Source organism: Pongo pygmaeus, chromosome 19 (genome assembly GCF_028885625.2).
Source record: "Pongo pygmaeus isolate AG05252 chromosome 19, NHGRI_mPonPyg2-v2.0_pri, whole genome shotgun sequence".
In the NCBI taxonomy this organism is placed as follows: domain Eukaryota; kingdom Metazoa; phylum Chordata; class Mammalia; order Primates; family Hominidae; genus Pongo; species Pongo pygmaeus.
In genome coordinates, this window is record NC_072392.2 from 10349724 (window position 1) to 10404841 (window position 55118).

Genomic DNA, 55118 nt, shown 5'->3' on the forward strand with positions numbered 1-55118 from the left:
AGGCTGAGGCAGGAGAATGGTGTGAACCCAGGAGGTGGAGCTTGCAGTGAGTGGAGATCGCGCCACTGCACTCTAGCCTGGGCGACTGAGTGAGACTGTGTCTCGGAAAAAAAAAATAGTAAATTCTTCCCTCCTACGTTCTAATTTCCCATTAGTACTTATAATCTGGCTCATTACATAGTTATGTATTCATTTATTGCTTTTCTTTCATTGTGGAATATAAGCTCCTAGAGAGAAGAAACTATATTTTGTTCACACAAAACTTAACTAGTGGCTGGCACTATTTATTGATTTATTATATTGATGCACATAGTAGATGCTCAATATCGTTTGTGGAGTAAATGAATGGGCCCATACGGAGGGCAGCCTCAGGGAGTGTTTTTCTTAGTAATTTGTAACAATCTAGAGAGATATAATAAAAACAAGCTCAGCAAAAGATATTTGTCTGTGTGTTGGTGGGGGGTGAAGAGGTGGGAAAGGGACTGTTGGGTGGTGCTGAAGGTTTAAACATTGAATGCTCTGCAAAGCCATATATAATATTAAGATATTATTAGCTAGGTGAGAACTGTGAGCATGAATAGCTTTGCAAGTGAAAAAATGAAAGTACACATTTACTGTAGTTTTTATTTATTCAGCTTTAAGAGGAAAATAAACGTCATAAAGCAAGTGACCAAAAATAGCACATTTTGTGCCTTTCTTCAGCCACTTGATAGCATCAGGCAGGTGTGTTTACTCTGCACTGACTTTTGTGTGAACCTCTCGGCTCTTCACTCGCAATTTGTTGACCTGGGACTCAGCAATGTCAGCCCGTTCCTCGGCCTCCTCCAGCTCGTGCTGAAGTTTGCGGAATTTAGATAGATTAGCATTGGATTGTTCCTCCTAAGAATAGAGATAAAATTGTGAGAATTAGACTGTGTGGTTCTCATTGCACTTATCACCAGACAAGATTAGTTCCTCAAATCAGGTATTTCCTTCTTACGGTCTATTTAGCATATCCGACTTCAAATCTAAACAGAGTTGATAACTTCAACTACAGTTTTTACTTTAAAGAATGAAAGGAGAGTTTTGAAGTGGAGGAGACAGCCTCATATAAAGCCCATACATCCTTTTATGATGTATGTTCTGTATGGAAAGGAGGAAGAGACCTGTGTACCCTTATAGACATCAGTAAGTAAACGTAAGGCCAAATTATAATTGGGGAAATATCACTTAGTATATATTTTGATTCTAGTATATAAAGAAAGGGAAAAGATGGGACTAGGCAGAAAGTCTCCTCTGTTAATTGACTCATTGCCATTTATGCCTCTCCCTTTTTTCTTTCCTTTTCTTCCTTCCTATTTACTTCCTACCTATCACATGTGTCTGGAAGTGTGGAGGGATAACCAGAAAGAGTATAGATACAGAATCTTCTAACATGTTCTTATATTAGCTACAGCAAATGTGGGGGCAGGAGCCCCCACTGATGACACTAGTAGCGAGTGAAGAAGTCAGGTGGGGTAAAAGATTGATGTTTGGCTTTTGAGAACTTGATTTTTTCTATGTCTAGAGGGAGAGGAATATTTATGATGGTATTAATTAGAATTTCTACTGTATATCATTTGCAGCTATCAAGTAAGTGAGCTGTTTAGAACTTGCCCCCCCTCAACCCTTACAAATTGCTCAATAATAAAAATATCTTGGCTGGGCGTGGTGGCCCATGCCTGTAATCCCAGCACTTTGGGAGGCCGAGGTGGGTGGATCACTTGAGGCCAGGAGTTCGAGACCAGCCTGGCCAACACGGTGAAGCCCTGTCTGTACTGAAAATACAAAAACCAGCCAGGTGTGGTGGCGCAGGCCTGTTGTCCCAGCTACTGGAGAGGCTGAGGCATAAGAATCGCTTGAGCTTGGGAGGCAGAGGTTGCAGTGAGCCAAGATCACGCCACTGCATTCCAACCTGGGCTACACAGTGAGGCTCTGTCTCAAAAAAATAAAATAAATCTTTTGAAGTCTTATTCTGTAATTTAGATTTGGCGGGACAAATTCATATTTATAAAATCATCCCTCTTAAAATATGAGTGGTAGATTTTCACTTTGTCTTCTTCCTTATTGACGCATTCTTTTAAAACACTTTCTACTGCAAAAGAAATTTCCTTCTTTCCTCAAGGGCTTAAAGATACTTACAGCCTCCTCAGCTTGTCTCTTGTATGATTTCACCTTTGCCTGTAATTTATCTACTAAGTCCTGCAGCCTGAGAACATTCTTGCGATCTTCTTCAGTCTGAAAGTTTGAAACAAATAATCTGCATTCATTCTGAAGAGATAAGGCTACTCTGGGTACTAAAATAAAATCATTTGGCATGATGGCAGGTGGGCCTGGGGTAAACTTGATCAACTCTGAGATTTTCTTCATAGAATTAACAGTAGCACCCTTGTTAAATGTTTCCAGTGTGCAGGCACTGTATTAGAGAATTGCACACATCTTCTCTAGTCCTTACCTCCCTATCCTGGAAAATAGACAGTTATCCGTATTTTACAGGTGAAGAAATTGAGGTTTAGAGTGTTAAGTTCAAGAAGCAAGAGAGGCCAAACTAGGACTAATACCCAGTTTATCTGCCTTTAAAATCTGTGTTCTTTATTCTCATGCTATTTTCTAAACTTTAGAAATCTGAAGGCCTCCCTAAGTTTTAGTATAGGTCTGTGATAAGCAACTGTCTTTACTCCTTATATGTACCAAGTTAATGCGTATTTGTTTGTGAGTGGCATATAAATAAATAGTCATAAGGTTTTCAATTTCCTTCTGGGCAGGAAGACTGGATATTCTGTAAGGCTATTCCCTTTACCTGGTAGGTGAGTTCTTTTACTCGTCGCTCATGTTTCCGTAAACCTTTAACAGCCTCTGCATTACGTTTCTGTTCATTTTCAACCTCTCCTTCAAGCTCACGTACCTGTAGCCAAGAAAAATACTTACACAGTCAGTCTTGGGGGATATTAATTAGCCCAAGACCTACTGAAGGCATGGGGTGGGTGTTCCCAACCCCAGGACAGGATGGGAGTCTTGTGTAGGAAGAGAGAAGGGTAGAGAGAGTGCCCTTTTTCTCTTCCCAGATTTAGAAAGATTGAGACACCCACCCTGGCCTCCAGTTTCTGGATCTGCTTCTTCCCACCCTTCAGCGCCAGCTGCTCGGCCTCATCTAGACGATGCTGCAGATCCTTCACTGTCTGCTCCAGGTTCTTCTTCATCCGCTCCAGGTGGGCGCTGGTGTCCTGTTCCTTCTTCAGCTCCTCAGCCATCATGGCAGCCTATTTAGGAAATAAATTAAGAAAGTAATGATACTTGATGGTAGCAGGTGCATACGTGTGTCAGTAAGCCAAATGTTCATCTTACATCAGTGATGGCCTTCTTGGCTTTCTCTTCTGCATTGCGTGATTCTTGGATTACTTCTTCCACTTCAGTTTGGAGTTGGGAAACGTCGTTTTCTAATTTCTTCTTGGTGTTGATGAGGCTGGTATTCTGTTAAAAGTAGTCAGTAGAAATTTACAAAATTTGCAGTTTGCCCTCTTGGGATTTTACAAGTGTCTTACTTGTTGGTTCGTGCAGGGGATCTGCTGGCAACATTTCACTAAACTTTAATTATTTGTTCAGTGGAAAATGTTAATTATTTGTTAGGTAGGAACTCCTTTCCCCCAACTTCCCCAGTGTCCACCTGATTTATGCATAAGGACTTCTGAGGTTTGAGAATGCCTTATTGGCATACATTAGTTAATTGTTCTTTTAATTATATTTCAGTCAGACATCACTAGTTATTCTCTCTCTGGAAGGTTGGAAATAGAAAATAATAGATTCATTTTGTGAGTGGCAGGCACTGAGAGTTTCTTCCTTAGAAGGAATCTATTCTCTCTGAGTTTTCACGATTTGTTCCCTTGGAGAGCACTGAATTTGTCTTATGAAAACATATTCTTAAGATTTCAACTCAGTGTTTCTCAGAGAGAAGCAATATTGTCTCAATGGGTATTTGAAAATGTTTAGGGGCAGATTTTTTTGGTTGTCAAAATGACTAGGCGGTGCTACTGCATTTAAAGCCTGGGCAAGTCAGGAATGCTAAATGTGCTATAAGGCATGGGGACAGTGAACACAGCAGTGCTAAATGCTTAAGTGCTACCGATGAGAAACACTGCATGGAACATTTTCAGATTTTGGAGGCAACAGGTATCTTTACTCAATATTATTCTACCTCATGGTTTCTAAAATAATGTAAATAGCCAAACCTTATTTTTAAATAAAAAAGTAATAGCTTTTTTTGGGGGGAGGGGTAGAAACCCCAAGAAAGAAACAGGAACACACACCAAAAAACAAAAAAGCACCCATAATCTAATTACTGTAAGATAATGGCAATGAGTATTTTTGAGCATATCCCCATCCTTGTTTACATACACATATTTATACAAATTGAGTACTTTCATGTTATAATGCGAATGCATCAACTACCAGTACACCAGCAATTTGTTTGATGTGAGGGTCTCACCTGGGTGTGGAGGAGCTGGACACGTTCACTGGCATCCAGGAGCTCCTGTTCTGCGATTTTCCTGCTTCTCTCTGTCTGTTCCAGAGTGGCCCGCAGCTCCTCGATCTCGGCCTGCAGCAGGTTGGCTCTGCGCTCCACGATCGCCAGCTGTTCCTTCAGATCCTCCTGGCCCTGGAGAGCATCATCCAGGTGGAGCTGGGTTTCCTGATAAGTGAAAAACAGAGAAAGGCCTTAAGTGTTCTGAAGAGGATTTGAAGATCCCAGGAGATGAACTGGGAGATTTACTGGTGCCAGGAACAGAAGATGACCTATGCCTGTCGTTTGAATGCATCTGAGTATGGTTAGGTCATTTGCTTAGGGTAAGAGAGAATTATCAGGAGACATAGATTCTTGTTCTGTTTCTGCCATTAACTGGTTATTGTGTCATGTGTGAGTCGCTAATGTCTGTCATTTGTGGAGCAGTTTCCATATGCTCTATCCAGGACCTGACATCTGTTATTTCATTTGATCTTCACAGTAACTCGGTGAGGTGGGTAGTTTCATTCTTACTTTGAAGAAAGAACAGAGGTTCTGAGAGGTTAAATAACTTGCTTAAAATCAGGCAGCTAGTAAATGACAAAACTAAGACTGAACCTCAGGCCTGTCTGGTGCCCAAGTCTGTTCACTTTCTTTCATATCACGCTGTAATGCCTAGGCATCTGTTTGTTCTTCTACATAACATTTTCTTAAAAATAGTATGTTCTATGTGTATTTAATTCAGTTACCTTTGTGTGGTCAGCTGTATAATTTGTTAAGAGAAAAAAAGGATGGTTTAACAAGGTGTTTGGGAAATAGATGACAGGTACTTTCCCCGCTTCATCTGGGAGGCGAATGTGGACCCATTTACCTTCAGGATTCCTTGGGTGTTCCTGTAGTTCCTTAAACTCTCTGCAGCTAAGCGATTGGCATGGTTCAGCTGGATTTCCAGTTCATTCAGATCTCCTTCCATTTTCTTCTTGACTCTCAGAGCATCATTTCTGCTTCTAATCTCCGCATCCAGCGTGCTCTGCATTGTCTCCACGACTCTAGTGTGGTTTCTCTTCAGCTGGTCAATTTCCTCATCTTTTTCTGCAATTTTTCTGTCAACTTCAGACTTGACTTGGTTTAACTCAAGCTGGATACGCAGAATCTTTCCTTCTTCATGTTCGAGAGATGCCTTAACAAAACAGTGATCAATTAATAATGGAGAAGAGCCTGAGTATTTGGAGTATATTCCTTCGTGAGCCAAACTCTTGTCAATATCAGTTTGTCTAATTTTACAAAGTATAATACAGTAGTTCTGGGAATCTTCTAGGTAAATCATTATTTTGTTTATTTAGTGACAGATTATATAGGGCAGCTCTGCAATAAAGGTGCTTTGTGCTATACAAATATTGTTCATATTAGTACTAATAAAATTATATAATTAAATTCATGTACAGTAAATATAAATTCTCAATCTGTTTTAGAAATTAAAATGTTCTTGTGTGATATACTAGCCCCTGACCTAGAAACCATCAGTTTTAAAATATGTTGATTTTTTTCCGATTACATAATATACGTGCATTGTATAATGTGGAGGCAATACATAAAGGAAAACCTAGCTGTTGTTCCCCCAGTAAAGAGATAAACATTTTAATGTGGTGTATTTTTTCTAGTCTTTTTTCCTACTTCTATATATTTTTACATAATGAAAATTATATTGTTTATGCAAATTTGTGTCTTTAAAATTACTGTCTACTGTAAAATATTTTTCTAAAATAATCATATTTCATGGCTATATAAAATTTCATCATATGACTGTTCTGTAATTTGCTTACTTTTGTTCTTAGATTGGACATCTTTGTCTTAAAGCTTTACTCCATTTGACACTTTTTGGGTGATAAAATCTTAGAAATAGAATTGATAGGTCAGAGTATTTACATTTTTAAGGATTTTGATAAGTATTGCCAAGTTGTCCTTCGTAAAGATCCTGTAAGTTTAAATTATCAGTAGCCCCACTTTTTTTTAAACTGATGTTTGTCTTTGTTTCTCCATAACATAATACAAGGTAATATGTACCTCTGCTTCTTCTAAAGCAGCCTGAATTTCACATTTCTCTTGTTCTACTTGCTTCTTTATTTTCTCCAATTCATGAATTTGCTTTCCTCCCTCTGCAATCTGCTCAGTGAGGTCAGAAATCTCCTCTGTGGTTGAACAGACAGGAGAGAAATGGTCAGAAAGATGGCAACATGGAAAGGTCCTCCCAGGGATATATGGAGTAGGGAAGACTGTGAGGACTCACGTTGCAAGTTCTTATTTTCTCTTCTTAGTGTTTCGAGTTGATCCAGGGATTCCTCGTAGGCATTCTTCACTTTGAACAGCTCAGTGCTAAGAGAACGGGACTCCTTCTGGGAGGCCTCAAGTTCAGCCTGAGTTTCCTCATACTTCTGCTTCCATTCTGATAGTACCTGAAAAGCAATAAATCATGAGTTGATCCAAGGAGAAAGGAATACCAAGTAAAACACTCTTAAAGTTTAAGCAGTCTGGGCCACCTTGTCAAAGTTCCTTTGCTTCTTATCAAGAGCTGCACAGGCTGCATTAGACCTTTCCACATCAAGCATGAGGTCTTCAACTTCATTCTGGAGCCGCTGCTTCGTCTTCTCAAGGGAAGCACATTTGGCGTTCACAGCTTCTACATGTTCCTCAGCTTCTTGCAGGCGCTGGGCCAACTTCTTCCTGAAAAGTTAGCCAGGCAGTCAGGAGAATGGCCAAGACCAGAAGCAAAGTGATAACCTCCTTGGTCCCTTTTCACAGTCCTGTTTCTTTTCTTTTGTTTCTGTTTTGAGAGACAGAGTCTCCCTCTGTCGCCCAGGCTGGAGTGCAGTGGTGCGATCTCGGCTCACTGCAACCTCCCGGGTTCAAGCGATTCTCCTGCCTCAGCTTCCCAAGTAGCTAGGATTACAGGCGTGCACCACCACGCCCAGCTAATTTTTGTATTTTTTTTTTTAAATAGAGACAGGGTTTCACTATATGTTGGCCAAGCTGGTCTTGAACTCCTGATCTCAGGTGATCCGCCCGCCTTGGCTTCCCAAAGTGCTGGGATTACAGGTGTGAGCCACTGTGCCTGGCCACAGTCCTGTTTCTATACTGGCAAATAGCATATGATTTTCAAAAAGGTGGCAGCCAGAACTGCTTTCTAGATTGGTAAACTGTATGGAAAGATCCAAAGTGGTGAAGAGTTGGAAACAAGTCCTTGGAATATTATAGAATTCTTAGAGGCTGCTGTTGGTGCTGCCATTGTATGTGCCTTACTACCTAAGTAACTCAGGATTTTCAAGACTTCTGATTGAGTATGACTGTGGAAAATTATTAGCCAGGATAATCTTGTTGTTTGACTTATATATCCATTCTCACTCTAATATGGATTTGAGGTTAACTAGATATTTTACTGGCCAGAAATATACTGAGCATATTCATTTGCTTTCTCAGACTTTCCATTCCATTTTATGTATTTTTTTCCCTAGAGAATAGCCAGTTTCTTCTGATCATTATATTTGGACAGTCTCTCCAGGGAAATAAATTGATATATAAATCAGGACAATTCATGCAGTTTAAACAAAGGCAGGTTTTTTTTTGCCTCCTGAATTCTCCACATTCTCAGTTCATTTTCAGTTGTGTGCCAAGTACACATCCTTATGGTAGAGAAAAACCTTTGGCTTGATGCCCAAGGAGACCTACTTGAAGTTCTCCGTTTGTCTACATGCAGACTAAGGCTTCACTTTATTTAGGCCAACCCTAAACATTATGTATGGTTTGGTGGCCTCCAACGTGAGCTTTAAGAGGTATGTCTTCTACTCAATGCCTAAGAAGGTGGGCTGTAGAATCAGAATGACAGGCTCCAAACCCAGCTGTATCATTTATTAAGCAGATACCTTTGGGTTAGTTGGTTAACAACTTATAGCCTCAACTTCCTCATCTGTAAAATGGGGATTGGAATAATGATACCAATATAATATTGTTATGAAGGTAAATAAGCTGATATACATACATACATACATATATATAAAATACTTGACACAGTATGCACTCAATAAATGTTAGCTTTTGCTGTTGTTATGTTATCATCATCATAAATATCACAGCTGCTTCTGGGAGTTCCTCTTCTAGAGTTCACAGCACATACTTGGCCTCCTCCAGCTCCTCTGTGCGCTGGATGGCGTCTGTCTCGTATTTGGTTCTCCACTGGGCAACCTCACTGTTGGCCTTGGACAGCGCCCTCTGCAGCTCAGCTTTGCCTTCCTGCTCCTCCTCATACTGTTCCCGCAGCAGGTCACAGTCATGGCGGGAGGACTGCAGGGCGTGTGCCAGGGCGTTCTTGGCCTGCAGAAGTAGCAGTTCGGTGACATAAATTCATGTATTCAGTGATATTTAACTTACACATCCCAAGTAGAGCCTAATTGGGCAGGTTTACATTTGGTTAGTCAAAAAAATCTTTGGCAAAACTCACCTTAGTTTCTTCCTCTAGTTGATGTTTCAGCTCTTCAATCTGCTGAGTAGATGCTTGCTTGCTCCTTGAAAGCTGAGAGACTAAAGCATCTTTCTCATCTAATAGTCGGGAATATTCACCTAGGAATAATAGACATAAGGGAATTTTTTACTGGCATAAAAATAAGCCTAAACCTTTTATATTTATATATATATGTGTGTGTGTGTATATATGTATATATGTGTGTGTGTATATATATATATATATATATATTTACACAAGTTGATATACCTTACCTGAAATGCTTGGGACCAGAAGTGTTTCAGATTTCAGATTTTTGTTTGATTTTAGAATATTTGCATTACATTTACCAGTTCAGCATCCCTAATCTGAAAATCTAAAATCTGAAGTGCTGCAGTGAGCATTTCCTTTGGACATCATATCAGCCCTCAGTTTTGAATTTTGGAGCATTTCAGATTTTTGATTTTCAGATTAGGGATACTCAACCTGTGTGTGTGTGTGTGTGTGTGTCTGTTTGTGTGTGATGTGTTTAATCTACACTTCATCTGCCTCTAAGTATTTTTTTAGCACTGGTTAGAACTGGAGATTTAAAAGCAGCATTGCCATAGAAGTGTTGTAAGTAAACTTGTCTGCTCAGTTTTGCTTTCTTTCCTTTTTGACCTTCTCAGCAAACTCTGATCATTTGTTTATCTTTCTCTAAAGTGAGAATATTGCTATTTATTAGAACCCCTAGAATCCTTTTTATGTAGTCCATGGTGTTGGGACCCAGAGAAGATGTCTTTACCCGCTTCTGTTTGCAAGTGCGCTCTCTGTGCTGTGAGGTCATTGATCAGCCGCTGCTGCTCCTCTTCCTTGGTCTTAAGCTCACTCACTTGATCTTCTAGAGAGCGGCACATCTTTTCAAGGTTTCCCTACAGGATATGTAGCAATGAAAGATGAGACATCGAATGCAATAAAAAGGTTAAAACTTGATTCTTAAAATATTTGTAGAGTAAATAAATTCATGTCAAGTGTGAGTAGAAAGTTAGGACATCAACTCTGTGGAACATGCAAGAATTTAGGCATGGTGAGTGCATAGTGTGCCTAAACTGGTCATTGTTGGAGACCATTTATTCCAATGATATTGACACTTGCTTAAAGTGGATTTTGAAATCATCTTAATAAGCCAGCGCGGTGGCTCATGCCTGTAATCCCAGCAGTTTGGGAGGCTGAGGTGGGCGGATCACAAGGTTAGGAGATCGAGACCATCCTGGCTAACATGGTGAAACCCCGTCTCTACTAAAAATACAAAAAATTAGCCAGGCGTGGTGGCGGGCGCCTGTAGTCCCAGCTACTCAGGAGGCTGAGGCAGGAGAATGGCATGAACCCAGGAGGAGGAGGTTGCAGTGAGCCGAGATCGCGCCACTGCACTCCAGCCTGGGCGACAGAGTGAGACACCGTCCCAAAAAAAAAAAAAAAAAAAATCTTAATAGATTATAACCAGCATTTAAAAAAATACCATAGAGTGGGATATACTAGGTTAGAAAATATTTGAGTAGTGCTGTTAAATGCCTGCAAACAATGTTTAGTGATAGAGAGCAATGGGTGTTCTTACAAATGATTACCTTCATTTAGAGACAGTATTGGGTACCTTGGCTTTGGAAATGACCTCTGCGTTACTGCTGAGGTCATCAATCTCCATCTTCAGCTCACTCTTCTCCTTCTCCAGCTTCTGTTTGACCCGCTGCAGGTTGTCAATCTGCTCCGCAAGCTCAGCCATACTGTCTGCGTGCTTCTTCCGAAGAGCAGCCGCCATAGCTTCATGCTGCAGGGTGGCCTCCTCCAGGTCCCTACGCAGTTTCTGAAACTCAGCCTCCCGCTTCTTGTTCAATTCCACCTGAGCAGAAGTTGCCCCACCGGCTTCTTCCAGCCTCTCGCTGATCTCCTCCAGTTCCCGGGAGAGGTCAGAGCGCTGCTTCTCTGCTTTGGCTCGGGAGGCCCGCTCTGCCTCGATTTCCTCCTCCAGCTCCTCAATGCGGGCCTGGGAACGAAAGAAGCACATAAACATAAACTCATCTCAACTTCATTGTTTTTTTGGTGTGCAGAAAAAATAGAGGTGAGATGACTCACCTGCAACTCTTTGATCTTCTTCTGTAGTTGAATTTCTACAGCTTGCTCATCTTCAATTTTGCTTATCAAATTGCTAATTTCAAATTCTTTCCTTTAGACAGAAGAGCAAGACGTATTAATACTCATATGAATTGAAAGATGATATTACATAGAAGTTTTTTTCTAAAGGGCTCCTACTTTTTAAGCTTTTCATCAAGTTGCTGTTTGTCATTTTCTATATCCATTGTGGATTCTTGGGCCAATTTGAGGTCACCCTCCAGTTTCCGCTTTGCTCTTTCTAGATCCATTCGAAGCTTCTTTTCTTGTTCCAGAGACCCTTCAAGCTAATAAGAAAGTAAATATGGTAAAAATTGAAAGTATATATATTTTTAAAAATCTTTCAAAGGGATATTTAAAATGTGCTTACATCATCCACTTGCTGTTCTAGCTTGGTTTTAGCTTTGGTCAGGATGTTTACTTTGTCCTCCTCTGCCTGCAGGTCATCTAGGGTCTGCTGGTGGGTCTCTTGGAGAGCCTTCTTCTCCTTGGACAGTTTTGCAATGATTTCATCCAGGCCTGCCATCTCTTCTGTAAGATTTTTCACCTACAAAGGTTAAGAAAGAGATTATTTCTCCTATAAAGCAATTTAGTTGGTGGCAGAACCTCTATACAGTATTGTAGAATATGACTGATACCTTGTTCTCTGTGGCATGTTTCTCCTTCTCAACCTTGGCCAGTGTCAGCTCAAGGTCATCAATGTCTTTCTTGAGTTCTGAACATTCATCCTCCAGTTTCCTCTTCTTGGCTGTCAGCTCAGCATTGATCTCTTCCTCCTCCTCAGCTCTTTCAGTCACCTCTTTGATTTTGGCCTCAAGTTGGATTTTGTTTTTAATCAGTTGCTCACACCTTTCCTCTGCATCAGCCAAGCTATCTGCTTCCTATGGAGAGATGCATTCAGATACTTAGAGTCTGTTACTTATTTTGAAACTTTTTTTTTGCACAAAAATAATAGTTTTATTGAATTCTGTTGAATTTTTCAGTATGAATATAAATTTAATTTAATCGAACATTATTACATGGTCTGGAGAAATGCAGCTTATTGGAAGTGAGACTATAGCTTTAGAAGCAAACTAGTTTGCAAAGTTATTGGATTGGAGCTATTGACTATTTAAAAAATAATTTGTAGAAGAGTGGAAAGACCTCTAAATCGGGCAAAAGGAAGCCTGGGTTCTTGTCCCAATATTGCTTGCATATGTATGACTTTGGGCAGATTGCTTTATTCCTTTTATTCTCAACTATATATATATGTTATATTATATATATAAAGGGGGGTTGGAATAAATGATTGCCAAGAGCTTTTCAGCTGTAATATTTAAAGATTTTGATTTAGTTAAATTGATTAGTTTTGGTTTTGATCATTCCCCGTCCCCCTCAAACCACTAATTGCTAGGCTGTATTGAAACAAGAAAAAGAAGAAAAATAACTTAAATACATTTCCATGTCATATTTTTTAATACACTAAAACCTTCCTGATAGTTCATACAGTGCTATAATTGTTCAAAATTTACATTTCTATTTAAAGAATTACCCATTAATCTTAAGATGAATTTTATTTTTTGGAACTTTTACCCCAACTTTTATTTTGAAAACTGTTAAACTTACCAAATAGATGTATGAATAATACAATAAATTGCCATATACCATTTACCTAAATCCTCATATTTTTAACATTGTACTGTTTTTTCTCTTTCTAAACACACACATAGACACATATATATGCACATGTGCGTGTGCACACACACCCACACACTCTCTCCTAAATCATTTGAAAGTAAATGGCAGATATCATATTTTAGCATTTCTCTCCTAAGAACATGAACATTCTCCTATATAACTACAATACTGTTATTACAAATGAAAATATTATCATGATACAATAATATTATCTAATATATAGTCTATATTCAGATTTCCCCAGTGTAACAAAAATGTTCTTAAAGTTTTGTGGTTTCATTGTTTTATTTTTATACACAACATGGGCAATAGGCCTAAACTGCAACATAATTTTCAGAGAGTTGTACCATTGACTAGGCTAGAGGTTCTTCTGCCCAGGACAGTTCTAGTTAAGGAAAGACTGATGAACTGGTCTTAGTCCTTTCTGTTTTTGCGTTTTTGTTTGCTTTTGTTTTCCTATTCCCTTCTAAATCTGGTTAATGTGGGAAGTCTATGTTGAGCCCCTGAAATTTTGAAAATGTTCAAGCCCATATGTCAAGTTAGGAAAAAAAAAATAGAATGAACAGTGATATGTTATGAACCTAGATTCACCAGTTGCTAAGTTATGCCACATTTGCTTTGTCCATCCCGTTTGTGACCGTCTCCCCTCCCCCCATAATTATCAAAATGAATTTTAGAATATATGAGAAAGTGTAATTCTCAGAAACTTATAGCTCAATAAAGTTTTTATAAGTGACTAACGAAAGGATTCAAATAAAAATCAATCCAGTCTAATTTATTAGGTTACCTTGGCCTGGGGAATATTTTTTAACTTCCCAGTGTTTGTTTTGTTCTTGAGTTTTAAAAAACGTTTAAATGGAATATAATGGGAACTTATTGGGGGATTCTTTTCTTTTTTCTTTTTTTGAGCTTTACTGCTTAATGTATTTATTTTTAATAGTGATATACTCAATACATATTTACTCACTGACTAATGATAACTGTGAAAAGATGGTAAGATAGAGAGGCTACGGTCCTGTGCTTTTGGAAAAAAGTAACATTCTTATAAATGAAGGTATCAGAAGGAAAAATTGAAAGTTGCTGAAAAAAAGTAGGAAAACTATCCTTTTCACAGGTTAGTTTATGATACTGTTAGATTTGTTGAACCAAGGAAATGGGAGGTTACCTTTGACCAAAGTGCTCATGCCAAACCTAGTCCCCACTCCAACTGCCCCTCCTTCCTGCACCAATAAACAGACGCTAGGAACTAGAAATTTGTATCAGAGGAAGAATCAGGAGGACACATTTCTCTGCCTGACATGCTAGTAGTTCAGTTCCATTAAATACAGATAGATTTATTGAGCTAAATCTTGGGGCTTGGGGAAAGGAGATACAGAAAGAAATGTTTGAATTTAAATACAATCTCATAGACTTGCATTTAGAAAATAGGGCTATACTTTTAATGCTGGGCTAAAGTAGCCCAGGCAAAGGGGTAAAATATTTGACTGAGACTTGGGGGATTGGCTATAAGCTACTTCCTTCATGGCTGTTAAATTTTGTGATATTATTAAACAAATTCTTCAGTCTTTCCTTTTCCCATTGTAACTTGGAAATAATTGTGCCTTTTCTTCCCCATAGAATATTAAAAGATAAATGAGGTATTAAAAACAGCAACTTGAGATTTTTTTTCAAGTAGAGATCATTTATAAATCCAAAGTATATGTGTATTTCAAAAAAGCTTCAGTAACATGGTGCATTCAGAATATGGAGTACTCACAGATTGAACCTGGAGTTGCAGGTCATTTTTCTCTTTTAAGAGAGTGACCATTTTTTCCTCTAGCTCCTTCCTTTTTGCCTCTGACTTGGCGAGTTCATCTTTGGTTTTCTGGAAGTCTTCCTTCATGGTGGCCATCTCTTTCTCAGTCTCTGCACTCTTGAGGAGGGGCTTGATCTTGAAGAAGAGTTTCATCCAGGGCCAGTGCTTGACGTTCATGAAGGCACGGACATTATACTGGATGCAGAAAAGTGCTTCTCTGCGATGACGTGAAAATATCAGTGTAGACTGATCCGTTAGAGCCAATGTTATTGTTACTTATCACACACAAATTTCCCTTTTAATGAATGCCCCTCACAAATAAATATGTCACATTCTCTATATATTATATGCAGGCTTTACACACACACACACACGTGTACACACATTCTTATGCTCACACTCACGGTCAGTAGCCCTCAGTATAACCACTTTGCTAATATGAGTGCTGTTCATATTGAGCAAATCTTCTGTGTTCTCAATCCCTGTCAAACTAGCAAAGAGAGTGACTGTAGGGGTGAATATTTTGAATGTATGATCAGCACATACCATTTGACATATGACAGTATTAGTGATTTGAGTTAGTGATTTGAGTTAGTGATTTGATTAGTGGGCATGGTGATTGCATGTTGATTGTGCTGCCTGTCTGTGGGCATATGGATGAGAACTGTGAAATGACATAGGTTGCCTTCTGAATGGCCCACCTAAACTGAGCGAATGATTTGTCTTCTCTTCCTTGAAGTTGCTCCTCTTATTTTGAACAACAGTGAATTATCCACTCTATAAACTTTTTTTGCTAGCTTCTTCAGATAATACACTGGCTTATCTCAAATTCTTTCAAGTGCCTCAGTCTTAACTGATTAATTGGATTGTTAATATTTGTGAGGCATTCAGCATCTGTTGAGCTCTAAAATTTATTTTATTGAAATAAAGTGAAAAATAGTAATAAAAGGTACCCCTACTGCAAACTATAGCCATAGACTGGCTAGGTTTGACTACCTTGTAGCAATGTGTATGTTTCTTCAAGCTTGTTAAAATGTAAATTCTATCTCTATAGGTCCAGTTTTTAAGACTTATAACTGTGTGAAAGCAGATACCTTGACACAAACCATAATGTTCACACATGGGAAAGACTCAGGAACACTTCCAGTGCAGGCCTAAATGATTACAGATGAGAAAAATGAATGCACAGTGTGTGTGTAAGTAGAGGGAATGCAGTAGTGTTGGGTAGATTAACTGGGTGAGATTAGTTACAGAAAGGGGAAATTAAAGTTTTAAATTGGTAAATAGATAAATTAGGATGAGGGGAGAGATGAGATAAGAAGATAAGCAAATGAGAGAATAGTAGATAAGCAAATTGTTTAGCCTGGCTGGAAAAGGCTATGTGGTTGGAAATGATAGATGAGGTGGGGAATAGAGAGGGCCCTGACAGGCAGGCAAGCAACTGGCTTGATGAAAATACTGCTTACTGCAAACTATTCCTGTGGCTGTATGTGAGATGGCTGGAGGTAGGAGAGAAGTTTTGAAGGGAATCCAAGTGTGAGAGCTGAAGCAAAGGCTGCTGTGTTGTAGGAGTGAGTTCTGAATTGGGTGAGAGGAACTATTAGCCACCAAATGAAAGAATTAATGAATGAAGAAGACTGATTGATAGTCCTTAAGGGACCTTATAATTCTGATATTCTGAATGATTGTTACCTCCTTTGCAACATCTTCTGATATTCTACCCTCATTAGGAATCCCCTACAGACAGCTTGTGTTCTTGTTATAATTTGGGCTAATTTTTCATCTCTCATTTCTTCCAGAAGACCCAGAAGTCCAGCTTTGAAGAAAACCTGGAGAAAGAGAGAGTCACAAATCATCTCCATACTGCAGGCGATGCAGAAATGGCAGAAGGTACCTGGATCAGGTGTAAATAAATAACGATATACCTTGGTATGTCCAAATTTATATTGAGTATGATCAATATCAATAGATGCAAGAAGTTTCTCAGAAGCCTTCTTACTGTCAATGAACTGTCCCTCTGGAATAGCACTTGCATTTAAAACCTTGTATCTGCTCAGTTAAAGAAAGAAAGAATGGTTAGGAAAATGTGACCACATGCTAACAAAGTGACACCAAAAAGAAATATCAACAAACATCTGAGAGTAGAAATAAAAGTAGAAAATCCAACTGCCGTTTAAGGACAGATAGTAAAACAATATGATTTTCTGTTGCATGCCTGCTTCCTGCTATCCTTCTAACCTGTTGTATTATCCTACTACCACAAGACTATATTATTCGACTTCTTAATTTTTTAATATATACTAATTCACAGTGTTAATGAAATACAACAAAGATGACTGACCTTTGTTTGAAATCGCCATATAAGATTCTGCTTGGGAATCCTTTCCTACAGATGCGGATGCCTTCCAGCACACCATTACACCTCAGCTGGTGCAACACAAGTTCATGTTCCATTGCCCCTAAAAATATAGAACAGTACTTATTACTGGGCATTTAATTTTCAAACCTGTGCTTGTTTGATTATTTCACTCTCTGTGTCTTACCAGGAGTTTTGGTTTCATTGGGAATGATACACCGTACGAAGTGAGGGTGTGTGCTCCTCAGATTCGTCATCAATTTATTTAAATTTTCCTAGAAAACCAGACAGAAAGGACTTGATGAAAAAGTTCTGTTTCAGGTTGTTTTTTGTAATTATGTGGAATGAACCTAGACAGTCCTTTAACTACTAGGCATGCATCTGTGAGGCTTCAATTGTTCTGTATTTTGAGGGTCTCAAGAGTTCTAGCCTGCCAAATAACAAAAAGGCCAAAGTGCTTGGAAGGAATGCACACCTCCAAGGTATTCCTTTGTAACACCAGGGATCTGTCTCATAAACAAATTGCAATTCAGTAACCTTGTGATGTACAAGGAAGGGTTCTCAGCCAAGAATCACAAGACAAAACATGATGGCTTTGCTATGCCACTAATGAGCTGCCTGACTGTATAAAATCCCTTTTGTTTCTCTGGGCATTATCTGAGAATAGTTGAGATTGTTTGTGAGGTCTCTTTCATCTCTCTCAGTGCTAATAATTTTCACAGTAGCAGTTTACAGTGGTAACCTAAGTTAGCAATTGTCCTAACTTTTGCCTTTCCTTCCTTGAGTGTAATATTCCCTGGGACCTCTTAACCTCTTGTTTTGTTTTGGTTTTTGAAGAGTCTAAAATTGTGAAACTGGCCAGGCATGGTGGCTCACGCCTGTAATCCCAGCACCTTGGGAGGCTGAAGCAAGCGGATCACAAGGTCAGGAGTTTGAGACCAGCCTGGGCAACATAGTGAAACCCTATCTCTACTAAAAATACAAAAATTATCCAGGTGTGGTGACGGGTGCCTGTAATACCAGCTACTCGGGAGGCCGAGGCAGGAGAATTACTTGAACCCAGGAGGCGGAGTTTGCAGTGAGCTGAGATCGTGTCACTACGCTACAGCCTGGGTGACAGAGCAAGACTCTGTCTCGAAAAAAAAAAAATTAAAAAAATAAAATAAAATAATGAAACTATGTAACCTTGGCTTGGTGGGTGTTGGGTACCTGAGACTAGATATACTCTTAAGAAGGCAGATTTTTTTTTCTTTTTTGACAGAATCTCACTCTGTTGCCCAGGCTGGAGTACAGTGGTGCAATCTCGGTCCACTGCAACCTCTGCCTCCTGGGTGCAAGTGATTCTTCTGCCTCAGCCTCCCGAGTAGCTGGGACTACAGCGCGCACCACTACGCCCGGCTAATTTTTATATTTTTAGTAAAGATGGGGTTTCACCATATTGGCCAGGCTGGTGTTGAATTCCTGACCTCGTGATCTGCCCGCCTCGGCCTCCCAAAGTGCTGGGAGTATAGGTGTGAGCCACCGTGCCCGGCCAAGAAGGCAGATTTTTTTTTCCACATCTCAGTTAACCATTAGGAAATGAAGAAAATAAGTAATGTGAGTTCCTAATTTTGAAAACATGTATGAAAACAAGTTGATAAAACAAAAGTCTGTTTGGTAAGATAATGCAAATTGGTTGTGAGAAAGAAAAAGAACAAGAGTAGTTTTCTTGTTTAGATCATAGGTTGTATGTCATGTCTGTATTTTAGTTTTATAAGGAATGAGACTTAGCCATACACATTTTGATTAAAAAGCCATTATTAGTCCATATATAAGAACCAGTTTTTAAGCTACATAGGAAAATGACATTACTTTGTAGTGAAATTATTATTCTTTAATCTCAAGAGATATTTCGTATATTAATGATCCATTTAAGTCACTGGGCTTGGCTTTAGATGATTTTCAGCTGTAATGAAAAATTAAATTCACCTCAGAGGACAAAGATATGTTTTGGTGAAAGATGTCATAAAGAGTGTATCTGAGGCTCATTCTCAAAGAGGAACTCAGGAACATTTTCAAAGGGCAACATTCAAAGTGGAATAAGAATATGGCCTTCCACGGGGACAGCTTTGAAGTTTAGCTATACTTCTTTAGAAATCAGCCTCATTATATAATGAGAAAATTTCTAAGGACATTTTGGCAATCCTGAATACATTAGATAATCATAATAAGGAATAATGGGTAAAGCATCCTTTCCTACAGGAGTAGTATTTCTTTGGCTATACTCTGACGAGAGCTGATATTTGAAGTGATTCCTATTAACATTTTATTGCCTCATAATTTTTTCTAAATCCTTAATTATGATAATTCATAGAAACTGAGTAGATATTTCAGATTAAATTTGTACTTTACCCTGAAAAGGGCAGACACAGTCTGGAAAGAAGAGCCCTTTTTCTTAGCACCTTTCTTCGCGCTGCTGTCTGAGGTAAAAAGAAAACCCATCAATAAGAATAGAATACCAGAGGCTTATATGAACATGTATTATAACATTATGTGAGAATGGATTTAGTTTAGATTAAGGACACAGAAAGTACCTGCTTCAGCACTAGCGTATGTGGAAAACAGACTGGCTAGCGTCTTCATTGCAGACTTCTGGTACAGCCCAACCACAGTGTCATTCAGGGGGTCTTTATTTTTGTCCAGCCAGCCAGTAATGTTGTAGTCCACAGTGCCAGCATAGTGAATCAGAGAGAAGTGGGCCTCGGCCTTGCCTTTGACCACCTTGGGCTTCTGGAAGTTGGCAGACTTGCCCAGGTGCTGGTCATACAGCTTGTTCTTGAAGGAGGTGTCCGTTGCCTTAGGGAACATGCACTCCTCTTCCAGGATGGAGAAGATGCCTAGTGGCTGAATTCAGAAAAGTAACATTGGTGTCAACCTAACTTCTCTGAAAAGATAGACATGGTGGCTGTCATTTGATTGAATTATGAACACCCCAATTAAATATATATATGAAATAAACCAGGGTCACAGCTTGAAGAAGTCCCTTGTTATCACTAGAATGACTTTTCCACTATTCTTCTCACATTCAATCTGTAGCATTACTTTCAATTAAAAGAATAGCTGGATACAAACTTCCTCAACACCGCATGTTAAAATGTTATGTATTATCACACCTTTTTCCTATTCAGTGAATAAATCTATTGTCAGAGTTTTTCTTCACTATGAAAAGAGCTTACTGACTTATGATGTTGACGCTATGCAGTAAACAGTATAAACAACCAAATTTTATTTAAGATATTTTGGGTATTTAATTTCTTTAAAATAGATTATAGGCCGACCACAGTGGCTCACGCCTGTAATCCCAACACTTTGGGAGGCCAAGACAGGGGATCACTTGAACTCAGGAGTTCAAGACCAGCTTAGGCAACATGGCAAAACACCGTCTCTACAAAGAATACAAAAATTAGCCAGGCATAGTGGCACGTGCCTGTGGTCCCAGCTACTCGGGAGGCTGAGGTGAGAGGATTGCTTGAGCCTCAGGGTTGAGGCTTCAGTGAGCTGTGATTGCACCACTGCACTTCAGCCTGGGCGACAGAGTGAGGCCCTGTCTCAATAAATAAATGAATAAATAAAATAGATTATGAAGTAGCATATGCAGTTTGACTTCTTGACTTTGAACAGATTAGCTTTCATGAAAGCACTAACTGTCATGTGTGCATTAATTTTTATATAGAAAAATATTTTTATTGTTGACATCATGGATCATAATGGAGATAGATCAAGAACTAATGAGGATAGTAGTTGTAGTAAAGCAGAACATCTCAAATAGTTTTCAGTGCTGTGTGAAAGTTGGATTTGATCCAGTATCAGAATAAGAATGGTTAGAACAGAATAAAAGTAAACACTGTCAGATCTTTCTTATGTAAAAGTTGAAAAGAGGAAGTAATTTCTAAATAGTAATTTTCCAATTTGTTCAGATCACAAACCATTTGAGATTACAGTAATACTTTCTGGAATTGCTTAAGATTTCTGGAAAGTGATCCTCACAGTCTGCCCTTCTTTGGAAACCAAACCGACCTTCTCAATGAGCTCAATGCAGGCAGCCAGGTCCATCCCAAAGTCAATGAACGTCCACTCGATGCCTTCCTTCTTGTACTCCTCCTGCTCCAGCACGAACATGTGGTGATTGAAAAACTGTTGTAGTTTCTCGTTGGTGAAGTTGATGCACAGCTGCTCCAGGCTGTTAAACTACACAAAATAGTAGAAATTTCCAACATCAAATGAGTTTTTATAGTAGTAAAATTCATTACTGAAAAAATTCTTTTATTGAAAAAATGTGGAATGTAGTAATGAGATACAATTAAAACTAACTGTTGTCCCTTCAAAAAATGATCATTGGCTGCGTGTGGTGGCTCACACCTGTAATCCCAGCACGTTGGGAGGCCGGGGTGGGTGGATCATGAGGTCAAGAGATTGAGACCATCCTGGCCAACATGGTGAAACCCTGTCTCTACTGAAAATACAAAAAATTAGCTGGGTGTGGTGGCGTGCACCTGTAGTCCCAGCTACTCGGGAGGCTGAGGCAGGAAAATTGCTTGAACCCTGGAGGTGGAGGTTGCAGTGAGCCGAGATTGTGCCACTGCACTCCAGCCTGGGCAGCTGGGTGAGATCCTGTCTCAAAAAAAAAAAATCATTATTCACATGAGCCTTTCTCATGAATTCCAGGCATTGTTGAGGGTCCCAGATATCAATGTTAGAACAAAAGTTCTGGTAGAATTTACCTTTTCTCCTCTAAGATTGCATGGGCAAGAATATACTTTAAAAGTTCAACCATGGTCCTGTGTTGTGGTTTCGATTCAAAGGTAAAAGAAAAAGGAGTTGATTGGAAAGCCTCACTTCTTTCACCACTCCCATTCTCCAGTTCAAAAAAAAGTTCACATTTTCACCTTTGGCTGTTACATTATTAAGGAAAGCTGATCTTAAGACCTTTAATATAAAGGTCTTGGTGTATAAAGTGAAATCATTAGGGTAATTTCTCTTCTATTTATATCAGACATTTAGCAAATCCCCCTTGTCAGGTATGTGAAAGGAGGGACCTGATATAGTATAGCAGTTGAAGATCCAAAAAAGTCTTTGTAATAATTTACTCCTTTATTTTATAGATGGTGACCTGATGCCCTGGAGGTCAAATAGTTTATGTAAGATGAATCTGGAAGAGGAGAGACAGACTATCATCTGTCTCTAGGCTTCTACCTTTGGGCCTTTTCTCCTCTGTGAAGAAGCCTTGTGTATGGATCAAATGCTGTAGATCTGGGTTGCTGTCCTGGATTTGTCTTATGCACCTGTGGGATCTTTAGCTAGTGTTTTGATTTCCCTGCATCTCAGTTTCTTCTATATAAGTTGGGGGAATATTAGCTACTCCTTGGGTTGTTTTGAGGATTAAATAAGGTAACGTTTTGAAGTCCCTAGTGTACACTGCTGGCCCAGTGAGTGTTAGCTATTATTAGTAGTACATTATGTTACCTCCTGTTTTGGAGATAACCTTTGTTCTAGGTGCAGTGTTGGAGCAAGTAATATGGACACTATAAATGTGGATGAATAATGATAATACCTAATATATCAAAGCCCACAATTGCCTCCTTCTTAATTCTTGTTAAGATAACTCACATCAAAGATTTCAAAGCCAGCAATGTCCAAGACCCCGATGAAGTACTGCCTGGGCTGCTTGGTGTCCAGCTGCTGGTTGATGCGGGTGACCATCCACAGGAACATCTTCTCGTAGACGGCTTTGGCCAGGGCACCCACCGCATTGTACACCTTCACAGATAGAGTAATGTTCGTTGGTGTTGTTAAAGACATGCCATGAAGGCTTGAGATGTGTGTGATTCATTGAGGTCATGCACTTACCTGCTGCACAGTCTGGCCTTTGGTGACATACTCATTGCCAACCTTGACCCTAGGGTAGCAGAGGGCTTTGAGTAGGTCTGCAGAGTTCAGACTCTGGAGATAGGCTGCCTTGTCAGCGACTGCAGAGACACAGTTCAGGACATGTTGTTTCATGAAGGATATTCTCTTTTACCTAATCTTTCCATTTTTCTCCAATTCAATTTATTATTTAAATAAAAAGCTTAAATAATTCTATAAAAGGCCAAATGAGGTTCTCTAACCTTAGAGCATGTGGTTGCCAGTAAATGTTTGATTGGTTATACTGACCTTTAGTGATTTATTACAAGTAGTTTTTAAGAAATTTTTTATCAACCGTAAACATATGTAGTATTTATTGCCGTCTTGCAGTTTTTTATAAGTAAAAGCCATAGTCCCTGTTTTTAAGACACATTAGGTGTAGTTGGAAGGATAAGATAAATATTCACTGTTAGAGAGGGTAAAAGTCAGAATATTATGATTCTTATCTTAGTTTTTCACCTCCCTATTAAATTTTGCTGGATTAATTTCTTTATGTAAAAATGTGGAGATTAAATTTTACTGGGTGATCCCTACAGAGTCCCTTTCTAAAATTCTGTCGGTGACTATAATGTAAATAAATGCCACATGTCAGGTACACCAGTAACTGCTGAAACATTTAGAGGAGGAAGAAAGAATGTCAATTCGAGGTGGTCAGGAAAGGCTTTAAAGAGCGATAACTATCTTTGTGGGGTAGATCCTGTATATTGCGTGTTCTTTCCATATGTAGACTATATGATCTTTTTTCTCAATTCCTTTTTTTAAATCTTACTTGCTGTCTATATTGTCTATGGATTTATATACAGACAATACACACATGCTTACAGATGACTCTAGGGGTATCTTTCTCCCCAGTCCTGTATTTGGGCATATTCTCTGCTGTCATTTCCTAGGGTCTTCCTATCTAGTGCTGAAATAGAGCAGTCTACAGTTATCTCATATACCCACCTTCATTGCCAAGGCCTACCAGGAGCACTATTATACCTCATTCTATCTCATAGTTCGTGCTTATAAGTGGCTATTGGGGTTTGTTTGTGACTTATTTGGGCTGGATGGAAATGATGGAGACATGGAGATGTAAGGAAGGGAGGGGGTGAGGAAAGCATGCAGTGTGTGTAAATGTGTATATGCCCTTCACAAGTCACAAGTCCAGCCACAAAGGAGATGTGAGTGTAAAATAGGATTTTTTTTTTTTTTTGCTACATTCTCTCATTAAACCCAGATAAAGTTTCATTTGGTACCTTCTGTGCCATCTGGCTCAGCTTGCTCCTCACGCTGCTTTTGCTTGAATTTCATGTTCCCATAATGCATCACAGCCCCTGTGAGTTTATAGATGGACACTTTCTCTTCAGGAGTGAAGCCCAGGATGTCAATGGCACTCTACCAGGAAAAATGAGAGGACAAAGGTTAGGGCTGAAGAGACTAACTTATAAGAGAATTTATACATATCCTAAGGTAACCACACCTACAGTAGTTTGCTATTGTCATTTCCATATGTAATAGATTTTTTAAATTAGTGTTTTTGACTTACATCAGTGGCCATCAACTCTTCTTGGTCATCAATGCTGGGCACTGTGATCTCCCCCTGACTGACGAAGGCATAGTCGTATGGGTTGGTGGTGATCAGGAGCATTTCTGGGTCACAGAATTCAGGGCATATGTTTTACATTAGACATTGTTAATAAAACTATTAACTTCCCTCTATGACTTTAAGTCCTTTCTTACCAATTAGATCTGGCTTCTTATTGGAAGTGATCTGATAAAAAATATGGTAGCTTCTTTCCGCCTTTAGCTGGAAAGTAACTCTGGACTTTTCTAAAAGATCTGGAGAGGGAAATAGACATCGAGTTAGAAAAAAGTATCAATGCTTCTGAGATAGTAAATGAACCTCACGTCTTTGGTCAAATTTGGGGCATTACATTTGGCTCCAATGAGATTTCAACTTGATGACCAATTGCAGATGGACAGTGATTCTCACTGTCTAAGAGCAGCAACTGAAGCATACCTGCTCTAAAACAAATATATTTTTCACATGAAGGATCCATGACCTCTGTATTTTAGTTGATCCCTAATATCCTCTCCTTCTTTGGATCACCTAGGATTCACTCTGTGGTGAGGGGCTACCTTGGAAACATCTACCAAAACTCAGATCAGGAGCAAACCACAGAGATGTATTGGAAACCCATAGGTAGCCCAGTTTTTGTCCTGGAAAAAATCATAGTTGCTTCTGAGGCAGGAATTTCTCTAGGATGTGTTACAGAACCATCAAGTCTGAGATTGAGATAAAGGGAGCACTCAGTGGATTATGGGTAAGCCTAGCATTAGCTTACAGGCAGTACTGGCAGCAGACTACCCTTTTAACAGGCTTCATGCACAGCAAGGGTGGCAAAATATCCCTGCAAATGAAATCACTTGTCTCTCTGTTTTGATTTTCAATGGCCCTGTTACTCACATGTTTCTATATCAGCAGATGCCAGCTTCCCCGTAGTACCAAAGTGGATTCTAATGAATTTACCCTTGAAAAGAATATTTAGTATTAGAAAACTGAAACACAAAGAGAGATGCAACTGAAATAATAATTCGGACGTGGCTACTCTGGAAGTCAGGGGTTGAGTAGACCCCTTTGTGACCAAGAGACTCACAAAGCGAGAGGAGTTGTCATTCCTCACGGTTTTGGCATTGCCAAAAGCCTCCAGTAGGGGATTGGCACTGATGATTTGATCTTCCAGAGTCCCCTGCAAAGGAAGGAGCAGTTCTCACATCTGGGACTCCAGATGTCTGAGAGCCTTGACAGAGGCTTTGACTCTGGCTACCAGACCTACCTGCATTTTGCCAGATTCATCCTTCTTCTTCTCTCCAGTAACTGCAATTGTTGCAAAGTATTGGATGACACGCTTGGTGTTCACAGTCTTTCCGGCACCAGATTCTCCACTGTCAGACAGAAATCAGAGAAGAGATCAAAGAACTATGGCCTGCATTGTCAACATCTAAGACAATCCTTGCAAATCAGAGAAGAAAAAAAATCACATACGTGATCAGGATGGACTGGTTCTCTCGATCTGTGAAAGAATTCAAAATCATCAGTTAAAAAAATGCATATTTAATATGAAGAGTATTGAATCAGTTCAGATCAAACACAGCTTGTTCTTTTTAACTTTTTGAAGATGTCACCTTTGGTTTTGGTTTTGTGCTTATCCTCCAAAATAGCCAATTGCTTCTCACTGTAAAATTTGTGAAAATGAGAGCAAAGAATCATCTATTCCTTTTTGTATTTTTAATTTTTGTGGTAAGATACACATAACATAAAATTTACCATCTTAACCATTTTTAAGTGTAGAAATCACTGGCAGTAAGTGCATTCATAAAGTTGTAAAATCATCACCACCCTTCATCTCCATAACTCTTTTCATCTTGTCAAACTGAAACTCTGTATCCCTTAAACTCTTAACTCCCCATCTCCTACTCCTCGTGTTCCCTAGCACCCACCATTCTACTTTCTGCCTCTGTGAATTTGACTACTCTAGGTACCTCACGTAGGAATCATAGAGTATTTGTCTTTTTTGTGACTGGCTTATTTCACTCAGCATGATGTCCTCAAGGTTCGTTCATATTTTAGCATATGTCAGAATTTACTTCCTTTTAAAGGCAGGGTATCTTCTTGCATGTATATACCACATTTTGCTTATCCATTCATCTGTCGATGGATGCTTGGGTTGCTTCCATGTTTTTGCTATTGTAAATAATGCTGCTATTAACATAGTTGTACAAATGTCTCTTCCAGACCCTGTTTCCAGTTCTTTTGGGTATATACTCAGAAGTGGAATTGCTGGATCATACTGCAATTCTATTTCTAACTTGTTGAGGAACTACCATACTGTTTCCACAGTGGCTGAATCATTTTACATGATCACTAACAGTGCACAAGAGTTCTAATTTCTGCAGTTCTTGTCCAAATTTGTTATTTTCTGATTTTTCTGATAGTAAACATCCTAATGAGTGTAAGGTACATATTTGATTAATTTTTAAAACATTTATTATGGAAAATTCAAACATATACAAAAGTAGAGACAATAATATAATGAGTCTCCATGTGCCCATCATACAGATGCAATGGCTATTAACATTTGGCCAATTTTATATTATCTATACCCCATCCCAAGCTCACTGAATTATTTTAAAGAAAATCCCAGACATCTTATAATTTTATTTATAAATACTTCAATTAGAATTACAGAATTTTGAAGTCATAAAAGATCTTAGAAATTGCTTAGGCCAACTCTTACATTTAAGGGATAAAGAAACCGAGACCTGTAAAGGAGGAAGTGACTTTTCTAATATTAAGTACATAGCTAGTTAAGGTCAAATACATCCTCCTGGCCTCTTCTCAGCTTTTGATGTCACTAATTTGACTTCTGGCAATACTAAATAAGGAAGGGGTCTGGAATTGTGAATATATGTGTTCATCTGCTTTTATTTTCCTTTTAATCTTATATGCATTTCTAAATAATAAAAACAAATGTCACTAATTATGTGACTGATATGTTGTATTTATATCAATTTGCTGATTTGTTAAATCTCTAATTCTATAGTGTTAGATTATAGATTTTAGAGAATTTAAAACCTAAAAATCTATTCAGGGAAAATAGATACAAATCTGGATGTTATTTAGATGTAGATATAGACATAGATTTTAGAAAACTTTAGCCTTCTCTTCAGGGAAGTCGATGCAGATTTTGCATCCTATTCAGATAGATTTGTTTTCTAGTATAAGCAAAACCGTGGAAGATTATATCACATCTAGTGGGAGCACAGATAAGAAAACAATGTTCTGGTCTCTTGGCAATGCTAAAATAACATTCACCAGCTCAAAGGCTAGAGCTCTGCACCATTTTTTACAAAAATCATGTTTGGGAGCCATAAGTAACCTTGAATTTGGAGCAGCCGCAAACCCTGGGGAGCGGGGAGCTTGCTGAGTGGGAGGACAGGGGTAGTGGACATAGCTGTGTAAATGCAGCTGTTGAGTATTAAAACCTCTGAAATGAGCCAGCGTTTGGATAATTTCTGGGAGGTAGTTAGCTTTGTTGACAATCAAAGAACAGTTTACTGGCATAGAATCCTTGTAGAATTGATGGCCAATTTGTAATGGGAGATTCCTGTTTTATCCCTTCCTCTTTATTCTGCCCCTTGAAAAGACAATTTACAAACAAGTGCAAAAATACAAACCAAAAAGAAAGAAAAAACACCTTAGTTTCCAAAATTCCATGGAACAACAGGAAACTCAGGAATAGAAAGTATTTCCAAAGGCAGTGCATTTGGTGTGTGAAGATAAAAGTTTTTAATGCTGTATTTGGGCCTATAATGCGTATCAAAGCTGGTTGTTTATGCCTTGATAAGGCAGGAGTAACAGACTTTCATACAATTTAAACATTTTTCTCAGAAAAGATTTTTTCCTTTCATTGTAATAGGAAACTGCTTCAAATCTTTGGGAGGAAAATCATAGCTTTCTTTACTCATGTTTTACCCTTAAAGGCTGGCAATATTAGCTGTGTCATTCAAAAATAAACATAAGAATTCACAAAGTTTTCCAGCTGTGGCTGATAACTCTTTTCGTTGATTGCTGTGAGCCTGGGTATTTTTAAAAAGTCTATTTGAACATTTTTTTTCTATCCAAATTGGAAAGTAACAAAATATGGAAAACAATAAATATGTTTACAGTGGTCTAGTAATTGTTTCAGCTAGGCTTCCACTTAACTATCTGTGTTAGCTTGGGAAGGACAGTGAATTCAGTGAGCCTCACTTTTCTCATCTGTAAAATGGAGGTAGCTGCTGGGAAGAGCATAAGATGTCACAGCTGTGAAAGTTTTTTGAAAACAGTGAAGCCCCGTGTGGCTAGAATGTATTATTATAACATAATGAGGCTCAGAAGAGGTCTGTCTGTTCCGCAAAGATTCTATTTACACATTTCTGTAAATAGACGCCTCACTCACTCACCAGTCAACATGAACTGATAGGCATTGTCAGAGATGGAGAAGATGTGGGGCGGGGCCTCCTGGCGCTTTTTGCCTCTGTAGGCAGCCACCACCTCGGGCTTGTACACCGGCAGCCACTTGTAGGGGTTGACGGTGACACAGAAGAGGCCTGAGTAGGTCTGGGAAGATCAGAACATTTATCATTTGGATCTCATTTTTACTCAGAGAGATACATGAAATAAAAAGGTGTTTACAGACACTCACGTAGATCATCCAGGCTGCATAGCGCTCTTTGAGGTTGTACAGCACTCCAGGCTCGTGTAGATGAGTCATCATGGCCATGTCCTCGATTTTGTCATATTTCGGAGGGTTCATAGGGAAGACTTGGTCTTCCCTGACAGTTAGAGTCTGGTGAGTAAGCAAGAAACCAGTTCATTTTTGTTTGTTTGAGATAGAGTTTTGCTTTTGTTGCCCAGGCTGGAGTGCAGTGGCGCGATCTCAGCTCACTGCAACCTCCGCCTTCCTGCTTCAAGTGATTCTCCTGCCTCAGCCTCCTGAGTAGCTGGGATTGCAAGCACCCGTCACCATGCCCAGCTAATTTTTGTATTTTTAGTAGAGATGGGATTTCGCCATGTTGGCCAGGCTGGTCTCGAACTCCTGATCTCAGGTGATCCACCTGCCTCAGCCTCCCAAAGTGCTGGGATTACAGGCATGAGCCACTGCGCCTGGCTGAGACCAATTTGTTTTAATGGTTGGAGGTAGGGTTTATGTTTGCCTGTATATTTTGGTACAAAACTATAATCACACATACTTCTCATTATATTATTTAATGTCCTCTTAAAAAAGGCATGAAATATATTCATTTCAGAGTTTAATGTTAAGAAAACCTGTTTCCTATGATGAGCTAGGACACTATCTTTTTAAAAGATTTTTTCCTCCCACATTCTCTTATCCCAGATTTATCAGTTTATATCCTTTTATTCTTATTTTAATAGGCTGGATTTTTATTTTTTTCTTTCATTCATTAAGAAACTTCATTTTTTGGAAGGAATGGGAATATTAATACATTATTTAACTAAGTAAATATTTAACTTCTGATAGGAGGAGCTTGTTTTCATTTCTCTCAAGTTTGGAGATTCAGACTAGGAAGTGGGGAATTGAAGGGAAATGGTGAAGGCCATACATAGTGGGGTGAGGTCCTGTGCGAAGTTGAGAAGGGAAGACATGAAGGTACTGCTGTGAATTTCTTTTGCCTTCCACATCTGATGTCTCTACACTGACTAGAAGGGTGTTTGCATTGGCAACAGGCTTGGAGATTCCCAGTAAGTTAGGCTTCAACTTTTGAACCAAGAAATAAAATGAGGAGTATTTTCTCCCTGTTTTCACTTACTGCTCCACCTTCAGTCTTTACAGTTATTTTCCCTCCTTCTTTGCTTTGTATAGTGCTCTTCACATAGGATTCCTTGGGCTCCGCCACAAAGACAGATGTTTTAGCATCAAACGGCTTGTTTTGGGCCTCAATCCGCTCCTTTTCTGATTTTCGAAGATAGGGAGCAGCTTCGCCAAAAACAGCCATCTCAGCGTCCGAGCTCGCACTCATGGCTGTGATTTATTTCGCAAAGGATTCTGCCTAGGGAGGAGAGAAACGGGAGAGAGAGAAATAAAAAGCAGAAGTCACTAATGTGAGTTAGGATTTGAAATGACAGAAATGTTGAACATAGCCTGTGCTGTAACTGTTCCTCCAAACTGGCACTCCCCAGTATTCTAACATAGTTTAAAGGACAAGTTTGGAGTGAGACTGTAATTTGAGATTTCATTTTTAGGACTGTGAATTTTCTTTCCAGATCACATATCACATATCTTGATCCTCAGGGATAGGGTACCTACAATTGAATTAGAATGAAACCTCTACAGCTAAAACTATTGATGGATTGTTTTATAGCAACTGTCATTATTTAATTCCCTCTCCTCTTTCTGCATAATGTTTGTCTGTGCCATATGCCAGGACAATCACATAGTGAGAAAAGAAAGTTTGTCTTGTTCAAATGAAGATTCATATTTTCAAAGCTATCAAAAAACCTTTGCCTTTTAAGGTGACCATTTTCTCTCATAAAGCAAATAATTATTTTTAACATCTTTATGTTGATATTTGGTGTTATATCTCTCAGCGGATTGTTAGAAGAACATAATACATTCTAGTACTCTGAATTTTTTGTCATTTGGCTTGTTCCCAACAGACTTAGCATTGCCTTGATTCCAAAATCTTTTTTGACATGAGAGATTTCAGCTGTCAGTTAACAGATCTAACCATAGAGGTATGAGGGCTTCAGCACAAAGGCTCTTCTTCCCACATAAATTCCATGGGGTTCTTTTCTTTCCATCCAGAAAACAGAGAAAAAAGTTTAAGAGTACATCACATGCATGCAAGCCATTGTCTTCTGATTAATAGATAGGCCTCTGCAATGTGGACATGTTAGATTGGTTGAGTTTTTCATTTATTTTCAATTAGTAAGTTACTTAGGGAAGGGCAGGATCCCTCTTAAATTAGTCATGGTATTTAGTCATGGTATTACACCCCGTGGATGTAACACTTGAGACCTTTTAAGTAAATAATAATAAGTCTTTCTAACAACAAATAATGAATCATCAAAGGTAGCTAAAATATAATGGTTTTAATAATGGTGTTTGTGTTTATATTTTTAGGAAAGAATCTTTCTGGAGTCTTTAAAAGCGTCTATAAAATGTCTTAAGTGTTCAATGCTTTGCCATAGAAGAAGACTGGCATGGACTAGTCTGTTGCCACTGGACAGTTCTAAGCACAGCTGAGAACTCACTGTCAAAGCTAATTCTGTCCTAAACGGTCTTTTAATCTTGAAACTCAAATGAGGATAATCTCTGAGAAGAAGACATTTTGAAAAAGTTATTTTCTAGCATTTATAAACACTCATTTGGAAACAATCTTTCCTGATATGACTCCAAAAACATGGAAATGGTGTATAATTAAGGATTGTTCACAGCTTCATTAGACTATATCCCGTCTGTCATCAATAAATTAATAAAGCCAAGTCTTACCTCTGGAGTCCCAGATGAAAATGCAGGTTCAGAAGTGTTCCACTCTGTAAAACAACAAGCTTCTTATTAGTGATGCTCCGAAATTCCAGTATTATAGTTACAGAATTGAAGTTTCCCTACCCTAAAGCTTGGTTCTATGAAGACAAAAGTTAAGATTGAGAGAGCAGTTTAATGCTCACAGATAGCTACGAGGTTAGCCCTTTTGCCCCACCTGGGGTTTTTCGAGTTCCAAGGCCCTCATCACTTACCTCTGGGTACTTGGTGGAGATAAGGCACAAGGGTCAGTCCTGCTTATATAGGAACTAATGTGCTGATGCTGCAACTACCACCTCTTTGTTAGGGCAAGACATTTGGCAACATGAACCCTCAGCATAGTTTGTAGTGACATTTGTCATGTTTGGATATAATTAGAAGTATTCATATCATTTTGAGTATGCAAACCAATCTCCTATAAATAATTTGACAGAGACCGATCTGCCAGCAGAGAATGCTTTCTAGTGTGCTGGGAAGGGAATCTTTGACAGTGCCTGATGGGGCCTCGGAGTAAGTTCTTAAGAGCTGTATTCAATTTGGCAAACTCTTTCATGCATGCCTGTGGTAGCCAAATGATCAGATACCCGGGACACACGGCTGTCAGGGCCTTAAGCACGTTTCCTTATTTGTTGCCACAGGAACCCCCCACTGCATTCCCTTGGGCCACTACAGATGCTCACTCTTGAAGTCCAGGCTTAGACAGCAGAGATTCTACATTGAGTCTCCACCATTGGGCCAGTGCCCATTCATCTAACATTGAAAAACATTATTAGTAGAAAATAATATGTGTTTATCACAGAAAAAAATACAGGTAAGTAAAAAAAGTCTCTGTAATCTCGAATGCAGAAATAAGATAGAGAGGCATGTAAGTGGGATCATATTATAGATGCGTATATAGTACATGTATGCCTTGTAATCTGCTTTAACAATTAATATCTCACTAATGTCATTTATACCCTATTCTTTAAATAAATTATGATTTTTTTAAATTAAACTCTTTCCTTTTTTTAAGGTCAGATATATTGAAGTATAATTTACATAGAGTCAAATTCCCTCTTTTTAAGTGACAGTTTTACGAGGTTTTTTGCTTGTATTTTAAAAAATTTTTTAAACTTTATAATAGAATTTATTTCCTTTGTTGTATGATTCTATGAGTTTTTATACATGTATTGATTCATGTAACCACCACCACAGATAGGATGCAGAACAATTCCAGGCCTATGAGTTTGATAAATATTTGCAGTTGTGTAACCTCTTACATTGTAATTACATAAAAATTAAAGCCTTAGAGATTAGGCTAAATTTTCCCTTTGATGAACACTCACAATGCTGGTATCTCCCTTTTCTCCCAAGGTAACTATGGATACCCGTTTGGTTTGTAATATTGCAGACCTTTTCTGTACATTTACATATGTATTTTCTGGGAAAATATAAATTAGTAAAACTGGTCTAAGGAAATTGGCCCATAGAAAATTTATAATATATAATATAGATATTTAAAATATAGATAGTATTATAGTTTATTTATTTACAAACTTTCTTTTTTCATTCTACACTCTTGGATCATTTGCTGTGTTAGTACATAAATAATAATATGAAAAAATTTCAAACGTATACAAAAGTAGAGGGGGTAGCATAATGAATCTAGTGTATTCATCATCCAGCACTGATAATTATCAGTCCATGGTCAGTCTTGTTTCATATATGTTCTCACCATTCCCTCTATCGCTGGATTATTTTGATATTACTCATTTTTAAATTTCTATGTAAAATTCCATAGGTTTAATATTGTAATAATTTTTTTTATACAAGTTCTAAAAAGTTTCTCCTGATTTAATAATGATCTTTACTGTGGGATCTCAGTCTTCTAAAGGTTTTACACCTTTAGGTAGTCAGAGCTATAAAAAATTTTCTTTTATATTTTCGGTTTTTTATGTGTATTGTATAAGAAAAACTTTAACTCAAGAGCTCAGAGTCATACATATATTCTTCTGTATTTTCAATCTAATGCTTACAAAATAGTGAGATTTGTAATCCTGTATTTTCAGTCTAATGCTTAAAAATAGTGAGATTTGTAATCCAGCTGTGTGTGTGTTTGTGTGTATGTAATCTGTTTCTGGATTCCATATTTTGTACTGTATTTCTATGCCGATAGCATAGGTTGTGAAGACCAGTAGGGCCAATTTTCCCTAATTATTCAAAGTTGTCCTGTTAATTTTTACCTTCTACTATATGAGTTTCAGAATCATGTTTTTCAGGTTATATGGAAAATTCTATTGGAATTTTGATTTTGATTAAATTGATTTAATAGATTAATTTGATAAGAGTTGGTAGCTTTATAAAAGTGAGTCTTTCAGTTTATAAGTATGATAGATTTTCCTGTTTATTCCAAGTCCTTTTAAAAAATATTTTTTTGTCATTTTTAAAAGTTTTTTCCATAATGATCTTAGATTCCTTGTTAGGTTTATTCCCACAAATTTTATAGTTTTTTGTTGATATGTTGAGTAGGATTATTTTTTCTATTACACTTTCTACTTGGTTACTACTGGCATGTGGCAGACAAGTTTGCATAATCAGAGCTTCACTTTTGTTTGTGGCAGTAGTATGCCAAACTATATATTATTATATTCAGACTCTCAGCATAGGGTAACCATATGACACTGTTTTGGCTAATGGAATGCAAGCAGAAGTTGCTGGGTGGAGCTTCCAGAAAAGCTCTTTTCTAAAAAAGAGTAGACTTTGCTCATACTACCTTTTTCTTTCCTATCTCTATCTTTCTCCTACGTAGAACACAGATGTAATGGCTAGAAATACAGCCTTAAAAGAAAGGTCAAGAAATTTTTGGAGACCTTAGCCTTGACACCTGTGAGCTGAATTTCATTGTGTGAAGAAAAAAGTAAAGCACTAATTTTTTGAGGCATTGTTTACTGAGGTTTTTTTTTTTGTTACATACAAACACAATCCCTAACAGATACATGGTGTTTCAGAAAGTTACTGACTTTTCTGTGTTAACTGTTATCTGGCCCTCTTGCCGAACTCTCTTATCACCTCTAATAATTTATTTGATGCTCTTGGATTTTCAATGTGTCATGCACAAATAATCACAATTTGTGTCTTCTTTCTCTTGTCACTTATATGTTATTTTTTCCCCTTTTCTTATTGCATTGTCTATGACATTTAGGACAGTGTTGAATAGTATTAATACAGTATTAATACTGAGATACTTGTGTACATATCCTCTGCAAGATAAGGGCATCCTTATCTTGTTCTTGACTTTTATTGGATTGCATCTGATGTTTCACCAAACATAATATTTACTGTATACTTTGTATCTAGTTTGCTAATCATTTGGATCATAAAAATGAGTTAAATAGTTCTATTTCTAGGTATATGCCCGAGAGAATTGAAAGCATGTTTATATAAAAACTTGTACATAAAGTTCATAGCAACGTTATCTGTAATAGCCAAAAAGTGGGAACAATCAGATGTCCATCAGGCAACAGGTAGGTAAGCAAAATCCTGTTGATCCTACAATGGAATCTATTAATACAATGAAATATTATTCAACCATAAGAAGGAATGAAGTTAGATGCTACCATATGGGTGAACCTAAAAATATTATGTTAAGTGAAAGAAGCCTGACACAAAGGGCCCATATTTGATGATTCTGTAGATCTAAAATGCCCAGAATAGGTAAATCCATAGAGAAAGAAAATAGATTAGTGATTGCCAGAGGATGTGGAGAGAAGAGAATTGGGGAGTGACTGAAAATGGACATGGAGTTTCTTTCTGGGGTGATGAAAACATTCTGGAATTAATAGTGATGGTTGCATAACTTTGTGAATCTAATAAAAACCACTAAATTATATACTTTAAATTGTGAATTTTATGGTATGTGAATTATGTCTACACATAATGGATTGGATTTTACCAATTTTTTTAGATCTGTTGAGATTACTGTTTTTCTCCCCTAACCTGTCAATGGAGTGAATTATATGGTAGGTTTTTCTCACCTTTACCACCCTAGAATTCATGAAATAAAAGCTATTGATATAATATTGTTTAATTCTCTGCTGCTTTCAGTTTTCTAAATTTTTATTGGAATTTTTACATCTGAGTTCATATATGACTAGGTCAAAGTTTTATGTGCTATCATTTTCTTGTTTTGATATTAGGATCATATTAGTCTTGTAAAATAAACTGAGCAGCTTCCCATTTGTTTGTGTTTTCTATAACATTGTGTTTGAGATGTGAATTATCTGTTCCATGATGGTTTGATAGAGTTCCTCCATGGAATTCTTTTGACCTCTAGCCTTTGTGGAATATAATTTTTTTACTCTTATTGAGTTTTTTTTTATGATTATTGATTAGTCTTTGTAGAGTTTCTACTTGTCTTTTGGCCCATTGGATAATTTATATTTTCCTATAAAATTGCTTATTTTGTGTGAGTTTTTATATTTTTGGGTCTTTTTTTGTGCATATCTCTTTATAATAAAAAATCTCAGTTTAGTCATCTGTTTCATTTTATTATTTATATTAATTTTATTCTTCTTTTTATTTTAAATCATATTTGCCAAAGTTTTATCTTTTTCATTTAGTTTTACTGAATAGCTTTTATTTTCTAATTTATTATTTTCTTTTAGTTTTATCAATTGCTTTATTTCCTTAGATTTGTTTTGATTATTTATAATTAGTTTAAAATTTGGTTCTCGTTTCAACTCCCAAATTATTTAAAGCATTTTGTTTTTTAAACTTCCAGGTGTATAAATTTGGGTGTTGGGCAGGTGGATTTCATCTAGCTGTTAATTATTTTTATCTTTTGTGAGTGTGTGCAGTTGTGGTGTGTTCATACCCTAGTATGCCCAAAGGGAATGAGGATTGTGGTTCCTGTGATTGTGCTCGTATGTGTGGATGTAAGTAATAAAACAATTCAAATAGTATCCAATACCCCACGAAACTCTCATGATCTTCTGTATTATAACTCATGTCTTCCTTCCTTAAAAGGTTACTATGAATTTATTTTTATGATAATTATCTCTCTGCATTTCTTAATGTTTTAAAATTTTGTATATGCATCCCTAGTTTAGTTTTGCTGGTTTTGAACTTCATGTGAATACAACTAAATTTATTTTTTAGTATCTTACTTCTTTTGCCCAAAATTATTGTTGTGAGATTTTTCCATGAAGTTGCATGTAACTGTGTTTTATATTCATTGTGTACAGTATTACATTGTATAGTAATATGATAATTTATTTATTCATTCTACTGCAGACAAATTTTTGGATTGTTCCCAGTTTTTGGCTGTAGTTTATTGATTGATTGATTGCATGATGAACAGTGACTGTCACCTGTATGATATCTCATTCTAGAATTAGTTGACATTTCTTTTGTGGCTTTGTTCATAGATCAGGGTATTTTTTTTAAACATCTTTATTTAGGTAGAATTTTACATACCTTAAATGTCATCCATTTTAAGTATACAGTTTAATGAATTTTAGTAAACATATAAAGTTGTGTATTCATCACCACAATCTAGTTTTAGAACACTTTTATCAATCCAAAAAGTTTCCTTTTGCTCATTTGCTGTTAAGTCTCATTCAACCCCAAACCTTGGGGAACCACTGATCTGCTTTTTGTCTCTATAATTTTGCCTTCTTAAGAAATTGTATAGAAATGGAATCCTACAATAGGCAATTTTTTGTGTCTGGCTTCTTTCCCTTAGCGTTTTCATTTCAACTCCCAAATTATTTTGCTTTTTAAACTTCCAGGTGTAGAAAGTTGGGTGCTGGGGAGGCAGATTTTATCTAACTATTAACTTTGTATCTTTTGTGAGTGTGTTTGGTTGTTGTGTGTTCATATCCTAGAAGAAAATTCAATTTTTTGAATTTCATCTATGTTGTTTTATGTGTCAGTAATTCATTTCTTTTTATGAATGTATATGTGGTAGTCCATTATATAGAAGTACCACATTTTGTTATCCATTCACCAGTTGATGGACATTTGAATTCTTCCTAGTTTTTGGCTTTTATAAATAATGGTGTTATTAACATTCCACGTAAGTTGTTGTTTAGACATTTGTTTTTATTGGTTTGTTTTCCAGGAATGGGTGTTGGATATTATAAGAAATGGCCAGACTGGGAAGTAGCAGACAAAAGATATTGCATGTATTCTGGTTGGAGAATTGCAGTAGTGGAGTTCTAAGTAAAAGAAAGCAAGTTTCCAGTAATAAAAAGCTTTTACCACACAATGAATTAACAAGCCATTCTACCCGACATCAAAACACATTTTTAAAATATGGGATTAAAACAATATATAATTAATGTAGATAAATATAACAGTAGAACATAATATAGTCCAGAAATGGACTCTTGTATATATAGCAAGTTAGTATAGGATAAAGGTGCATTTCTGATTCACTAGAGGAAAGGAAGAACAATTCAGTGAATTAAAATTGAGACTTACCATTTGAAAAAATATTAAATTACTTTCTTGGCTGACACCATTTATAAAAATAAGTTCTAGATGAATTAACATCTTAAGCATAAAAACAAAGAAGTATTGAATAAATTATAGGAGAATATATTGATACTGTTGGAGTAGGGGGAGATCTTTAATAAGGCAAAAAGATCAGACATTTGACCACATCAAAATGTAAAACTTCTCAATGATTAAAAAAATCTACACAAACAAATTGAAAGACAAGTGGCAGGCTTGGACAAACTATTAGCAACTTAAATAAAGAAGTTATATTCGGCACACACACACACACACATACGTCTCCTTCAAATCGAAAAGAAAGGGAGATACAAGCAAGTAGAAAAAATAGCCAAAAGATAGACAATTCATGGAAGATGCAATACATATAGGTAATAAACATGAAAACATGCTTAATCTCAAGAGGTACAAAATAAAATAACAAAGAGCTAGTGTGTTTTACCCATCAAGTTGACAAAAAAAAAAATAATAATGGTAGCAAATGGTGGTGCGGAGAGGTGAATGTTACATGTTGTGAGTAAAGGTGTAAATTTCCAGGACAATTTGTTGTATCTTTTGAAATTTAAAATTGCAGTGATTTCACTTCTCACTTTTTTTCCTGCAGAAGCACACTGAAATAGGAAGGATGCTCAAGACTGTGCATTTAACATTTCTTCTAATAGCAAAATTTTGGAAACAACTGTCAATTCAGTCACTTGTAATTTAATTAAGTTGCCACCTGTTAAGTGGTGGTGCTCCGATGATGTGGTCAGTGGTTGAAACTTGAAACTCGCCTTAATCTGAGATTTGGATCAGCATAATGCATTTTCCACTGGTTCTCTTTGAGATATACTGAAAACTGAAAATCTTATTTAAAATAGCAATAAACAATGAAGTAAAGAGTTTTTATAGGTAACATATATAAGAATACTAAACTGTGAGATATATTTTGCTAAGGGCTAATTATTGGTATATTTCAACCCTTCTATAACGTACAGATATCTCTTCCACCATTCCTGTGTGACAACTCATTTATTTTAACTTACAGTAAAGGCCCTTCCAAGGTCTGGCTTACATCCCTTGTCCTTGCTCTTCTTGCTAGTATCCACTTACAATTAAGCCCAGGGTGAACATTAAGTTACCGTATCTAATGACCCTTCTGCTCTAAGAGTCCTTGCCAGAAATTAGCTTACAATTCCTAAGATTTCCTCTGCCCTAAAAGTTCCTCTATTTTCTCTCTCCAGTGAGTAAAAGCAGATGAATTACAGCCACTTTAAGACATCTCTACCTTTTCTAAAACTCTGTAATTATATTCTCTTCAACCAAAGGAAACAACTGACCTTTCATATGACTCATGCCAAAGAGGAATGTTATTTAGATTCATCCACATTCTTGCATGTATCAGTAGTTCATTTCTTCTTATTGGTGAGTAGTACTCTGTTGTGAGGATGTACCATATTTTCTGCATCTGTTCTCTTGCTGGTATATATTTTTTATCTTTTTATAGACATATCTTTCATTCCTTTCAGTTAATTAACAAGGAGTGGAATTGTTGGATCAAGAGGTAGGTGTCTAGTAACTAGTGTTTTACATCCTCGCTAGTGATATATGAGCAATGTGGTTGCTCAGCATCATTAGTCTTTATAAATTTTGCCATTCTTGTTGGTTTGTAGTGGAATCTCTTTGTGGTTTTAAAATGTATGTCCCTAGATAATGATATTGAGCAACGTTTAGTTTTGTTATTAGGCTTTCATGTGTTCTCTTTATGAAATGTCTGTCTTTTGCCCATTTTTGTTGGATTATTTTTAAAGAATATTGTTTTGTTTGTGTCCTTTAGAAGTCATTTTTTCAGTATATGTATTGCATATATTGTTTCTAGTAGGTGGCTTGCCTTTTTGTGTTCTTAACAGTACCTTGATGAGCAGTAGCTTGAACTTTGAAGAGGACCAGTTTATCATTTTTTCTTTCATATTTAGTGCTTGCTGTGTTCTGTTTAAGAAATTTTGCATGAGATTACAAAGATATTCTCCTATATTTTCTTCTAGGAGATATATAATTTTAGTATTTACATTTAAATCTGTTGTCTACCTTGAATTAATTATTGTATATGCGTTATTATTTTTTTCCATACAGATGTCTAATTGACCCATCATCATTTGTTGCAGAGACTTTTCTTTCCACATTGAATTGCATTAGCAACTTAGTAAAAAGTCGGCTATATGCATGTTGGATCTATTTCCAGACTCTCCATTCTACTCTATTCTGTTCCATTCAAGTGTTTTTCTACCCTTACACTAATACCACACTCTCTTAATTACTGTAGCTTTGTAATAAATTTTAAAGTCTGTAGAGTAAGTTCTCCAATTTTGTACTACTTACTGTTCAAGACTGCTTTGGCTACTGTAGGTACTTTATATACTTATATGCATTTTAATATCAAACTGCCAACTTCTATCAAAAAAAGCTTGATAGGATTTTGATTAGGGTTACACTAAAACTATAGATCAATTTGTGGAAAACTGACAGATTTACAATATTGAGACTTCCAGTCCAAGAACATGGTGTCTCTCTCTCTCCTCTCTCTTTTAGTCCCATTTTTTGACAGAAAGTGTTTACTGTTTTATTATTAAGCAAGATATCTTAGCTCTGCTTTATTTGTAGGTGCCTCTTACTAGATTGATAAAGTTTTCTTTTATTGCTTGTTTGCCGAGAGGTTTTTTTTTTCATGGATGGGTGTTGGATATTGTCAAATGCTTTACTTCATCAGTTGAGACAGTTATATGATTTTCTTTTTTATTCTGTGAATGTTATGAATTACCTGATTTTTGAATATTAAACCTACCTTGCATTCCTGTGATAAATTCCATTTGGTCATGATTTATTATTATTATTATTGTTGTTGTTAATATTGTTTTCATATATAGTCATGCACTGCATAATGACATTTTGGTTGGCAGTGGACTGCATATATGATGGTGGTCCCATAAGATATAATACTGTATTTTTACTGTACCTTTTCTATATTTAGATATGTTTAGATACACAAATACCATTCTGCTACAGTTACCTACAGTATTCTGTACAGTAACATACTGTCCAGGTTTGTAGCCTAGGAGCAGTAGGCTATACCACATAGCCTAGGTGTGTAGTAGGCTATACTGTCTAGGTTTGTGTAAGTACACTCTGTGATATTTGTACAATGAGGAAATTGTCTAATGATGCATATTTCAGAACATACCCCATTGGTAAGCAACACATGACTGTATTGTTAGACATTGTTGGATTTGACTTGCCAAAATTTTGTTAAGGATTTTTGCATCTATTAGGGATATTGGACTATAATTTTCTATATTGTTTTTCTGTTCTCGATTTCATTAATTTCTCCTCTAGCCTCTATTATGTCCTTTCTTCTACTTGCTTTAGATTTCATTTGTTTTTCCCACCTGCTCTGCCTTAGGTGGAAAATCAGGTTATTATTTGAGCTCTTTCTTCTCTCTTTATATAGACATTTACAACTATAAAGTTCTCTCTAAGCACTGCTTTAGCTGCATCCCATATGTTTTTGTATATCGTATATTGTATCTTCATATTCATTCATGTCAAAGTACTTTCTGGTTTCCCTTTTGATTTTTTCTTTGACACATGATTATTTAGGAGTGTGTTGTTTAATTTCCACAAATCTGTGATTGTCTCAATTTTTTTCCTAGTGTTGATTTCTAATTTCATTCCATTGTGGTCAGAGAACATACTTTGTATCATGCCTATCCTTCTAAGTTTACTGAAGTTTGTTTTATAGCCTAGCATGTGGTCTGTCCTGGAGAATGTTACATTTGAACTTGAGAAGGATGTATATTCTGTTGTTACTGGGTGGTGTGTTCTATAGATATCTGTGAGGTCTATTTGGTTTATAGTGTTTTTCAAGTCTTCCTTTTTTTCTTATTGATCTTCATTAATTGTTACATCCATTATTGAAAGTGGGTTATTGACATCTTCAGTCATTATTGTGGAATTGTCAGTTTCTCCCTTCATTTCTGTCAGTTTTTGATTCATATGTTTTGGTGCCTCTGCTATTAGGTGCAAATATATGTATAAGTATTATGTCTTCCTGATGGGCTTATCCTTTTATTATTTTTTCATTATAAAATGTTTCTCCTTATCTCTGGTAACTTTTTTTTAAGTCTGTTTTGTCTCCTATCAGTATAGCCATTCCATTTTATTATGGTTCCTGTTTGCAAGATAATGTATTTTTTCATCTTTTTACTTATATTTGTGGCTTCTGTAGACAGCACATAGTTTGACCATATATTTTTATACATTATGACAATCTCTGGCTTTTGATTGGACTGCTTAATTCACATTCACATTGATTCACATTTAGTGCTGTTATTGGTATAGTTGTAATTATTTCCTATATGTCCCATGCCTTTTTTGTTCCTCTTTTCTTTCTTACTGCTTCCTTTTGCATTGAAAATTTTCTAATATAGCATTTTAACTTTTTAGTAATTCTTTCACTATATTTTTATTTTATTTTGAAATTTTTCTACAGAGATGGGTTCTCACTTTATTTCTTATGCTGGTCTTGAACTCCTGGCTTCCAGCAACCCTCCCGCGTTGGCCTTCTAACATGCTGGGATTACAGGCATGAGCCACCATGCCCACTCCTTTCACTATATTTTTTTTTTTTTTTTTTTTTTTTTCTTTTTAATTTTTGTATTTTACTTTTTTTTTTTTTTTTTTTCTGAAGTATTTATTGATCATTCTTGGGTGTTTCTCGGAGAGGGGGATATAGCAGGGTCATAGGATAATAGTGGAGAGAAGGTCAGGAGATAAACACATGAACAAAGGTCTCTGGTTTTCCTAGGCAGAGGACCCTGCGGCCTTCTGCAGTGTTTGTGCCCCTGAGTACTTGAGATTAGGGAGTGGTGATGACTCTTAAAGAGCATGCTGCCTTCAAGCATCTGTTTAACAAAGCACATCTTGCACCACCCTTAATCCATTTAACCCTGAGTTGACACAGCACATGTTTCAGAGAGCAGGGGGCTGGGGGAAAGGCCATAGATCAACAGCATCCCAAGGCAGAAGAATTTCTCCTAGTCAGAACAAAATGGAGTCTCCTATGCCCACCTCTTTCTACACAGACACAGCAACAATCTGATCTCTCCTTCCTTTCCCCACACTTCCTCCCCTTCTCTTCAACAAAACCGCCATCGTCCTCATGGCCCGCTCCCGATGGTCGCTGTCTCTTCGGAGCTGTTGGGTACACCTCCCAGACAGGGCAGCCGGGCAGAGGCGCTCCTCACCTCCCAGACAGGGCGGCTGGGCAGAGGCGCCCCTCGCTTCCCAGACGGGGCCGCCCGGGCAGAGGCGCTCCTCTCCTCCCAGACGGGGCGGCCGGGCAGAGGCGCTCCTCACTTCCCCGACGGGGCCGCCCGGGCAGAGGCGCTCCTCGCTTCCCAGACGGGGCCGCCCGGGCAGAGGCGCTCCTCAGTTCCTCCCAGACCGGGTGGCAGCCGGGCAGAGGCGCTCCTCACCTCCCAGACGGGGCGGCCGGGCAGAGGCGCTCCTCACCTCCCAGACGGGGCGGCCGGGCAGAGGCGCTCCTCACTTCCCCGACGGGGCGGCCGAGCAGAGGCGCTCCTCACTTCCCAGAGGGGGCGGCCGGGCAGAGGCGCTCCTCACTTCCCAGACGGGGCGGCCGGGCAGAGACGCTCCTCACTTCCTCCCAGATGGGGTGGCGGCCAGGCAGAGGCGCTCCTCGCTTCCCAGACTGGGCGGCCGGGCAGAGGCGCTCCTCACCTCCTAGACGGGGCGACCAGGCAGAGGCGCTCCTCACTTCCCAGACGGTGTGGCGGCTGGGCAGAGGTGCTCCTCCCTTCCCAGATGGGGCAGCCAGGCAGAGGCGCTCCTCACTTCCCAGACGGTGTGGCGGCCGGGCAGAGGTGCTCCTCCCTTCCCAGATGGGGCAGCCAGGCAGAGGCGCTCCTCACTTCCTCCCAGATGGGGTGGCAGCCAGGCAGAGGCGCTCCTCACTTCCCAGAGGGGGCGGCCGGGCAGAGGTGCTCCTCACTTCCTCCCAGATGGGGTGGCAGCCGGGCAGAGGCACTCCTCACCTCCCAGACGGGGCGGCCGGGCAGAGGTGCTCCTCATCTCCCAGACGGGGCGGCCGGGCAGAGGTGCTCCTCATCTCCCAGACGGGGCAGCCGGGCAGAGGTGCTCCTCACTTCCTCCCAGACGGGGTGACAGCCGGGCAGAGGCGCTCCTCACCTCCCAGACGGGGCGGCCGGGCAGAGGCGCTCCTCACCTCCCAGACGGAGTGGTCAGGCAGAGGCGCTCCTCACTTCCCAGATGGGGCAGCCGGGCAGAGGTGCTCCTCACTTCCTCCCAGACGGGGTGGCAGCCGGGCAGAGGCGCTCCTCACCTCCCAGACGGGGTGGCCGGGCAGAGGCGCTCCTCCCTTCCCAGACGGAGTGGCCAGGCAGAGGCGCTCCTCACCTCCCAGAGTGGGCGGCCGGGCAGAGGTGCTCCTCACTTCCTCCCAGACGGGGTGGCGGCCAGGCAGAGGCGCTCCTCACCTCCCAGACGGGGCGGCCGGGCAGAGGCACTCCTCACCTCCCAGAGTGGGCGGCCGGGCAGAGGCGCTCCTCACTTCCCAGAGTGGGCGGCCGGGCAGAGGCGCTCCTCACTTCCCATAGGGGGTGGCAGCCGGGCAGAGGCGCTCCTCACTTCCCAGATGGGGCAGCTGGGCAGAGGTGCTCCTCACTTCCTCCCAGACGGGGTGGCGGCCAGGCAGAGGCGCTCCTCACCTCCCAGACGGGGCGGCCGGGCAGAGGCACTCCTCACCTCCCAGACGGGGCGGCTGGGCAGAGGCGCTCCTCACCTCCCAGAAGGGGCGGCTGGGCAGAGGCGCTCCTCACTTCCCATATGGGGTGGCAGCCGGGCAGAGGCGCTCCTCACTTCCCAGACGGGGTGGTGGCCAGGCAGAGGCGCTCCTCACTTCCCAGATAGGGCAACAGGGCAGAGGCGCTCCTCACTTCCTCTCAGACGGGGCGGCCGGGCAGAGGTGCTCCTCATCTCCCAGACGGGGCACCCGGGCAGAGGCGCTCCTCACTTGCTCCCAGACGGGGTGGCAGCCGGGCAGAGGCGCTCCTCACATCCCAGATGATGGGCGGCCGGGCAGAGACGCTCCTCACTTCCTAGACGGGGTGGCGGTGGGGCAGAGGCTGTAATCTTAGCACTTTAAGAGGCCAAGGCAGGAGGCTGGTAGGTGGAGGTTGCAGAGAGCCGAGATCACACCACTGCACTCCAGCCTGAGCACCATTGAGCATTGAGTTAGCGAGACTCCGTCTGCAATCCCAGCACCTCGGGAGGCCGAGGCAAGCAGATCACTCGAGGCCAGGAGCTGGAGACCAGCCCGGTCAACACGGCGAAACCCCGTCTCCACCAAAAATACAAAAACCATTCAGGCGTGGCGGCGCGCGACTGCAATCCCAGGCACTCGGCAGGCCGAGGCAGGAGAGTCACAGGAGCCCGAGGCAGGGAGGTTGCAGCGAGCCGAGATCCCGGCAGTACAGTCCAGCTTCGGCAACAGAGGGAGACCGAAAAAAGAAGGAGAGGGAGACCGAAAAGAGGGAGAGGGAGAGGGAGAGGGAGAGGGAGAGGGAGAGGGAGAGGGAGAGGGAGAGGGAGAGGGAGAGGGAGAGGGAGAGGGAGAGGGAGAGGGAGAGGGAGAGGGAGAGGGAGAGGGAGAGGGAGAGGGAGAGGGAGAGGCTTTCACTATATTTTTTTAATAGATACACTAGAGTTTACCATATACTGTAAACCTTAACTTATCAGAACCAGTTTGAGATTCATACTAGTTTTATTCTAGCGACATATAGAAGAGTTACTTCTACATAGCTCTATTCCATTTTTCCCCATTTTTGTCATATTACTGTTACCTATAGCTTTTAATGTTACAAACCCAACAGTACATTGTTAAAGTTATTATTTTACTATTTATAGTCATTTCCTTAGCCCAATACAGCTTTGTTCCCACACAACTCCTTTATGCTGTATTGGCAAGTATGTTACACATATATTACATTTCTTTATGTTACAGGCCCAACCATACAATGTATATGTATTATTTTATACAACTGCTTTTTAAGTCAGTTAGGAGAAAAAAGGATAAAAAAATATGCATTTATACTGTCTTATAATTACATACTTACATTTTCTGGTACTCCTTTTTTTGTGTGGATATGAATTGCTGTCTGGAGTTACTTGCTGTCAGCTTGAAGAATTTCCTTTAGTATTTCTTATCAAGCAGGTTTGCTATCAGCAAATACTCTCAGTTTTTATCTGGGAAACTGTTTATTTCACTTTCACTTTTGAAAGATAGATTTGCTGGGTATAAGATTTTTTGGTTGATTTGTGTGTGTGTGTGTGTGTGTGTGCGTGTGTGTGTGTGTGTGTGTGTGTATGTGTCTTTGACCATTTGAACATGTTATTTCTCCTGGCCTCTATTATTTCAGCTGAGAAGTCAGCTGTTAATCATACTGTTCTCTTATAAGTAATGAGTCATTTTTCTCTCACTGCTTTCAAGATTTTCTCCCTGTCTTTAATTTTCAGCATTTTTACTGTGATGTATCTATAAATCTGTTTGCACGTATCCTACTTGGTGTTCATCGAGTTACCTGGATGTATAGATAATTGTTTTTCAATAAATTCAGGGAGTTTTCATCTGTTATACATTTGAATATTTTTTCTGCTCCTTTCTCTTTGTCCTCTCCTTCTGGTATTCTCACTGTGTATATATCGGTGTACTTAATTGTGTCCTACATTTCTTTGAGGCTCTTTCATTTTTTATTATTCTTTTTTCCCTCTCTGTTCTTTAGCTTTCATAAGCTTTATCAATTTCTCTTCAAGTTCACTTATTCTTTCTTCTGCCAGTTCCAATTTCCTGTTGAGCTCCTGTAGTGAATTTTAAAATTTCATTTATTATACTTTCAACTCGACAATTCTGTTTTTTTTAAAAAAATTTCTATGTTTTTATTGATAGACATTATTTGATCTGACATTGTCATTATGCTTTCCTTTACATCTTTCATCATATTCTCTTTATTTTTGTGAAAATGTTTATGATAACTAGTTTGATATCTTTTTCTGTTAAATTCAACATTGATTGCTGTCACAAGCAGTTTCTGTTGCCGGATTTTTTCAGTGTATGGATCATGCTCTGTTATTTCTTTGCATGTATCATAATTTTTTGTTGGAAACTCGACATTTTAGATAATGTATTATAGCAACCTTGGGTAGTGTTGCCCTCTCCAGGGATTGTCAGTTTTATTTTCTTATTTGTTATTAAACAATTTCTTTATTACTTTTATTATTTTTAAAAGTTTTAATTATTTTTAAAATTAGTACATAATATTTGTACATATTTATGGAGTACATGCGATATTTTGATACATGAATACACTGTGTGATGATCCAGTCAAAATATTTGGGATATCCATCACCTCAAATATTTATCATTTCTTTGCATTGGGAACATTTCCATTTTTTTATTCTAGCTATTTTGAAATATACAATATACTGTTGTTAATTAGAGTCAACCTCCTTTGTTATCAAACACTGGAACTTATTCTTGTCAACACAAGAATATTTGTTTTTAACTGGCTGATTTATTTTAGTGAAGTTTGTTTCCCACCCACAGTTTAAAGCTTCTGATATTGCTACGCAGGGAGGTGCAGCTTTGGTATGCCCACAGCCACCCTGTGATGACAGTGGTTTTGAGAGGGCTCTCTTCCTCTTTTTCCCTGACCACACCCGGATGTCAAACTCCACTACTTGGTGGCCGATAGCTTTATTGATTTTAATAATTCCTTTGGGCATAAATTGCTGTATGAACTAATCCAATCAAATTCTACCTCCTTTGAAAACATAATTTCTGAGGTCAGTGTTTAATATTTGTTTTGATCTCAGGGGGACTTCTCCCAGCTATCTTATTACCTGGTTCTCTCCTAAAAACTAGCTGGCATACAGTTTAGTCTATATCTTTAATTTCATGGCAATTTGTTTTTACCACAATGTGCCCTGTTCTTGAAAGTGCACTTGGGTTTTAATTTTTCTGCCTTCTGTTGTAAATGAAATCAGTTCCTTTGGGCAAAGATTAGGAGCTCTGTTTTATGACTCACTTCTCCCCTCAGGCAAAATCTGAGCCAGGGCTTTGGAGCTGGTGGTGGAGACAATTTTAATCTTCTGATTGACACCTCCATTCTGGGAACTGAGCACTTGGTGGGGATGAGCAGCAGCCTAAGGCCCTCTTGGCTTATCTCTCCTGGTGTGGAACCTCCACCTCATAAGTCAGGTCAAGGGTGATCAGGGCCCCAATATTCTCAGCACCCAGGGTAGAGCTTCCTTGAGTGCTGGCTGGGCAGAAAAGAGAGCCTAAGCCTTTCATTCACACTTGCTCAGGTCTTAGCCTCAGAAACGGGTAGCTGGAGGTGAGATGAAAAATATTAATGTCTTGTGCTTTCTAGAAAGAAAGCCCTCTGACTGGGAGCTCGAGGGAAAGGAAATCCTGTAGTTAGCTATAGCAATCTGGAGTGGAGTCCCATCTCTCTGTGCTGGGATGGTAAGAGGCAGGAAGTGATTTTGGTTCAATACCACAGAACCTTACCTTTCTTACTGTATTTGTGTAGATTTTCTTGATGTTTTTTCCTTTTCTGTTTCTTTAGAACCATTTACAGAGACTTTAAATGTTGTTTTGTTTAAGATAATTTTCACCTATTTCACTGGGAAGAGGATCGGTGGAGCTCCTCACGCTGTCATGCTGGAAGTCAGTCCTCCCTATGGCACGTGTGTGTATGTGTGTGTGTGTGTTTCTTTGTATGTCATTTTTAGTAGTTTGCTTTAGGTATTACATTATGTGTGTCTCATCACTGTCTTCTGTTGTCATGTTATCAGTTCAAGTGAAACAGAGACGTTTTACCTCCCTGTAAGTCGTTTTACCCTCCCAGTTTGTAATTGTCTTAAATATTTCCTCTGTATACTTTTAGAACCACACCAGAAGGTGATATAATTTTTGTTTCAATCATCAGACATAATTTAGGAAACTCAAGAACAAAAAACCTTTTCTACCTACTTTTATTTTTGCTTATCATGTTTTTTTCCTCTTTGATGTTCTAAGGTTTCTTTATTTACTTTTTTCCTTTCTGCTTAGAGACTTTCCTTTAGCCATTCTTTTAGGGTAGGTCTGCTGGTGACAATTCTCATAGTCTTGATCTAAGGCTTAGGTTTAAGACTTAAAATAGTCTTAATCTAAGAATGTCTTCATCTCCCTTTCATTCCTGGAGTTTATTTTTGCTGGGCATAAGATTCTGAGTTGACATTGTTTTTAAGCTACTGAAAAATATTGTACCATTTATTTCTGTCCTTCATGATTTCTGATGAGAAATCCCCTGTCATCTAAACTGTTTTTCTCCTATAGGTAAGATGTCATTTTTCTCTGGCTGCTTCTAAGATTTTGCTTTACTTTTAGTATTTAGAAGTTAATGATATGCCTAGGTGTCAATTTCTTTGAGTTTATCTTGTGTAGGTAAACTCCTTCTTGAATCTGTAGGTTTATGTTTCCTAACAGATTTGTAAGTTTTCAGCCATTATTTCTTTAAGTACTTTTCAGCCCCACCCTCTTCTTCCAGCATTTCAATAACATGAATATTAGATCATTTGTTTTAAGGCTCTGTCTACTATTTTTTTCATCTACTGCTTTCAGTTGTTCAGGTTGGATTATTTCAATTATTCTTATTCCAACTCACTGATTTCTCTGTCCTCTTCTTTTTCCTGTTGAGCCCACCCACTGAGCTTTTTAATTCAGTTATTGTATTTTTCTGTTCTAAAATTTCCACTTTTTTTAATGTCTTCTTTTTATTTGCTGAGGCTTTCTGTTTTTCCATTTGTTTCAAGCATGTTCATAGTTGCTCTTTGAAGCACTTTTGTTATGTCTGTTTTAAAATCTTTGTCCGGTAATTTAACATCTCTATCATCTTGGTTTTGGCTTTTTTAACTCATTTATCTTCTTTTCATTCAGTGTGAGATTTTCTTGGCATAATGAGTGATTTTCAGTTGAAACTTGGGCATTTTTATATTGTTCTTGGAATCTGGATCTTATTTAAACCCTTTAATTGGCTTTCTATTACACTTCTCTAATAAGGGAAGTGATATGGTTTGCTGTATCCCCACTCAAATCCCACTTTGAATTGTAATAATCCCCACATGTCAAGGTCAGGGCCAGGTGGAGGTAATTGAATCATGGGGTTGGTTTCCCCCATACTGTTCTTGTGGTAGTGAATAAGTCCCATGAGATCTGATGGTTTTTATAAATGGGAATTGCCCTGCACAAGCTGTCTTGCCTGCTGCTGTGTAAGACATGACTTTGCTCCTCATTTGCCTTCTGCCATGATTGTGAGGCCTCCCCAGCCACGTGGAACTGTGAGTCAGTTAAACCTCTTTCCTTTATAAATTATCCAGTCTTGGGTATGCCTTCATTAGCAGCATGAGAGCAGACTAATACAGGAAGCAGGGCTGATGATGCTACCTTACTGCTTCCAGATAGAGTTGAAAGTTCAGTTTTCCTTCTGTTAGCACTTGAATGGGGAGTATCTTTTCATTACTGTTGCATGGGGGTAAGCTTATTACTACTGAGCAACAGTGAAAGTGCTGACTTTCCTCTAGGCCTCCTCTGGTGGTGGGAAGGACAAGGGGTGCCTTGTTACTCCCAGTGCATGGGAGTCGAAGATCCCAATGTTATCACTACTGATATACAGTAGGAGGGCATTACTGACCAGCAGGGATGAAAATCCCATTTTCCTGCTTGGTTGGCATCATCATCCTCTAGTGCAGGTGTTGGGCATCTTATTATAGCCTCATAAAGGCAGAAGTATAGGCTTTCCACTCGTCTTTTGCTGGGGATGGGGAGGGGTCACAGTCTTATTCTCTCTTGTTTGATTCCACTAGAGAAGCTATTGTCTAAAAAGCTATTGTCTTAAGTTTTCTGTCTTGCTAGGCTGCCTGTTTCTTTGTCCTCTGGCTAGAGAGGAAGGCCCCTGTTGGGCTTTTAAAATCTTCATCCACTTGGGTTTCTGTATTGTCTGCTTCTTCAGTTCCAAGTCTGAGGCATAGAAGTCAAAAAGAAAACTCAGGGAATTTATGTCATTCCTTGGGTCCTGAGGTCCTGTATTAGTTCATCCTCATGCTGCTAATAAAGACACATCAGAGACTGGGTAATTTATAAAGGAAAGAGGTTTAATTGACTCACAGTTCTTCAGGACTAGGGCTTGCATCCTCTGAAGCAACATCCTGAGCTATACTTTGGCTCCTTTTAGCCATGGCTGGAGTGACTGGCACACTGGGCACCAAGTTCCAAGGCTGCACACAGCAGGGGGGCCCTGGACCCAGTCCAGGAAACCATTTTTCCGTCAGGAAATTTACAATTGTGGCAGAAGGGGAAGCAAACATGTCCTTCTTCACATGGTGACAGCAGGGATAAGTGCTAAGCAAAAGGAGGAAAAGCCCTTAAAAAACCATCAGATCTCATGAGAACTCACTCACTATCACGAGAACTGCAGCATGGGAGTAACCACCCCCATGATTCAATTACCTCCCTCCCATGGCACGTGGGGACTATGGGAACTACAGTTCAATATGCGATTTGGGTGGGGACACAGCCAAACCATATCAGGTCCCTGGCTTTTCCATCTTTTCTCCATCTTCCAGAATCTCTTATGTAAGTTTTATGTATAATGCCCAGGGTTTTTTGTTGTACTTAATGAGAGGAATAGGGAAAAGTACAAATACTCTATCTTCCTGGAAGTGGAAGATTCCTTGTAGATTTTTTTTTGTAGTTCCATCAATTACTGAGAAAAGGTGTTAAAATATACACTGCTTTAGGATTTACTTATGGATAATATGTGTAAGATACCTAGCACTGTGCATGGCACAGGTTAAGTTCTTATTATTCATTCACCCCACAGATATTCCTTGAGCACCCATTACATGTCAGGCAATGTTCATCAGATATTCAACAGTGAGCATAACAAAGTCCCTGCCCTTATGGAACTTATATTTTAGCAGAAGGAGACTGATATTAAACAAATAAATTACTGGTTAAGTGGTGCCATGGACAGATATGAAGCAAATCAAGGAGATAAGAAGCATAACTGGCAGGGTAGGGAGAAATGTTTGTTTTTTTATACTGGGTGGCCAGGCAAGGTCTCTCTAATAAGGTATAATTTGACCAGAATCCTGAAAACATTAAGGAGGAAGCCACATGGATATCTGGGTGAAGAGCCTCTGTTTTGGTGAAATGACAGATTACTGACCTTATTTGTAAGGGAAGAATGTCATCAGAACCTTTTGCTTGTCAGGGTATGGTGGAACTCAGAACAGTGTATTATTTCCAGAAGGAAGAGTTAGATGATCATGCCCTAGGTCTGGCTTTCCCTTCTATTAGTCATACAACTTTTGACAAAGCACAATCTTCTTTGTACGTCGTTTCCCAAAAGGATTCTGTTTATCTCACATGGTTGTGAGAATCCAGTGACTGACAAATTGCACATGAAAAAGCATTTTACAAATGAAGCAAAGGGTCCTATAGATATAAGATATTATAATTGCATCATTATTACTGCCAGTGCTATCTAACTTGGAATAGAAAACATTTAGATTAGACTTTAGAGATTATTTTTAGCTCAACCTCCTAATTTCATGGATAAAGAAACAAGCCCAGAGGAGCTGTGGCCTAATTTGTAGATGTAAATGTGGGGCTATAGAATATAGCATCTGATTTCTTTGTGAAAGATAATGGTAATATAAAGCTGTGGTTTTCAGAATGTGATCCCTGCATCAGCATCACGTAGGAAATTGTTAGAAATACACATTCTTTGGCTCCAATCTATACATACTGAGTCAGAAATTCTGGAGATCAGGCCCAGCAGTCTGTGTTTTAACAAGCCCTCCAGATGATTCTGGTGCTGGCTAAATTTGAGAACCATTGATTAATAGGGAGGTTCACAAACCCCTTCACACATAAAGAATGACACTGGAGAATTTAATGCCCAGGGTGAGCCTTTAGCAAAATTGTGATTAAATGGCCTTTGTAGGGGCATTTAAAAATCTTCCCTTTTTTCCTGCTTTAGGGTTACCTTTTCTTCAGGCACATCTCAAGGAACGTCTTTCCTTAGATGCTTTCTTAGTTGTTTGGCCAATAACTCTAGTCAGGGTGTTAGTTGAAATTACTACATTTTCAGATGAATAAGAGAGTAAATAAAATGACCATCCTTTAGGGTACCAAGAATTCAGACTCTAATAGGAGATTTGGATATAAGACACATAGAAGAGGTAATGCTCTGGAATAGAAGGATCGTGAGATTTCTTCTATTCTTAACACCTGTTTGGTTATTTGAACACTTATGAATGGAGTAGAAAGAAGATCTATGATATTTCCAGTATCAGTCACAGAATTTGGTTCTAGTAACCATGGTTTTTAAGTTCTCAGAACATAGAGAAAAAAAGGGACTGGCCTTATTACAGATTCTTTTTTTTTTTTTTTTTTTTTTTTTTGAGACGGTGTCTCACTCTGTTGCCCAGGCTGGAGTGCAGTGGTGCGATCTCGGCTCACAGCAAGCTCCGCCTCCCGGGTTCACGCCGTTCCCCTGCCTCAGCCTCCCGAGTAGCCAGGACTACAGGCGCCCACCACCATGCCCAGCTAATTTTTTTATATTTTTAGTAGAGACGGGGTTTCACTGTGTTAGCCAGGATGGTCTCGATCTCCTGACCTCGTGATCCGCCCGCCTTGGCCTCCAAAAGTGCTGGGATTACAGGCGTGAGCCACCATGCCCAGCCAAGATTCTTAGGAGGTTTTATTAGTGTCATGATGCTTGACTTACCAAAAACACTAGGGTATGGTCGTCTTTGCCTAGTTCTCTGTGTGTACACTTTAAATAGCTTTATCTGTAAGTTAGAGAAGTCCCTTGCTTTTTTTAACATTTCAAAGTCTTTTCCAGTCTCGTTTTCTTTCTGTCACACTAAGTGTTAGTGTTACAATCAGGTAGGAATTGAACTTAAACTACCTCTATTTGTCCTAATTCAGACTTGTGTGTTCTTGGAGACAGCCTCTGCCTTCTCCTTGCATGCATCCTGTTTGGGTTCTCAGATCCAGCAGCACTAGATTAGAAACAGTTACCAAATCTCAGTAATACCTCGTATCAATTAAAGGAAAGATGAAGAGCGCTATAAGCTGTCCTAGATTATTATGTGTGGCTTTATTTTAGTAGATAAGGAAATATGTCTATAAATCAGCTAGTCTGTGAGGAAGATGAGAAAGAATATTGACCAGAATAACTGTGATTTATATGCTTGCTCCTTCAATCAGGAAACCCATAATAATTGACCCATATATAATAGAATACACTCTCGACTCTCTACATAAGCAATTATTTAAGTTAGGAGTCAGAATAATAAAGCAATTGCCCAGTGCTTTTGAGGTCAGTAGATTAACTCTGCAGAGCTTAATTAAAAAGCGATAATAAATGCTTGCTCTAGGGAGAATATTTCATTAGTCTTCATCATGGCCTAGGTGAAATATTCCTGATAATTATTTTCTACCC

The 55118-nt window shown here is 38.8% G+C and overlaps 1 protein-coding gene across 1 annotated transcript; it reads right to left on the bottom strand.

Annotated features, from left to right (window-relative positions):
• Positions 1 to 600: 600 nt before the first annotated feature.
• Positions 601 to 30490, bottom strand: MYH8 (myosin heavy chain 8). The gene is made up of 38 exons (XM_054459133.2): positions 30281 to 30490; positions 29155 to 29298; positions 28913 to 29069; positions 25953 to 25980; positions 25744 to 25852; positions 25564 to 25656; positions 25374 to 25437; positions 24647 to 24745; positions 24453 to 24556; positions 24163 to 24301; positions 22868 to 22986; positions 22628 to 22777; positions 21038 to 21208; positions 19555 to 19864; positions 19373 to 19440; positions 17169 to 17256; positions 16967 to 17084; positions 16551 to 16674; positions 16318 to 16454; positions 14587 to 14842; positions 11792 to 12034; positions 11524 to 11700; positions 11295 to 11440; positions 11118 to 11208; positions 10639 to 11028; positions 9793 to 9919; positions 9009 to 9127; positions 8685 to 8881; positions 7054 to 7237; positions 6804 to 6969; positions 6581 to 6705; positions 5388 to 5696; positions 4502 to 4705; positions 3364 to 3489; positions 3108 to 3278; positions 2819 to 2923; positions 2161 to 2256; positions 601 to 879 (listed from the first exon to the last, which is right to left on the bottom strand). The coding sequence occupies exons 1-38, from the start codon at positions 30488 to 30490 to the stop codon at positions 730 to 732; spliced, it is 5814 nt and encodes a 1937-aa protein (XP_054315108.1). The 3' UTR covers positions 601 to 729.
• Between the last annotated feature and the right edge of the window lie 24628 nt (positions 30491 to 55118).

What these genes read in the sequence shown, in the direction of transcription:
- MYH8 (XM_054459133.2), bottom strand. Translation starts at nt 30,490, where the DNA reads ATGAGTGCGAGCTCGGACGCTGAGATGGCTGTTTTTGGCGAAGCTGCT. An exon ending in TAAGAAGCCAGATCTAATTG is followed by an intron (nt 24,557 to 24,646) that starts GTAAGAAAGGAC and finishes TCTGTGACCCAG; the next exon opens with AAATGCTCCTGATCACCACC. An exon ending in AGAAGATCAAAGAGTTGCAG is followed by an intron (nt 11,029 to 11,117) that starts GTGAGTCATCTC and finishes TTTCGTTCCCAG; the next exon opens with GCCCGCATTGAGGAGCTGGA.